Consider the following 72,089-nt stretch of genomic DNA (forward strand, 5'->3'; position numbering starts at 1 on the left):
CTGTATTTATACACTCTTTGCTTCCTTCTTTTCACAAAGAGTATCTCATGTCTCGAACTTGAAAAGGAGATAAAGAAAAGTTGCTCTGCTCTCACCGACAAAGGAACTGTAGATTTATCTTCTGTTTCCTGAAGCGGTGGACAAGATCTGGCGTAAGTAAATCTTGCTTCAAGTCATGCTTAGCTTTGACTTGAAAGATATTATTGACTTGAAGGATATTTTTGACTTGAAGGATATTTTTGCTATGAAGATCTATGCCGAGATACACCTCCTTCGATTGGGCAGTTGATGCATTACTGTAGTTAATGCTTAAATAACCTTGACCTTGAGAATTGCCTCAAAAGATCAAAATGTTGATGCCCCCATTATTATTTCTTTCTTACCTAGTGTCTCTAAGATCACAGTTCTTTTGGCTTGTTTTCTTCTGATATATTTCAGATATGTGGCATTGCTATGTCACAGGTTTAGCAAGCTAGAGTTGCTTTATAATTGTATTTCTGTTTTCAGTTATTCTTTAATGTTTCTCTAGCAGTTTGTGTTGTATGAATGTTTGTCCTATAAGATGTTTGTCATCCCTAAAACGACTTCTCTTGAATTTTTTTTCGACTTTCAGTTTCTCCACATCCGTTTCAATACCAGGAGCAGGTGACGTCATGACTGGCTGGAATCCTTGTGTAGATATGACTGTATCATCTTGGAAATGCAATATACCTGGAGAGGCAAGAGTTTGCTGATATTACGATCTCATGTACCTTCCTATGCTACCTTCTTATGCTACCTTCTTATGCTACCTTCTTATGCTGCCTTCTTATGATGTCTTCTTAAGGGGTGGTCACACGAGAGCCAAAACGAACTAAACGATGCAAAACGACGTCGCTGTCAGATGTAAACTGTTCGGCCAAAGACATTTCTGGCCGAAACGAGCCATTTCGGTTCTGCTCAAAAATTTATGCCCGAACCCTTGCACTTATTGGCTGATTAAAATTCTAGCGAGCACGCGTCACATTTTTCTTTTTTGCGTGTGAGCAAAGTTAAAAAAAATAAATGGGACGATACTTTTATTTCGTTAAATAAACAACATGAAGCAATTTACGACAAGGCTCCCCGGACTTGTGATTGTGTTGCATAAATGTAAGAGAATGGTTGTGATTTTCTTTTGTGTAGAATATAAGTAATGTGTCATACTCTTCCTGATGAAGTATCGTTGACTGATCTATTTATGTAAAACCACAGTACTATGATAAAGACTGTTTTTGTTTGTTATGTACTCAGCATAGAAAAACATTCATGTTAATAAAAATATAATTATGTTGATGGGAAGGGTTGGCAAAATCTTTGTATCGAGTGATATATTTTGAGCAGCTGAACGATCTTCTGATAAATCTGATAAATCGTAATTATAATTAATAATTGTTCCTCAAAGTTTTTTGTTTACAATAGAAATATTTAGCTCAAATACATAAAAACTACCAATGAGACAGTGTCCTGTCTCCATATGTATGGTATCTAGAAAGCGAAGTTACTTCGGATGCCGGGTGACATGTGGCTTAGCCGAACCGAAGTAAAACAACTTCCGAACCAAACCAAACCTAAGTCGGTTCGGTGCTCGTGTGACCACGCCTTTATGCTGCCTTCTTAGGCTGTATTGTTTTGTGCTCGCTCGGAATGTCACTATATGTAGCTCTTTTAGCTTTTTAACCTGAAGCCATGCTAAAGCTGCATGTACACTAGCCAATAATCTGCTATGAGCTTTCAGCTGACTTTTGTGGCAGCCAATTTGCTTCGCAACGGAACATGTTGCGACCAACCTACTCTGTCAATTAATATTACATGGCCAAATACATGTAGTTGTTAAAGTGAAACTGAACCTCTACTGCATAGGAAAGTAAAACCGAACTGGGTCTGCTCTGATTGGTTGTCAAGCTAAACAATTGTTTGCAAATTTAACAAGCTCAAACTTCAGTTAAAATAATTTTTTAAACATTTTTAGTTTGCCAAAGAAATAAATATTTTTGAAATTTATCGACTGATCAAGACTTTCACAAAATTTGTTTGACTCTTGGCTAATAAACAAGTAGGCTTAGCCAGGTTTTGACGTATTTAAGGTTAAAATATATTCAAGTATTAAATTGTTATCACAAATATTAGTATTGGATGTACTGGCATTTAAGTTAGGTAAATAACTTCAGCGCTGATGCACATCTATGAAAGTTTTTAGAGATCTTTTAGATTTGAATTTAAATGAACCAACTCCAGATATTATAAAACCTTTATTTGAACACTAACTTTAAAAGAACGCCACTATAGGAGACACTTTAGACAGCGCCACCCTTTAATTGAACGCCACCTCTATTTGACCACTATTTTGACATTCTTTGATCTTTACGAACCCATAATAGCGAGTGATCAGCAGAACTGTCCACAAAATGGTACTAATAATGACTCAGTTACATCAATAACAATTAATTCTTTCATTTTTGCTGTAGTGGTTGCCATGGTTTTAGTTTTAGTGAGAAGATTGACCATCACAATCATCAAAACTACACTCTGATTGGAAGTCACTGAGGTCGTTCATTCTTTCATAATGCATCCATTCGTTCATCCAGATTTGTCCATAATAGGGTTTACAATCTGACCTGAAAATTTTAATGCATTCTGATCAATGATGAGAATACTCTTCAGGAACACCGTATGACATAATAGCAGCCATTTCTAATGTGTATCAAAGTCCGTTTTATAACTCAAAAGCTTTACAGGTTTTGCTTGAAAACTTTGAAAGCGACATCATTGAAATAATAAATAACCTAGTTGTTTATAACCTAGGCTAATATGTTTTGACTCAAAGTTCTTTGTTAACTCGATCTGATACTTCGACATATCTGAAATACAGCTCAACAAAATGCCGAAGCCGACAGTATTAATGTTGCTCTGCTCAAAAGGAGAGTGCAAATTATAGGCGACATTAGAATCGCTTTGCTTGTATGAGGGTAAACTTTGTCTTCCCCAAATTCAGACAAGACAACAAATTTGTCTTCTCCAAATTGTGCGAAAAATACACCGCCACCTTCTATTTGAGTGCTGTCTTTAATAAAACGGCATTGTAGAAGAAGATTTGGAAAGTACAGTGCCACGGCATTCAAATAGAGGTTTTACGGTATATGAACACTCTACAAGTTTGAAAAACTGGCAGGTATTAACAATAAATCGCTGGCAATATTACTTCAATCAACTTTAATCCCAGTCAACTATAAGTTGTATTAGTTACTCTGCTAGGATATCAGTCTCTAGCAAACAATATTGCTAGATTTGGTTAATTTTTTATCAGCTAAAAAGGCCATAAATTACCCACAAACAAAAAGGTCAACGGTGAATAGGCATTCAGGATTATAATAACTATGATGTACAGTATATATACAACTCCTTATTGGCATTAGTAATAATCAACAAAACGATATTTCAATTACTTGCTAAAACAAATATGAATGAACAGAACTCAGGAATGATTGTGTGTTGAACAAAAGTGTTTCCAAAGTTGTTACTCTAAAATGAATGTAGTGTAATGTTGTGGAATCTGTCACATGACAGGGCTGTGAATCTAGGGTACACAGATGTTTAGCTATCTGTATTTTATCTTTCTAATCAACTAAAAAGTAACTCTACAACTGTGTTAGACATCACTATTGGTGTTGTACAATTAGTAGCCACCATACAGTTGACTCGGATTAGGAGTAAGTTTTTTCTCACAGATATTTCTAAAAGCATCTGAAGCACAAGGCTGTTTGACTCAATCTACAGCTGCCGATGCAACGTTTAGTATTCAAGATGGAGACCTGGTGCTGAACTATGTGTAAGTAAAGCTGTAAAAAATAACTTTGCGTAATTTTCTTACAAAAAATATAGGGGAAGGAGAAAAGGTGTCCCATGTAGTTATTTTGGTAAATGATTGAATTGCTTTAGCCAGCTATGGGCAAACAGGAGTATGAGTAAGAGTATCAAACTTGGTGTCATGCTCTCTCTGAAAAAAGACTAGTTATTTTGACAGAAGGAAGTGTTAAATCCTTAGTTGAGAGTCTTAATCTGTTGTGAAGAGTCACTCACAGTTTTATACTTAAGTATTCTTATGCTGTTCTTTCAAACACAGTGAAGCATTTGTAAGTTTTCGAAATTATTATTAACTAAACAGTAAAAGTGCTTATTATTTAATTTCCTAGTGAGTAACATGTGTGTCATGTGACCAGTACTTACAAAGTGAACTTTGATATTCAAGTACGTCAGTGATAGCTACTTGATGGCAGTACAATTTACTTTTTTATTTGTCTGATTTGTTTTCGATATATGACATCTGCAATCATGTTGTGCTCAGTATGTAGTGCTTGAAGTACCTAGGAAGGATTACTTTTGCTTGTTGCAGTTCTACACAGCAGATTGACAGTCACATTGTTTTGATATGTAACAAAAACGTACCAAGTCAACCTCTCACTTCAAATGCTAACTGTTTTGACACATCTGGCCTTGTAAGTAGTTTTGTCTAGAATAGGAAGTTATTTTTACAATATCTATAGAGCTACATGTATATCTGTGTACAGTTTTAGATATTATTGTTTTATCGCTGCCATTCTAGCACTAAGTCCTGATAATGGATGACTAGTGTCTCGCTAGTAAGGTTAGAACTCATTAACGTCTGAGTTGCAAGGGTGAAACATTACCTTTATAGTATATCCTGTAACACTGTTTAGTATATTTTACTCTAGATGGTTTTAAAACGATACTGATAATTTAAAAGCAACTCTTTTATTTTCCAAAATACAGGTCATCTTTAATTGATGATAATTTTTCTTTAAATGTTTTAAGCGTTAACGATCAACAAACGACAGTCTCAAACTGTCGAGTCGATCTCTCTTTTAGTTTTTACGTAAGATATATATGCTGACTCTGTATATATGCTGACTCTGTATGGTGACTCTGTATGCTGACTCTGTATGCTGACTCTGTATGCTGAGTCTGTATGCTGACTCTGTATGCTGACTCTGTATGCTGTTTCTGTATGCTGACTCTGTATGCTGTCTCTGTACGCTGACTCTGTATGCTGACTCTGTATGCTGACTCTGTATGGTGACTCTGTATGCTGACTCTGTATGGTGACTCTGTATGCTGACTCTGAATGCTGACTCTGTATGCTGTCTCTGTACGCTGACTCTGAATGCTGACTCTGTATGCTGTCTATGTATGCTGACTCTGTATGCTGACTCTGTATGCTGAGTCTGTATGCTGACTCTGTATGCTGACTCTGTATGCTGTCTCTGTACGCTGACTCTGTACGCTGACTCTGTATGGTGACTCTGTATGCTGACTCTGTATGGTGACTCTGTATGCTGACTCTGAATGCTGACTCTGTATGCTGTCTCTGTATGCTGACTCTGTATGCTGACTCTGTATGCTGACTCTGTATGCTGACTCTGTATGCTGACTCTGTATGCTGACTCTGTATGCTGACTCTGTATGCTGTCACAATAAAGTTCTAGTTCACAATCAGCATGACTATGATAGCTTTGTATGATAGTTTACAGGATCATATACAAGGCAAGATAAATCCAATAGGATTAATATTAGACAGATCCTAGAGTTGAAAGCTAAAACTAATGCTGACAGCAACAATTATTACCAACATAGGGAATCAAACGTATTTAATTAGACATTTTGAGAAAAGGCAAATTACACAAATTGATGGCCTCAAGGAAAGAAGTAAGCCTACTATAAAAACTTATTTTTATTAAGAGTGTTTAAACTCAATTAAAAGATAGTTTTCTTTAGAGTTGTTTGAAGCATTAAAAATCTCCAATAGAGTCAGTCTGCCAAACTTAACTTTTAATTTTGTGTGTGAGAGATGTCAGAATCTGTGCACTGTTAAAATTAAGTTCTAGTTTATCGTGAGGAATAGAATTAGGAATAGACAGATGCTGACAGCAACAATTATTGAGCGAATCAAGCGTATTTAATTTGACATTTTGAGAAAAGGTAAATTACAAAAGTTGATGGCCTCAATCAAAGAATTGCTATGAACACTTAATTTTTACTAAAATCTTTTCAACTCAGTTCAAAGATTCCCCATTTATTACGGCAAACTGCCATACATTTTGGTGTTCATTTCCTGATTTGATGGTACCTTGGATGCTTTATTTACATGGATGTTGGAAAAAGTCGTATAAAACTTTTCATTGTAGCTTTTCTTGAACTTATTTATAAAGCAAAAACTAATATTTCACAATATTGAACAATAGATGCAGACAAAACTCTAAAACAAACTCGAAGAACCGGTTTTGAAAATTAAAAAAGATCCCAAATTCAATGAGGACACTTGAAGCATAAGCAGCTTGAGAAAACTGTAATCTAGCACTGAGATTAAATCATTTTATTTCATGTTCAGCATTCAAATTAACAGAGACTTTGTAAGTTCATTTCTGCTGAAACAAAATGGAACACTAAGTAGTCTCCATGCTTGACACCCAATAACTTCACCAACAACGAGGTTTATTAAGAAAATTTGCGATTTTCACCAATTTTTTGAAGCGAATGAGTTTTACATCTACAGAGTTAAATAAAAATATGTAAAACTTGAGCAGACAACCTAAAATATGATTGCGAGATACGACTTTTAATCGCCGTAGTTGTCTGCACATAAATTAAAAAAGAAACCAAGTCCTAATGTTGTATTTCATGGTAATGAACTTTCATTTAATGATAACTTAAATTAATAGAATATGTTTTTAGTCTACTTTTAGTAACAAATAATTGTTCAGAAATGTGCCATTATTGTAGCTCTTACACTTCTAGCTTTTTCATACTAGCTGATTTGACTTCATCAAGATAACAAAACTTTACCTAACTACTAAATAAAGCCTGTATCACCTTCATATATCTATTTTAACCTATTTATAGTGACTATGTAGCAGTGTACTTAAACCAACTTACTTCTATGTTTTTACCTAAATATGATTCACATTTAGTAGATTCTGTCTTTAAAGGTTGAATTGCTACAAAATTCACATTACAGTTATTTGGTATCAAAAGATTCGCCATGTCTTATTCTGTTGTGTTGTAGGTGCCAAATATGTGGAAATGTGATTACAAGCTCTTAAAAGCTCAAAAACGAAAAGCCGCCGTAGATTGGAATTTCTTGATTTCGATGACGTATCCACGGATTTTGGTTATTGTCTTGTCACGTGATGTTCTCGCGTGAATTGAAAGGCCAATAAAAAGCTCAATATCAAACTTATCATAGCAATAGTTTATGACCAACACTTCGGGTTTTACCTAAGACCCGTATCAAATATAGATGCTCGCTACTTTACAGTTTCAGCTTGGCCATTCCGTCCGACAATTCAACGTATGTGTACATGTCTGAGTTGCGATCATAAAAATGTCAAATTCTGAAGAGTTAAGACCTTGGCGTTTCGAGTCTGACGCTCTATCTGAAGAAGATCCTCAACAGAATCAAACCTCCCAGCAAGTAAGCACTGCCACTAGCCAGCTCTTATGTGCCAAGCTAGCTAGTAGTAGTAGTTTTAGCTTGAGAGTGATAGAACGAATATTATTATATATATATGATTTTAATGATGATAATTATCGCTTCATATTGCGAAAAAATAATTACAGATTTTTCTCGAATGACAACATTAACATTTTTAATATTTAAATCTAGTGCTGCACTGATATACTGCTGGATAACATCGACCTGATGCATTAGCTATAGTTGCATAGACATATCTGTTCATTTCTTTAGGAGCTAATACCACCGGCTACAGAGTGGTGTATCTGCAAGCGCTGTCAAGACATGCCATCTCTTCCTGAATGTTTGTGCTGCCATGATGCTGAGTTTGCGCATCGTTTCCATGACCGTGGGGAGCATGAATGCCTGTGTATGCATCCTGGTGTGGACGAACTTGTGGCGCCTGCACCACTTGAGTTGGGGTGGAATAATTACCTGCGATATCATAGTGAGTTGGATTTTCATTTAATGCCAACAACACCAAAGCTATGCTAATGTGTCAAGCATTATTTACAATTCTTGTGTTACACATTTAATGCATCGGTTGAACACACACATTCTGAACTCGTGGAACACAAGGAGAACTGTTATATTTGGCTTGTACACTTACTACAGTAGAGGGTGTATTAGTTTTATGATTTTATTATATAAAGATCGAGATTATTTTGATGACCAGCAATTATTGTTTTTCAATAATTGTTTTGGTAGATAATCTATTCCCATTTGGAGAGCCATCGCCAAATGCTCGGAAAAGGTTGTGTGCATACCGCAATCTTGTGTTTTGGTTTATGCCGCAAATCTTGTTTGCAAGTCTGCAAACTCTTCTTCATCATCCGTTGGTGAGAAAAAAGCCCGAATCTTAGACACCAAGCAGGCAGGTAGAGGCCGTCGCTCACCGCGATGAATTTGCGGCATTAACCAAAACACAAGCTTGCGGTATGCACAACCTTTGTAACAACATCCGTTGTAATGGACCTCACTCTCAGGCCGTGGGAAATTAGATCGGACTGGCATCGCTTGAAGCCTTCCAGCTCCATGGCGTTAGAGCTGGTGGTCTCCGTTGACTGCAAAGTAAAGAAAGTTACGACCAACAATCACTTTCCCATTATTTGAATGAATTATTTAGCTAGATCAGCAACTTCATGTTTATGTATTGATAACTACTAAAAATTTGGGTTTTTGTCAGGCTGTGAAGTAAAAACTGTCAAAGTTTTACCTTGACAAGATGGCTGCTGACTATTAAACCGCAGCTCTGATCCATCATAGTGTAGGCCCCGTATAGTGCGCAATGCCCCGGACTATCGCATTTACCGTCACCTGCCAAATCAAGCTCCCAATCGATTGCTGCCATCAATCCCTTGTTATGCAGGGTGTACTGCTCAGCAATACACTGTAAAATATTGTGAAACTTCATTATTAAAGATTAATTTGTATCATTATCATTAGTCTAAGAATGTAGAATCCTCTTCCCCTTTTTGCGCTATATTATGATGAAGAATCATAATTTTAAATTATAATATATTTCGCTTGAAGGATGACATATTTTCATTTCAAGAAAAAAACTGTTTCTAAATGTCGTTATTCAATTAGTGTGCTAAGCTTTTACTCACATTTTCCAAGTTTATGGGTAAATATTAACACACACACCATGTAAGTATTCTCTTTGTTGGTAGAGGCAAACGCTGTGGCTTGGTATCGCGATGTTCAGGAGCGACAGAAAACGGAGGCTCTGCGTAAGGCATCCGCCAGAAAAGAGTGATTCAGCTGCCAGCAGGGGGTTGATGAAGTGAGCTCTGTTCACCCTGGCAGTTGTTTCCCAAGTGTACGATTGGTGACAGGAGGCACATGTAACCTTGAACTCTACCCATCCGCCTTCTCACACCATCGTGAATGAGCAGGGGAGGGCGCAGGCGTGACAGTGAAATAGTCGCTAGAGTGCTGTCACACTTACTATTATTTTCTCCTCTTTGAAGGAAGATTCGGGTCTGAAATCACAACACAATAGTTGACTTGCAATAAGATTTGTACAACATCATTTCCTGTTATTATATCATATTTGCTTGATCAGAAAAAGAATAAATATATAGCCATGCAATCATGATACAGATTTTACAAAACCTTATCAGAATCCATGATATTGTAAACATAAAAATGTGATTGATAACTCTATAGATATTTTTTATATTTTGTCAAGTTTGGTCAAGTTCAGCTCTATCTTACATGTAATTGGAGAGCGTTTGACGCTGGCCAACATAGCGCTCAAACTCTTCCCAGTCTTCAGTGATTGGCACAAACTCTTCATCATCTAATACTAATAATAATCATCTAATAATATTAATATGCTATTAACGATGATACCAGAAAATGACAATAACTATTTTATATAACATATCTATAAGTGAGTGGGGTTAAGAAATTTGGCGAAATTAATCATGAAACTTATAACATTATTTTATCAATTATAGATTAATATATTACGTTTTACAGATAGATATGCAGTATGAATTAGTTTTGTTATTATAATAAGAATAATACACATAATTAAAAAGATAAAATACTAATAATATCATATTACAATTAAATGACATTAATATTGTAATATTAAATATAGATTAATACAGTAGTATTAGGATAATACTAGAAAATAACCCGAGTTACTACTACTAATACAAGTAGTTCATAAAATAAATTACTCACGTGCTTTGGTGACATGTGGAGTATGCAAACAGGTTAGAAAACATGTCCGTCTTTGAAATGGCAAAAACAAAGGTAAGAGTAAGCAGGCGAATAAATAAAGTTTGTCACATCCAGCTTCACCCAGTTGCTCCACACCCGGTGAAGGTCTGGTTTTTCTCTGCTCTTGGCCAAGAAAAAAGGTGCTTCTCAGCTTGGCAGCTGCACGAACACGATGTGGAGCGTTAGACATTATGACAAATTGAAATTAACAAGTTTAATACGAGAAAGCGTGTCTGCTATTTGCGATAGATCAAACTTGAACTGAAACTAACATTATCTGATCATGTGACTTACAATTTCCGCCATATGGCGCGAACAATTTCTACAGCATTTTTCGACCATCACAGCGGACCAAAATGCTCATCATGTTTGTCAGAGGATAATATGCAATCGTTCAAGCTAAGATTAAAAAATTAAACATATTTTCATGGTAGGTTTTGAGATATCAGTGCTCAAAGTTGCAGCATTACGATGCCGATAAAATAGACACGTAAGAACAATAGACATGGTTTTTATTGCAAGCGTGAAGTATATTTGTGAAAATATTTCGACAAATAAGGATGCATGAAAGTGTAAACAGAAACCATCTCGCACAACTACGTCACATTTTAGCCGTTTTGGAAAACGAATCCAAACTAGGGCGGTTTCGTGTGGCTGCGGTTTTCTGTTCGTTTTTTAGCTTTTAAGAGCTTGTAATCACATTTCCACATATTTGGCACCTACACTACAACAGAGTAAGACATGGTGAATCTTTTGATACCAAATAACTGTAATGTGAATTTTGTTGCAAGTCAACCTTTAAATAAAGGAAAAGGTTGAGGAATTGTTTGTAAGAAATATCTAATTTCTTCACCACAAACTTCTTTGAAACTATCAACCAATCTCTGGTCTATTACAGTGCTACACTTTTACTCATCCTGCCTGCTGCTTTGAAAGTTCCTCTGGAGCTAGCAGTGCTGCCTCATTTCTCTTGATGTTGTAAGTTTATATGATCAGTTACTGACAGCCCACTATGCTTACCCAGTAAATAGATAGGTTTATACTTACAGTGGACAGTGGTCACTTTTCCTAACACCACAAATGATAACAATAGTCAACTAATAACATTAACCGAAAAAATGAAAATTGCCATTTAATTGGTGATTAATTGTCGAAAACATGAACTTGAATAAATGATATAACGTATTTAATAATCAATAGAACTTACAACAGACACAGTCCAATACTATATTTATTTAAGAAATTGTCCAGCTTTGTCTGCTTCATGTTTCCTGCAGCGAATTATTTATGAAGGACTCATAATTCAAATTCAGAAGATTTATTTTGCACTTCCAGCCGTAATACGCGAAGAGCTTCCCACAATTTCTCATTTGTTGGAATATGCACCGCTGTTTAATCTTCCTCTACTTCATTGTCAGCGCCTACTTTATTCTCCCATAGCCTGTGTAACAGCCGCGCAAACGCTAGCTTGTGTTAACTTTGCAACCACTTGGAGGTTATTGTCAACTGCCATCTATTCCTCAAAATCGGTTTGTGTGTCATTTGGTTTTTTAAGCGGTTTTTGTCAACTGCTATCCACGCCTCAGAACTTTGTTTTTTAGCAAGAGTTCTCTATTGTTATGGTTGTAGCGGTAGACGAGAAACCAGATTAGTTCTTTTGGCCAAGTTATTTGCACTCACTTTTTTAACATTTTCAATTTGTTCCAAAACATTGGCACACATTTATCTTCTGTAATGAGCTTTTATTGACCAAATGATTCCTTGGTCCAAAGGATGTAAGATCGATGTTGTATTGGCTGATAGAAACATCAACTTCATATGATTTAAGGTGACACTAACAGCATGTGTTTGCATGTGCTTGCACAGCATTTATTCTTAAAAGCTTTTGCTTCTTACCTGACATGTTTACAGAACAAAGCGCAGTGATATGATCCTTTGACACTCTGCACCACTGAACTTAAAACCCCTGGAATGGCAATCACGTGACTTTTACGTTGATAATAATACGTAAACGTATGCGCCATATTGGAGAGCTAATCGAATGCTAGTTCCGTTTGTAAACAAACGGTGAAAAATGACAGAAATGTACATGTTGAATAGTTATTTTCCAGCTGGGTGTTAATGAAAGCTACTCCTACACAACGTTTAGAGTGCCCTGATAGAAGAAAACCTATTTATAACATATGGAGTAGGATATATCAAATGATAAGTAGATGTATAATAGATTTTCGTGGACCATGTTACTCATACAAACTGTTGTATTACAAATGCATAAACCCAGCAAATGATATATTCAGGCAAATAACAACTGTTCCATTATATTAAAATTTATATTACATATGCATAAATGCATATGGAAAAACTTAGCACATGAAGTATTTCGATAAAAACAACACATAGGTATGCTGCCAAAACAGACACTGTTTTCAAGATTTAAGTGATAATAGCTTATGAATGTATGATATGTATAATACAGTATCTGTAAAAGATGGAATGAACTACTGCAACAACTAAACGGAAATTAACAACCGTTGTAATAGAGAATAATCAAAATAATGCAAACAAGGAAATGCAGGAATTAGTGTAATCAGATGATTAAACTTATACATACACGTTACAGAAACTGTGTAAAAGGAGATTTGTATAGAAGTGGATATTGAGCCAAGGTGCATCAGTTTCTTAGAACTAAATTAGATTAGGAATAACAGCACAACAACAGCTGCAGATGAATATTACAGTGATTATATTATTACTGGCCTTTAAAAAATACTACTTTAGTATTGTATGCCACAAAGATGCACCTTGCAGTTTGAGTGCAGGATTTTAGCATAATGATGCTGTCGGAGATCATAAAACGACTGAATAAAGTTTTTCATCAATGACGCAGTGGTTGGATATGCCATCTGCCGTATCCGTAAGGTGTTTCCCAAAGCATAACACATCACTAGACCTTACACTACTGATAAAATACACCACACAATGGAGTGGATCTGGCTTTGTATGAATACGAAAGTGTTGATCTGCAACTAGCAGGATCCTGATGACATCGTCTGATGGACGCACCAATCCTCCATTGTTTTGTAGCTTGAGTAGAGTATAGAGATGTCGGTACTGGATATTTGACTTAGTGGTAACCAGCAACTGACGGCCAATGTCACGACAGCACTTTAGTTAGCTTTTGCACAATGTAGCCAGCTATATAGACTATACTGTTACCTATAACAGAAATTTGACATCTGAAATCATTGAGTTCCACAAACTGATCAACTTCTGGAGTAGCCTGTATGATGAGAATCTCGTTTTGAGCAGTAACATTACCTGTCTTACTAGCATCTGATTCTGCACCACATTTGATGATAAGTCTGCGAAGGTAGCCTTAAACTGAGTAACAGTGGGATTATTATTCCAACCCCCTAAACAAAAGCATCAATTATAACAATTACATAAAATCAACAAAAATGAATGTCTTATTCACATAAACATAGTACCCTTAAACAACCATACAAGTAATAAAATAAATGAAAATAAAACAGCTCAAAATGCTACCATATCGCTATGTAAAATGAAAATGTAGCAATTTTCACTGGAAGTCATTCACACCCATCTTAGGCATAAAGCTTAATGGTTGACTTGCAACAAAATTCACATTACCGTTATTTGATATGAAAAGATTCACCATGTCTTACCCTGCTGTGTTGTAGGCAGGGTTGTTAAAAATCAATGATTTTTTTTAAATCAAAAAAATCGATTTCTATTGTTTTATTTGATTTTTTTTATTTAAATCGATTTTTTTGATTTTTTTGTTCCAAAAAGATGTTTTGTGTTCTAAATTGCAAGTTATTGCTATCAATTTGGAATTTATGATTTGCAGGAGTATTATGTAGTTTTATTACAACAACTAGGAAATGAAAAAAAACATTTACACAGTTAACATTTGATAAAAAGGACAGCATAATTTATGCGTTGGACATTAAATCCCAGAAACGAAGATGAAGAATCACAGAGAACAGATCACACAACTGCTAAGCTGCAGACATATTCATAGGCACTTGCTGTGGCAGCTGTCACTGTTTTGGGTGCTGTTTGAGGTTTCTAAATTTTTTTTAGATTATAGCTACTTTAAGTTGAGCAACCTTGCAGCACTGTGCTTGACAATATGGTTTTAAATTTAATCATTAAAAAGTATCATTCAACATTGAAAAATATTACCTTTAAATGGCTTCAGTCGAATGTTTTAACCTGCTGTTAAAACATGGATCATTGAAATGTTCGTTGCAGATAAGTGCTCAAGGATCAGGCTTATTCACTCTTCTGCGGTTGCGATACCATTGTAAATAACGAGAGTTCTCAGTTGCTTTGTTTGGAAATCTAAAAATTAAAATGAAACTGTAGTAGTTAATTAGCAACAGTAGTAATAACAATAGTATTATTACTCTTATCTCCTTACTGCTAGCTAGATCCAGGTACAACAATAAATAATATTATAAGCACGACAAACACTTCCTTCAAATATAAATATTTAGAAATAACCTAATGGGTTGTAGTTCTAAAATATTAATATAAAAAAAATTCAAAATTTAAATAATAAAAAGCCTTCGTTCTGAAGGAAGAACATTTCATTCACTAGCTTATAAATTTATCTAATCACCGACAAAATACAGTCAAACTCGTACACTCAGTAGTGACACTGATCGACTCTCACTCACCCAGTGACTAGTGTAGTAGAACTAACTAGTGGCAGTACTAACTAGTAGTAACACAACTATTAGTAGTCGTAGACTTGAGCAATAGTAACAGAACTAGTAGTAGAAGTGACTCACTTGTGAAATGTCATGCCTTTTCCTTTAAAAGTCCATTCTTGCAGTTTTTGCAGTTCATGGAATAGCAATAGCACTGTGCACCTACACCCTTATCTCTCGTACATAAATTATTAGTAGCAATCTCAGTAGTCTGTTCCTTTGATTGAGCGGTGTATTCGTGACCTTCCATAGCTGTTAAATCTGAAATTAGATTTCTTTCTCACATTGAACACAATGAAATTAACTTGAACATTAACTGATAATGGCGTCGACCGGATTTCCGTACTCGCGAATGACCTCTTGCCATTCCAGGGGTTTTAAGTTCAATGCTCTGCACCCAGTACCCACACGCATAATATCAGCATAATATTGCAGTTTCCAAATTTTTGTATTTCCGACCTGGAACAAGTTAAAAACAATAACTGATGTACTGATGTACTGATTACAGTAAGCGTAGTAATCGGCGTATTCGTAAAGCATTTGTATGTTTGTGCGGGATCAAGAATTCTGAAAATATTAACAGATTAATAATGTGATCGGTGATTACATTGATTGGTCTCCACTGTAGAAATTATGATTGTAAAGATCTTCTATTTTTACTTCTCCACATTTTACTATCTCATCTTTTTATATTTGATTTTGCGCTTTTTTATATTGATCGAGAATTGCCTTTTTTTGGGCTTTTTATTGTGTAATCATTTGTGTTTGTTGAAGGTGATTAGTTAATTTAAAGTTGCTCAAGGCTCTAATTGGCTCCACAGTTGGACCAATAAGATCTGATTAAAACTGCTCAGGATTCAACAAGGCTTCATATTAGCAGGAGATTATAGTAAACACCATGATATACATGCAGTAATAGGCACATCTATCATATAAAATCTTGTTTGCTAGATACACAGGTAGTGATGTTAGAACAGGATTTATGTTAGCCTTTGGTTCATTTATGTTCTGATAGTGTAGCAGCAATTGTTGCTAACTGAATAGGTGAAAATATTAACCTCAATGCTGACCTTTGGCTTAGAGGCTTCAAGTTAGATACAGTGATGAATAGAGCTAATCATAGCTGATATGTTATTTTCTAATAGACATCCTCTTGAACCATGAGCACAGACCTCTCTATTCATACATAGCTATTTAACCAAGAAGACTCACACTGTTGTAAAATATTTCCTAACAGACTAACTGTAAAATTATTATTTAGGTACATGAATGTCAACATCATATCCTGACAGCATGCTCATCAGTCAGAAATATCCTGACAGCATGCTCATCAGTCAGAAATATCCTGACAGCATGCTCATGAGACAGACATATATTGACAGCATATTCATGAGTCAGACATATCTTGACAGCATGCTCATGATTCAGAGATATCCTGGCAGCATGCTCATGAGTCAGACATATCCTGACACCATGCTAACGAGTCAGACATATCAAGCAGCATGCTCATGAGACAGACATATCCTGACAGCATATTCTTGAGTCAGACATATTCTGACGGCAAGCTCATGAGTCAGACATATTCTGACAGCATTGCATATGTGTAAATGCCGTGATAACTTTTGACATGGTAAGACAGGTTGTGATATAAGATAACAGACTCAAACATGATTTGACACTGGTGATAGATATTAACTTATTGCAGGTTCGCGGTGATTGGAGTTCTGATGGTCTACTAATCAGAGGAATAAAAAGACAGGCTCCTATCGTACATGAATATAGTTTATTATAGCGATGAACTACATGTAAATTCTTAGAGGTTGGAAGGATGAGTATTTTACCAAATGCATTTGATGAGCTACTGGTGTGTTTTTAGCATTCTGGAAACATTGCTAGGACTTTAAACTTTAGAGAGATTATGACTTTACTGATGTGTGTGGTTGCGATGAAGTTTATTGACTTTTGACTTTCAACCGCAACACCACCGTGAAGCCTAGAAACAAATGCGAGTTATCAACACAAAAGTTCAAAACCATTTGATTGAATAGCAACATCACCATGTTCACACAGTACAACCAGAAGCAAATGAAAGAAGAAGTACATACAGATTATAAATATTGTAGAGGACGGAGATTTGTACATATTGATTGTTTATACTTATTATATTCATATTAGTGGTAGAACTTGCCTGACTGTATAGACTTACCCGAACTTCCCTTGTATTATGTAATCTCCTATTTATCATATGTGTGTACTCTTATATAATCTGGTGCAATTCTTTTGTGACATAAGTAGAATGGTGGGAGGAGTCATACCGCTGCCGGTATATAAGCCAGTGCACGAGTTGCACTGGTGTGCTTGATATCACTCGATCTTGTGTATGCATGTTTCTAAGCTATCATAAATAAAACTACTATACTCGCAGAACTGATTATATTGACGCTTGCCTGGTTGGCTCAACAGTTGCAGAAGCAGGCTCATTCTAAACGTCAGACTGCCAGGGTGGCTCTATAGGGCTAGGGATTGATCCACAGCTTTATCTAGACTTGATCTGGTATGCCATGGCATAAGAAATCAAGCTGCTAGTGAATCTAGACTAGCCTGATATAGGGACCTAGAGGGCAGGCCAGAATGGTTTTGGAGTAAGCCTGACTACCAGGTACTTATCGTGGACTGACTTGACCACCCTTGGGCGCGTCAAGCAGGCCTCGGATAAGGCATACCAGTAGCCCAGGTTACGTGTCCCTTGTTAGTGAAATAAAGCTGACTCAGCTACTGGAGTCAGTCTTTTACAATATAATATGCAAGTTCACAGCTAGTACTTTTTGCCTCATGGTAAATAACTTTGAGATTTTTGTGGCTTGAATTCTTCAGAATATGTCAACAGCAAGTTGCAGGACTACTGAGCAACAGAAACAGCGGCATAAAAAAGAGTTTTTCAAAGTCGTTTTTCTCAAGTCTGCTTTTTCTGTGACTCCTGGTGCTACCGAAGACTATAAGAAGAAGATACGATATATTGTCATGAGATTCTACCGGTGTATTCAGAATTTTGTGTAGAAAAAACGTGATAGTAACAGATTTTGGCTAAAACTATTACCTGTCTTATTATTCTGTAATTCATCGGTCACGGTGTCATATCGATCGGTATGAATATTTTGCTCAAAAACTGGTTTTATAATTGATATCAAAATTTTGTTTCTATCATTTTTAAGAGCACATTCTGAGCTTATATTTGACAATAAGAACAAGCATTCTGGTGTAGCAGCTGATTCACAAAATTAAAAAATGTGAAGCTCTAAAAAGTTTTATTGATAGCCATATCTCAAAAACTGCTGCATCAAACACAATTATTTTTGTGTGGCTAATAAGTACCTATCTTCTAGACAGCGTGTAAAATTTCAGATTTGTATGTCCATTTTGAGCCGAAATAGGTTTTAAACTAGAGGATGATCTAAGTTTATAATTTATAATCAGCTGCCAGAAAAGCGGACTGGTTCATTGTGATTGAACAAGCCAACGGTGCGTTCGTACGCTAAAACAGAGTTCACAGGTCAACGACCAGCCCTGAAATCACATAACACTGGCTAATAAGTATGGCCCACTCAACCCAGCCAATCATGTAATAACCACACCAGAGGCTTAGTAAACCGATGCACGTGTCACGCAACCCCTGACTCAATATCGCTCTGTATTAGAAATGATGATGCAATGCAATTGATGAACAATGGAAAAGATAACTCCATTATGGTTAAGTCTATGAGAGATGATCACAGTAATATACATTGATTACTGTGCTTGTAGATAATATTGTATAATTATGGGTTTTCATTGTACAATTAGTTATAAAAGTGCTCTGAACTTGCAGGAACAATGCTAATAAACAATGTGATTCTGTTTGTTTGTCAGTAGTATATAGATCTCAATGTTTGTATGTCGTTTGTCTGTCCAGTTACAGCGACAAAGTTTTGGAAAGAAGAAATGCGCTTTAAACTGGATTTGAACACTCGATGATTACAACTGCAAGCTGGCAAACAAGCGAGTAACAACAAGGCTAAGCCATCTACCGCTTATCATATACCATATATCCTTTTTGCGATTGCATACGCTAAATTATTAGTTAATACAGTGCTTCCTTGAGTTATGATGCTTTCGTTATAAGATATTTTTTGCCTTCCAGTATGGAACACGATGCTTTCCCGTCACTGCCATACGAGGACAAAAACCTTTTCGGCTTTTTGCTGGCATACGATATCAACAAAGAACTCTCTTGAAATTAAAATTGGGCAGTCGGTCTACTGTTTATGTAGAAATAACGAAAATGCTGATATGCTATTTGCTAAAATCATGCTCACAGCGCTTGAAAGAGATGCGATGCTAACTCTCCCTCAGTTCCGTGTTACTCTGTTATAGGTTATAGTGAAAATGAAACCGGAAACAGATAGGTGATGAAATTTTAGCGGATGACAGAATTAAAGTTTAGTTTAGAAAATATATACTAAAACTTAGCTTTAAGTATGTGTTTAGTAAGCCAAATTCATTTAAGTTAAATTCAAAATTATTTGTATGTTATACTCCTGTCACTAAGGTAAGAACTCCCTATCGTACATACTGCACATAGTACATTGTAGTGTTACATTTTATTGCACAGTAACTTTTACTGTATAGTAATTTTTTATACACATACTTCTATGCACTATAATTGTTATTATGAGTTCAACAAATTCATACTTTTTATTTTTTTTTCAGTTTGCATGATTTGTATCATGACCAAATCATTCTTCATTGTAATCGTAGCACAACCAACTTTATTTAACTATTACTTGTTGTTAATTCATTCCTTGATTTAGTACTTTTAGTTCTGGTTTGAAGATTATGGAATATTTTTATAATGTACATAAGCTGTAGCGTTTCACTTTTGTAGTTGTTTCTCTTTGTCAAATTCTTGTTTGTTTGATGAAAGTGAGCTTGGCCTTTTGTTTAGGTTTATAGAAATGTTGTCAATGATGGTTTTTGGGTGGTTGCTGTGTTTATGTACATATAGTATGCTGTTGCCTGGTTTTAGGTAGGGACTGCGCGAACCGATTGTTAAATTGAGAGCAAAAAATTATTTATTTGTTTGTCTGCTTCAATTTCTAATTTTAGGTTCTGATTTCTAAAATTTTTACAAATTAACTTTTTAGTTCTTTCTAATTGTTGAGGGTTTCCTTTACATACTGTCAGTTCATCATGTCTGTATAATCTAGTGTCTACTTGTCGAGGGTTTCCTTTACATACTGTCAGTTCATCATGTCTGTATAATCTAGTGTCTACTTGTTGAGGGTTTCCTTTACATACTGTCAGTTCATCATGTCTGTATAATCTAGTGTTTACTGTTATTTCATTTGGTTATAATGTAAGTAAACATATGTCGATTAGTTTGTAGGTTTCTGCTCCATCGAATCTGCCCAACTTTGAAAACAAATCCTTGGGCAGACTAATAAAATCAACAAAATTAGAGATGAGGATAATGAGCGAACTAATACTAGAGAAAATTAACAAGCATCTAACAATATTTACTAAAATAAATCTATGGAACAACACAAATGCAGTGATAGAATGGTTTAAAACCATACATGGAAAAAGCAAACAAATCTTCATCACATTTGATGTATGTGGATTTTACCCACCTATAACCTAAACACTTCTGAAAAAGCTCTTGATTTTGCCAGCAAAGTAACCATGACTACCAAAGAATAAAGGCATATTATCACGCCTGCCAGAAAGTCACTAATCTTTCATAAAAACATAAAAATGAGCCATGGACAAAATCATTAGCATAGCATAACTCTAACAATGATGATATACTTAATAGCTAACAAACTAAGCAAAATATCGGAGTAAATTTATTATAACACGTTACCTGACTAAGCCTGTGGAAAGAGGAAGTCATACGAGCAGCGCTTCTCAATTGAGAGAAGTAAAATTGAAAATATTTTTTAAGCAACTGTTTCGCAAGATCATTAAAGCAGCTGTCATTGATTTAGTATTAACCAACTGGTGGCAGTTGGTAGCAGGTGGTTGTATGTCTTCTTATAGCAGTTCCAACTGCGCTTGATGATGCTTGTTCAGCTATGGCATTTACTTCTTGACAGGTTTAGCTTTGGTTTTGTAGCTGCTGTCTCAGATCATCATTTTCTCTTTGCAATCTCCTACAATTTTAAACTTTAAGCATGTTTCCTGCACCAAATATGTTAGTAGTTTACTGACAAATAGTAAATTTAAAATCGAAACCGTATCTCTTGAGCGCTCTCCCGCGCTTGCCTAAAAGAAGTAGCAGAATAAGATGAAATAAAGTTGAAAGATGAAAGAGATTATACCCGAGACAGGAGGAGAGACCAAGCCAGGCCTAGCTCAGCCATAAGTCTAACACCCAGCAGGCTGGTCAAATCAGCCACTGACTCGACCATAAAAGACCAACCTGCTACCGAGTCGGAAGGATACCCGCTGCACTCAAATGGCTTGGTTGCTTGTGGAGACAGTAGCGTAAAGTAAAAAGTCAAGTTGGATCCTTTACAATATTTTAGTAATCCTGAGAGGAGAAGAACATTTTGTACTAGAGTTATCTTTCAGTATTTTCATACTAGAGTTATCTTTCCGTATTTTTAATTAAAGAATAGAAAAAGCATAATATTATTATGCTTTATTATTTATCTTGAGGTGTTGACTGATGTTCTAAAAAAAAGAATCAAGAAGATTGACCAACCAGAAGCTGAGATATAGCCAGCCAAACACAGGTCTACCAAAAGGCATAAGTGTTTTGGTAATCTTCATATTAGCATCAATATATGACGTATGAAATCGACTTGTGCGCCATTGGTCAATTAAGCCAACTAATGCGCTCTCCTATAACAATCACGGCGTTTTAATTGGTTTAATCCCTGGAAGTATGCAACAATCAAATTAGGCCTAACAATCATTGCTCTGAGAATTCCAAACCAGTCCCTCTGACGTGTAGATTAGTTTTAGCATGAAATAATTATCTTGCTAGTTCAGCTCAGTTTTGTTGTTCTCCCACTTAGCTTCCCTATTCAGACTCATCTTTAGCGCTGTTCAGATTTTTATCTATAGCTAATAAATGGAATCAATTAAATCAATCATCAATCTCGGTTATTTGGAATTTTCTACAAATTATGTTAGTTACATCATTTATTCTATACGCAGTTATATGATTATTTTGTATAATATGCATTATGATTATTATATTAATCATAGAAATAATTTTTTAATTTAATCATAAAAAATAATCATAGATAAGATAATAGATAAATAGAAGAATCAAATCAAAAGTTATCGTTTTCTTTTCTTACAGCAAGAGCAGCACGGTCAAGTTATTCTTTTTAAAATTATGGCTGTAGTGAACTTACAGTCTGTTAATAGTGACGATAATCATGCAAACCGACTGAATGCTGCAGTAGGTAAACATGATGAATGAAAGAAAGGTAGAAAGATGATGATTGAACAAAAATTCACATTCCCATTTCTTATTCTAAACAAACTGCAAATCACGGATATTGTATTATAGACTATACACGCGCCGTTCGTTGAACAGAAGATCTTCGGAGCATATCCGTGAAAATCGAGTTAAAATTTGAGGCACAATAGTCAAAATCTGCTCTTATGTTTTGAAAAATCATGGCAAGGGGTTGTGGGCAACTGTCTTTACCACACAATGTTTGTTTGGTTTTCCTGAGAAACCAGAGCTAGTCTGTAAATTCTTTATTATCGCGAAAAGCGTTTTACATCTCGTAGCCTAAAACAATCAGTAAACGTAATGGCGGTAAGGGTGCGCAACTCCGGCACATGTCCAATAAGTCGATTTCATATGTCACAATTCTTGGGATTTTTGAAGGGTTTTTTTTCTGATTCGTTATTAGGTAGACCTGTGTTTGGCTGGCTATATCTCAGCTTCTGGTGGGTCAACCTCCTTGATTCTTGTTTTAGAACATTAGTCAACACCTCAAGATAAATAATTAAGCATAATAATATTATGATTTCTCTATTCTTCAAGTATAAAACATTAAAATAGATTTACTTACTCATTTTCTTCTCTCAAGGAACCGTTGTCTTGAATAAGTCTGAAACATTCAGGTTGAAAGCAAAATGACATATGCACCAATGATGATGTCCAAAGCAATGACACTGAACTTTCCTTTTTTTATTACCATCATCACATGGAATGATTGTGACACTAACTGGAAGATCCCTTGTCAAGCTACTAACTCGGAAAGTTTCACATTTCATGAGCCAGTAATAAATTTCAAATATAAAAGTGGAGTATAGCTGTTCAGAATACTTTGACCTGTAATCTACATCGTAAAGCACATAGTTGTACATAGTAAAACATTGTCATATTGTCATACTTGTGATTTGGCAAGGGTTGACTATAAGAAGGCTGATTATAAACTAAAATGACATAAACAAATTTGAAAAGTCTCCTCACTCACAGCCTTCTTTTATCACTGCTAGCGGGTCATTAAGAGTTGGCTTGTTGCGCTATGAGCAGGCTGGTTGTCATACACCAACAGGGTTTCAGAAAAGAATCACTGGTAGATCACTTGCTCTAATATGCTCAAAATGATCATCACTCACCAAAAGGTTTTAGATAATTATCCTTTTTTGCATAGAATTCTAAATCAGCTGGCAAAGCATGATTTCAATTTATGGTGAAGCTATATAGTGCCGAAAAAGCAATTTTCACACACGGCATCACAAGATGGTATTTATTACAGGCATCACACAGCAAGAAAAAGAGAATGAAGCCAAAATCTGAAACGGAGTAGTAAGAAACAAACAGATGCTAAACCACTAATATATGATATTAACTGATTTAAAAAAACCCTTCCATACCATTTTAAGGTAAACAGTAGGCTTGTGAATTATTTAGGTGTTTTTTATTTAGATTCAACTCTTTTGCTGCCAAATTAATTTTTTTACCGGGACAAATTACATATTCAGCAAAACCTAATAATTGACAGGTCGAGCATGAATTGTCGCAAACTTTAACCCAAACAGTCTATAAAAAAACATTACTTTTGCCAAAGTAATCAGCATGGAATTTTACATTAGCTGATACCATAAAAATGCTACAAATGTGTTGCAGAATGAAGTTGGACATTTTTTGGCCATTTTCTATGACCTTGAACATCTTTGAGTCAGAAGATTTATCAATATTATTACAGCTTACGGGATTATTATTACAGCAAAAAATAAAATAGTCACTCACAGTAGTACTATTATTCAATAAACATCACCCAAAGTTGTTAAACCCCAAACTTGTGAAATCTTTGTAGCTGTAATGTGTCTGACACGACTGGTCATCGCTAAGTCAAAATTGCTATAAAAAAAAATTTTGCAAAGCGAAACTAGGCTTACGATAGGTTGCAAACACCTTTTTATTGGCACAATGCATGCAGATAAGTTTTTTCCTACATTTAGATACAGACACAATAGGCTAATTAATTGCTCAGTAATAAAAAATGTTTTGGACGAAGCTTACTAAAGCCATACCCGGCGGTTCTTGGCCAAACGCAAAAACTTTCCGAGCCGTACTACCCGGGGTGTGGTAGATTAAAGTGGTAGCTCGTGATTCAAAATTAACTTTAGGAACCTGCTGCCAACTGAGTAAAAGATGCATCATAGAACTCAGGATATTACAAAATGATATTACTAATCAGCAAGGAGAGATGCTTGTAAGCAGTATTGTAACTGGAGTAAGCGCTGTAAATGGAGGATTGTAAATGGAGGATTGTAAATGAAGTATTGTAAATGAAGTATCGTAAATGGAGTATCGTAAATGAAGTATCGTAAATGGAGTATCGTAAATGGAGTATCGTAAATGAAGTATCGTAAATAGAGTATCGTAAATGGAGTGACCGTAAATGGAGTATCGTAAATGGAGTAACGTAAATGGAGTATCGTAAATGAAGTATCATAAATGGAGTATCGTAAATGAAGAATCGTAAATGGAGTATCGTAAATGAAGTATCGTAAATGGAGTATCGTAAATGGAGTATCATAAATGGAGTATCGAAAATGGAGTAACGTAAATGGAGTATCGTAAATGGAGTATCGTAAATGGAGTAACGTAAATGGAGTATCGTAAATGGAGTATTATAAATGGAGTATCGTAAATGGAGTAACGTAAATGGAGTATCGTAAATGAAGTATCGTAAATGAAGTATCGTAAATGAAGTATCGTAAATGGAGTATCGTAAATGGAGTATCGTAAATGGAGTAACGTAATTGGAGTATCGTAAATGGAGTATCGTAAGTGGAGTATCGTAAATGGAGTATCGTAAATGAAGTATCGTAAATGGAGTAACGTAAATGGAGTATCGTAAATGAAGTATCGTAAATGGAGTATCGTAAATGAAGTATCGTAAATGGAGTATCGTAAATGGAGTATCATAAATGGAGTATCGAAAATGGAGTAACGTAAATGGAGTATCGTAAATGGAGTATCGTAAATGGAGTAACGTAAATGGAGTATCGTAAATGGAGTATTATAAATGGAGTATCGTAAATGGAGTAACGTAAATGGAGTATCGTAAATGAAGTATCGTAAATGAAGTATCGTAAATGGAGTATCGTAAATGGAGTATCGTAAATGAAGTATCGTAAATGAAGTATCGTAAATGGAGTAATGTAAATGGAGTATCGTAAATGAAGTATCGCAAATGGAGCATCGTTAATGAAGTATCGTAAATGAAGTTATGTAAATGAAGTATTGTAAATGGTGTATTGTAAATGATGAAGTAACCTTAGGCATTGGTAAAATAAGTTACTACCGACATTTACCTGGTATAATCCTGTAGGACTCCCAGGGCCTTCTTGTGCACAACCACAACACCCAGCTGCTGTTTCTGTTTAAACAAGCAGAAACATGAATTAGCAGAGAAGAATTTTTCAAAGTCAAACATCTATTAGCCGCTGAACAAGACTTGTAATTGGAGGCTGAATTTTTACGGTTTAACTTTTGAAACATGAAAGGTTTCTTATATTTTCTTGGGTAAGCAACTCACCTGAACATATCAAATGTTTGGCAAGAGGCTTGTAAAGGATAATAAATATGAGTTACTCACTTGGTAGCCCTCGCTGACAAGTTTAGTGACCTTAGATATGTCACACTCGATGTAGTCTCCGTCTCTCTAAAAGGAGACAAGATTTACCAGTACAATAAGTGACGAAATACCTTTACCTATTATTTGATATACATATACTGACTACCCTCTTCTATAATATGGATAGACTAACTACCTTGTTCTATAATACACATATACTAACTACCATTTTCTATGACACATATACACTAACTTTTTCATTCTCTACACCATGTTTATAGAATAGAATCTTTAATTCTTGTTATTATGCAGGAATAGATGAATTGAAATATTAGTAATATATAGTATGAGTGTGTCAAAGCTCACATTGCCATGAATAGTCTGTAACTTCAGCTCTGGTCTGTAGGATGAAAAGAATATATTCGACAATGTTTCTACAGCATCGAGTATGTCGTCTGTAATCTCTTTCGAGGCAACATTCTCTGTTGTATCGCTACCATCTGTCTCATCAAATATCCTCTCGATGGTATCTGCCAACGGTGGTTTTACAAATGGAGAACGTTCACGCCTTTTAAGGTCTGTCTCATCTTTTTCAGGATAAAACAAAAAGCCATTTAGTTTGCCATTTGCTAGCTTCTTCAGCTCCACATTCATGCTTTCTATTATTTCATGAAGTGTTCCATATTTCAATGCGAATGCCAGACGTTGCAGCAACCTAAAACTCTCTCCACTGATTTGGTCATCTCGATTTTCAGCAGCCTGGGTTAGAGCTGTTTTGTTTTCTCTGAATAAGTTAGCCGCTGAAATGTAATACCTACTAACTGCTCGATTTTCGGATCTCGCCGTCTTATTTATTATTGTCAGGGCTGTCCCTATCTTGAGCACTGCATCTAAAAGATCTTGTTGTTTTTCGTCAAACGAAAAATACCTGTCCTTCAGTTCTGATGTGACTTTATCTAATATTTCGATTTCTAGTAGAAGGTCGAGCAACAACTTTTCGTATTCACTAAAATTAAGACCAAACCCTCTCAACCGATTCTTCACTTTTTCCAGATCGATGATGTTTTTGCTGTCTGTAGTTCTGAATAAGATCTCAGCACTCATGATCAGCTCTACTATATTCCGCAATACTTTAGTAGCATCTAATCGTAGGCCAGATTTTATCATTCTACGTATGTATTGCTCAGTCTCTTCATCTAGTTCTGTGTACAGTGTATCATCCAAACGACTGGATAGTTCCGTCTCTAGTTTTTCTGGTGAATCTGATCTTCTAGTTTTATAACTTGAAGAATGATTTTGTTTACTAAGACGTGAGTAAGGGCTATTGTCAGCTGCTGCTATACCAGCTAAAGCAATGAATGGAGGAGAATATGGAATAGAGGAACTCTTGGACTTCAAGATATCATCTTCTCTTTCTGTCACTTGCATTAGGTTTCTGCAATTGAGATAAATTTGAATAAACGACTATCAATTCATATACTGTATTTTATGACAGACCAAGCATACGATTACAGATTCTAGGGCTTATGTTAAGGTCTTTAGGTTTGTGACCGTTTGCGATTACATCACTTAGTACATTCAACATTGAGCATTAGGCATCTGTTACGTATGTTACCGAATATTCACAGCACAGGGAAAAGTGAAAGAGCTGACATGATTAGTCCTCATGACATCATAGGGATGCTTGACATGTGATCACAAGTATGTGCCTATATGATCACATGAGTGCTTTCCATGTGATCACACAGATGCTTTCCATGTGATCATATGAATATTTTCCATGCTCTTGTTACACGCTAGTTTTATGGTGAAACATGGAATAATTCATGGAGTTTCAGTTGATGGAATTATTTAGTAACAATGTAGTCTATTTAGATACCAATCACTAATAAGAGAGGTGCATGTATAACTTACGCTGCTTGGAGCAATGTGTTTCTGTCGTAATCTTGTTGAGGGACTTTGGTGGACTGCAATAAACCAATGTACTAGTATACTCAATAGCTAATAGTGCACTGTACTAATAGTACTGTACTTGTGTATATACTAATAGTACTGTACTTGTGTATATACTAATAGTACTGTACTTGTGTAAATACTAACAGCACCGTACTTGTGTATATACTAACAGCACTGTACTTGTGTATATACTGATAGTACTGTACTTGTGTATATACTAATAGTACAGTACTTGTGTATATACTAACAGTGCTGTACTTGTGTAAATACTAGCAACTGTCAGCGAGAATCATCTGACCAAACTTCCGGAAGATCGATCCTTATAAAATTTAAAGTTATGGTATTCATCAGTTGCTCACAAGATCAACCGTTATTCACAAGATGAACTGTTATTTACAAGATCAACTGTTTTTCTTCCCCTCTATAACATCTATTTCTCTGCATTATTAAATGTTGAAGTGATAACTTTAGCAGCCATAACAGAGCCATGTCTCTTGTGCTTACAAATTTCTTGCCATATTCATTGTTTCTTTGCAGTATGATTAGGCTTTGATATTCCATAGATCAACTCAATTTCATCATAGCAGATCTTTGAAGTGTACACCAATTGGATCCATTTTTTAATTTGTAGCGCAACGATTTTACTCATCTGATTTCTATCAATCCCTATTAGAGTCATGTTGGACCATGGATATATTTTTCTGATAATCGACTGTATCAACCAATGAGATATTTGTGATAGCTGTGACACAATTAGCCGCTGTTGATGACTAAAATTAGATTGACATTATAACTAATCGATTTTGCCAAACTCTAAAATTATTATAATATTTATTTGTTGGTCAAAAGTGTGTTACAAACCGATCTTTTCAAATCATCTTTCAAATGTTGTTATCTTTTCTCTGCCATCTAAGAAGCTAAACAGCCATTTAAAATATACAGGTGGCTTTTGTGCCTAAAAGCTGCTATGTATGCATGAAGATAAATATCTGAGAACTAGGAGAGTTCCAATCTCCAGCAAACTTTTAGAAACTCAAAAAAGGTCTTGCAAAGAAAACCTGGTAAAAACTTTACCATAAGCTCTCGCTGAGCACACAGAAAGGCTTAATTTGGCTCACTGCAGGTAAGTTTTTTAAATTAAAGTTACAGAAACAGAACTCAGAAAATGACTAACCCCATGAACTGAATACAAAAATGTGTTACATCTCTTTGTATTTAACAAAGTCTTCAATAAAACCTCCTCATCTAATAAGACAGTTTAATGCAATGCAATTGCTAATTGAGTAAGAGGCCGACTGACTCAACAGATATTGATAAAGGAGCAATATACTTACTTGTACTAGCCCCTTAGCGATATCTAATTCTCTACCCTCTGCACCATCTGTAATACAGCAGTTGATTACATAGTTTTACCAACTTGGATGTTTAGTTCACAACATGTTGAACATCTAATTATAATATTGAGGGTGCAACTGAATATGCAGTCATTGAGTACCTTTATGTCTGATATTCACTACGTATCTAATTGTGTAGAATGTTTTTTACAAACAGATAACAATACATCTGCCTGACCATCCATTACATTTCTGCTTTCCCAGAAAATACACTACACTTTATACCAGACACCAACACCTTGCCTATACCCATTATAGAACAGAATTATGCAAAATGTGCTTTCTATTCCAATACACATAATTTTAATTTACTATTCTTTATTTTATTTTTATTTTGGCCTCATATTTTAATTTACTTTGAACAGTATGATAAGTGAAAATAAAGTTTATATTTATTTACATAGAAACACGTGAAACTAGGAAAACACTGAAAACCTCTGAAGATATTTGCGAAGGAACGACAACCTCTTAACAGGATATTTTGCAATTTGGAAACACCAATTATACCATGCAACAAAACAATACTAGCAGTTGTTTACAGGGAATAAAAACATTTTTTACATATTGACTGTTGAATGCCAACATTACTAAGGAGTTCCTCTGGAGATGATGAAGGTGCTCAAGTGGGAGAAGGCTGCACCAGATTGAGGCACCTGACTGAATTAATTTTGCGAGCAGAAATATTTGCCAGAAACCTTTGGTGTATTCTAGACATTGGGTGACACTAGACTGACAGGGTACTAGAAGGATTGAACTGGATGGAGGAACCTATGTCTGATGGTGACACTAGACTGACAGAGCACTAGTAAGATTGAACTAGATAAAGGAACCTATGTCTGATGGTGAAACTAAAATGACAGAGTACTAGTAGGATTGCAATGGATGTAGGAAGTCATGTCTGGTGGTGACACAAAACTGACAGAGCACTAATAGGATTGAACTGGATGGAGGAACCCATGTCTGATGGTGACACTAGACTGACAGAGTACTAGTAAGATTGAACTAGATAAAGGAACTCATGTCTGGTGGTGACACTAGACTGACAGAGTACTAGTAGGATGGAACTGGATGGAGGAACCCATGTCTGGTGGTGACACTAAACTGACAGAGCACTAGTAGGATTGAATTGGATTGAGGAACCCATGTCTGATGGTGACACTAGACTGAAAGAGTACTAGTAGGATTGAACTGGATTGAGGAACCCATGTCTGATGGTGACACTAGACTGACAGAGTACTAGTAAGATTGAACTAGATAAAGGAACCCATGTCTGATGGTGACACTAGACTGACAGAGCACTAGTAGAATTGAACTGGACGAAGGAACCTATGTCTGATGGTGACACTAGACTGACAGAGCACTAGTAAGATTGAACTAGATAAAGGAACCTATGTCTGATGGTGACACTAAAATGACAGAGTACTAGTAGGATTGCAATGGATGTAGGAAGTCATGTCTGGTGGTGACACAAGACTGACAGAGCACTAATAGGATTGAACTGGATGGAGGAACCCATGTCTGATGGTGACACTAGACTGACAGAGTACTAGTAAGATTGAACTAGATAAAGGAACCCATGTCTGATGGTGACACTAGACTGACAGGGTACTAGTAGAATTAAACTAGATGAAGGAACCAATGTCTGATGGTGCAAAGAGCGAGCAAATATGGCAATGCAGAAATAGAGACCAAGCTGAGGGTCTCCATGAGCAATGCTTAAGTTTTATTGTAAGAGTAGCTCCATGATCTTCATTTCACTTACTAAACATTTCGCTGTGGCCTTTGCTATACCGAATTTTTTAAGCATTAGCATGCAAGAATTTACACGTTAGAACAAGCCCAAGTGTTTTTTGTAGTAATGGTAAGAATACAGTTACGAGGATGCAAGACAAAAATTTATCATCAAGCTACTTTGCCAAGGGTGGGTAGTGGTAACAACCTACGTTCATTGGATTGAGTAGTTTTAGCAATGTACTGTAGTCAAGGTAGGGAATGGAGGCGACCTGTCTTAGTAAAGGTATTGCTAGTAGAGGGAGTGATAGCAACTTACCTTGGTAGGGGTAGGCAGGGGTAGATACTACAGTTTTTGGTCTGGCAATTTTTTTCCCCTAAAATCAGGAACAGTTAATGATTATTACTATATAATAGCCTTTTGTAAAATGCAGCTTGTCAAACTCTGCCATCGTTCCTTATTTTCCTTTTGTAATCAGTAAATCAGCAACTCTCTTTTCTTTTACAATGCAACAGATGCTGCTCCAATCACAGTCAGATCATCAAAACATCTTTCAGCTGATCTTTTAGCTGATTCAGCAGAGTTTCACTTTTCTTTTCATTACGAAGCCTACTCATTAGCTAGACTAATCAAATTGTGTCTCCAACGAAATAACCTTGTTGCCAATTAAGTGCAACCAATAAAAAATGTTTTGGCTCACCAACAATTCCATTTCTAATTATTTTTCAAAACGGCAAAACTAGATCGTTATCGTCATGGCAATAAGGAACACACCGCCGTTCGTTCAATGCAAAGCAAGCATCAGAAAAATTACGAGAGTGAAATTCATTAAGCAAACTTATGCTTATATTGCAGAAAATTTTCTTTTGAACAAGATGCATATTGCAGTAAAGCGATATCTTGTTTTGTTTTCGAATTATTGCTTAAATAATAGTGCTATATCGGTTTTTCGAAAATCCATTTGGATTAATTTTGGCAGAATGATCGTTCGGTCAGAATTAAATGCGGTAGCGAAAGAGTTAAGTTTTCAATTGATTGGATGATTAGTTATTGAGATATTGCCGAAAAATGGAGGGCACTTCTAATCAGCTGAGAAAGGAAAATGGCTGCTGACAAAACCTTAGTTTCTAATGTCCCTGATTTAAATTCTTGTTAATGAAGAATAAAAAATGGAAAAATCAGAAAGGTTTTTCTCCTCAGCAACAGAAACTTTATACTAAAACTATTTGTCTTTATTCATAACAAATATACACTCTCTATAAGACTTTATTCATAACAAATATGCACTCACTATAAGACTCGGTGTACTGCAATCATTATGTTTCTTCAGTTACTTTTAAAACATCACTTCTTTGAAAGAGTGTGAAATAAACATTTAGTTTTTTAAATTTCAGTGTATTGTCTGAGTTCTATAAGCTTGAAACTTCAAAATAGTATTCAGTTGAAAATGATATTCAGTCTATAGGACCAGGTGACCTACTTGTATGTACAATATTAGACTTCGTAGTGTTAAATAATCTTAACCTATTCTTAAACTAGACATTATGTGGTGCTGGCTCAATATGCCTTAGCTTGTTTTTTACCACAACAAAGTCACATTGTTTATAACATAGTTGTTTCCTCTGGCAGTTGTAAGCAAGTGCTTCTAACGATGATTGGAAAGAAAATGTGTAAAATGTGGAGGTTAACAAGACAGTCTTATGAGCTAAAGAACAAGGAAATGTGCTGCTGTCCCTTTTTATAGATTTTATAGAAGGTCTGCTACTTGCAGATGATCTAAGCTACCGTAAACTGTATCACGGATGCCTGCTATAAACCAGTTAGATGATTTGTTGGTCTCTTGTAGACCATGCAATCATTTGTATTAAACCATAACTGCCACGTACAACTTTTATCGCAGTTACTGGGCAAATCAGACACACTGATTCCGATTTTGTACTCAAAATAAAGATTGATCTACTAACTTTCAAAGTAATAAAGGCTTTTTACAGCGTTTTAATATTGGTCTCGAAAACAACACGATCGGCATAACAAGCTCCGCCCATAAATACGTGACGTAATCTAGCTTTTCAGGAATGGAAGTTAAGGATGTTTAGACCGATTTAGAATAATAGAGATGGATGTTTTAAAATCCATTATTATCTAATTTCAGCCTTAAAAATAATCTCAGTCTTTTCTGAAAGGTAGATAAGCTATTTAACATTGTATATTTAAAAACGAGCTCAAAAAGGCGCAATAACTTCGCTAGCTTGTGATAAAACCGTGCTTTTTGAGCTCATTTTTCTCGGCATTCAGCCTATTTAAACATCTTGTAAACAAGCTACGAGCAATTTTGAATAGTTTATATACCTTTCATGAAAGACTGAGATTATTATACAGGCTGGATTTAGATAATAATGGGTTTTAAGACACCCATTTTTATTATTCTAAATCGGACTAAACATCCCTAACTTCCGTCCCTGAAAAAGCTAGGTTTCATCACATATTTATGGGCGGAGCTTGTTATGCTGATTGTGTTGTTTCCGAGACGGATATTACAACGCTTTAAAAAAGCCTTAATTACTTTGAAGGTTAGTGGACCAATCTTTATTTTGAGTACAAAATCGGAATCAGGGTGTCTGATTTACCTAGAAATTATGATAAAAGTTGAACGTGACAGTTATGGTTTAATGCAGTGAAACACTCCTGTTTTACAGCCCTTCAAGGAATGTCGTTATCAGTACAATGCTAACTTTCTCAGCATCTATGTTTACTCTTGAAAACAATAGTCAACTAGAATGTAAGTAACTCTGACTTGTTAATATCATCATCAATCTAGTTAGCTCATTACAGTCGCACCTGCACTAACGGATGACCTTGACCTCCACTAACGAATGACCTGGAATACCACATTTTCAAATTACAAAACGGCTCTTCATAGAAAGATTGATCTGAATAGCAAAAGATGGTTCTAATACGAAAGGTCGTAAACCAAAAATTAAAAGTAAGTTCTGCAGGCCATTTAAAGAGATGGGCAGCTCAAATCAAAATTGCCAAGTCTCTTAGCTGCTCTGCTATTAGCTGGTAACAAGCATCTGACTTCCTTCCTAGTCAGCCAGCACCAAAGGTAAACAAACATACCATTAATAGTTTTATTCACTATTTTTATGTTTTCTCTTCTTTCCATGTTTACTTTTTCAAGTCTTTCTGTGTTTATCACGCTCCATCTAATTCTAGCATGCATTTGTTACAGTCTTCACCATTGTTTATAATTCATACAAATATTATGTCCATGTTTTGTAGGGGCTTAGAATGGTTTTGAGCATTTATAGGTGCAATGCAATCCTACTTAAAACCATTTTGCTTATGAATTGGATTCCAAAACGAACGAATTTTCACTAAATTTGTTCAGTTATTAGCGTAATATTTAATCTTTTTTCACAACCACTATTTCATCACAGCAAGGGCTACGCAAGGGCCACCTTCAAATATATCAAAGGATCTGTAATGGTTAGATTCTTATTGGTAAGATAGGCTTGTCACTGTTATTTTTTGATGAGTAGGTAAGGATTACACCCAGGTAGTTGACTATTAACTTTTTGCAGGTCTGGTTGCTTAGCAACTAATTAGACATTCCTGTAACTTGTTTATTTTAATTCTGTATCATAGCCAGAACTGCGCAATATGTTTTTGCACAGGTTCCTTGTTGCTCAACATGTGTTTATATTATATATTACTTCAAAGGTGGCTTGATTTGACAGTTGTCATGGTTACTGGAAAGGTTCTAAGCCTTCAGCTCTCTTTTTAAATAACTCCATCTTGTTCATATGAAGAAACAGTTTGGGTAGCCTATATGCCTATCTGCAACAGTTTAATATAAATCTGGCTTTGCTGATGCGTGTTTATTTGCATTTGAGGTATAATTTTCAAGTTTCTCATCCACTCCCTTTTAGTAGAACTTAGAGATTTTACTAAACTGCTCAGTATAACTATGCTACTGAATGCGCTTGAACAAAACTTTCTGGAACTCTCTCGTTAAATAATAGACCATCCATGTGAAAAAAGAAAAGTGTGGCAAAACATTGCTCGGGAGTTTGTAAGGCAGTTTACAGTCTCAAATGTCATTATTTGAATGTTATCATGAATCTTTTGTTTCTAAAGGAAAAACTAACGACACTGTTTGATTGCAATAAAATACAGGCTAAGGTGCACTGATCTGACAGCAAGTTGTGTGTAGGATTCTTCTAACTGCCAACCCAACCAGAAATCTGATAGGAAATCCACATATTATATTAATGTTGTTCTGTGTAACAGCCCTAATGACCCTTACCAGACATTGCTTAGGTAGTCACAGTTAGTGACCTTTGAACCAGCTGATTAGGAAAAGCTGCTTGAACCATTCTGATGATTCTAAATGGCTCTTTGCCAAGAGGAACTAAAATGCCGCTTACATTAACTTTGTCACTAGCGAAGAATGCATTGGCAGGTCATTAGAATTACTCAATTTCCTAACCACCAGCTTGTCAGTTTTTGACCAAAAAAGCAGGAAAAAAAGCAAGGAATAGTTAACTTTTTAAACAAAGAAGGCTGATATGTAGTAACAGCCCATTCTGCATGAGCTTTTAGGCTAAGATCTAATGTTTATTATTATAAGGGAATCAGTCTGATGAATGAAGAAACAAGGACAACGGAGAGACTGTTTATGTGATCACTCTACTGCAGTCTTTACCTTACAAGAAGGGCTTGTAAATTGATTGTGAACAACGGAAATCAGTTAGATTTGGAACTGACAGAATTCTGATCAATTCAGTTAGAAGCGATCAAGCTGTAAAAGAACAAAAGCGAAGCGCACACTTTCTGGAACTTTTATAACAAGACAAAACAACTTGTCAAAATACTAGTAATTAAAAACTATTTTGCAGCAAGCGTATAGCAAGCGTATAGCAAGCGTATAGCAAGCGTATAGCAAGCATGTTAGCTTTACAGAAGATTTCCCTATGGAAACCATACCATTAAACAAGATCAATGCTGACAGAATATTTTAGTTACCTTTGATGCAGGTTCTTGCTTTGATTTGGAAAACATCTTTCTCGTTGCAGAATCACGGATTATGGCAATTAGAAGAATGGCTCGCAAAACTACAAGAATTTACTCTGCCTGCAATTATAGTAATTATAGTATAACAATATAATAACATAATAATAAATAGCATAAGGAGTCATGATACTTTTACTTTTTAAGAGATTTGAACATGTGGGTTTGGATGGGGGTTTGAGGCTGTGTCAGGTCAGTAGCTACATCAGGGCTGTGTCAAGTCAATAGCCACATCAGGGCTGTGTCAAGTCAGTAGTCACATTAGGGCTGTGTCAAGTCAGTAGTCACATCAGAGCTGTGTCAAGTCAGTAGTCACATCAGGGCTGTGTCAAGCCAGTAGTCACATCAGGGCTATGTCAGGCCAGTAGTCACATCAGGGCTGTGTCAAGTCAGTAGCCACATCAAAGCTGTGTGAAGTCAAAAGCCACATCAGGGCTGTGTCATGTCAGTAGTCACATCAGGGTTGTGTCATGTCAGTAGTCACATCAGGGCTGTGTCAAGTCAGTAGTGACATCAGAGCTGGGTCAAGTCAGTAGTCACATCAGGGCTGTGTCAAGTCAGTAGTCACATCAGAGCTGGGTCAAGTCAGTAGTCACATCAGGGCTGTGTCAAGTCAGTAGTCACATCAGAGCTGTGTCAAGTCAGTAGTCACATCAGGGCTGTGTCAAGCCAGTAGTCACATCAGGGCTGTGTCATGTCAGTAGTCACATCAGGGTTGTGTCATGTCAGTAGTCACATCAGGGCTGTGTCAAGTCAGTAGTCACATCAGAGCTGGGTCAAGTCAGTAGTCACATCAGGGCTGTGTCAAGTCAGTAGCCACATCAGGGCTGTATCAAGTCAGTAGTCACATCAGGGCTGGGCCAAGCCGGTAGTCACATCAGGGCTGTGTCAAGTCAGTAGTCACATCAGAGCTGTGTCAAGTCAGTAGTCACATCAGGGCTGTGTCAAGCCAGTAGTCACATCAGGGCTGTGTCATGTCAGTAGTCACATCAGGGTTGTGTCATGTCAGTAGTCACATCAGGGCTGTGTCAAGTCAGTAGTCACATCAGAGCTGGGTCAAGTCAGTAGTCACATCAGGGCTGTGTCAAGTCAGTAGCCACATCAGGGCTGTATCAAGTCAGTAGTCACATCAGGGCTGGGCCAAGCCGGTAGTCACATCAGGGCTGTGTCAAGTCAGTAGTCACATCAGGGCTGTGTCAAGTCAGTAGTCACATCAGGGCTGTGTCATGTCGGTAGTTACACCAGGGCCTTGTCACGCCGGTAGTCAAATTAGGGTCGTGTCAAGCCAGTAGTACAGATTGAAAAGTATTAAAATGTGGAGTTTTATTCTTGCTTTTTCACTTTTTAGTTTCATCATTTAACAAGCACTTTGGTACTTGAACTTTTTAATGCATGCTATGGTTACTTTTTGCACTTTATGGATTAATTTTTATGGCTGACTTTCTTATTGTCTAATCAGAGTTGTATAGACCAAATCTTTATTGATCTTTTTTGGCGCAGTGTTTATCCATGGTTACAATGTTTACCAATCTCTCAACAAATTAACTTTTTATGCGCCAAATGTGGGTGAAGAACACTGTGTCACTACTGCTACCATTTTTTATGTCAGTTAATAGTTTGAAAAGGTATGGCATGTCTAACCTATCAACTTCTAGACATGGTGTATCTTTGTACATGCTTGGGTAAGCTAATCATGATCTTTGACCATCATTACACCTCTTACTTGACAGAAAACTTGGTTAGTTTTCCTAACAAAAGCAAAAGTTATTGCCAGGAGGTTAAACTTGCTGAACATAGCACCTGCCCCAACATGTCATAACAACATAAAATGTAGACATATGAATTTGATAAAGGCGTAAACAGACTTAATTAAATCATGTCACAACTAGCAACTTAACTAAACTTAGACAGAAGGATCAAGTTTCAAGACAGTTTAAGGCTTTGAGAAATGTACAAGATTTACTTGTTTAGTCAAAACTTTTTGAAATGTTTATCATCGATAATTACTTAAAAGTTCAAAATTACTCAAAATATGCAAAAATTTTGTTTCAGAACTAAAAGCTAAAACAAAAATTCATTTGGAGGAACTAGTGAAGCTTCATAACTTAACAAGTTTTATAGCAAACAACTTGCTTAAGGTAGTTCTGCAATGGCTTCACCTGGATGCTGACAAATGACTAGTGATTGTGTTTTCTAACATACGCAATGCAAACGATCTATGTAAGGCAATCAGTTTTATCAGACTACAGCTACAAATATCCAGTTTCATAAACCTTTGAGTTTGCAAATTCATGCAAATTCATCTTCGGCTCAACGGAAGAATCCAACTATTCATAAAATTGCCCAGCAAGGTCACTGTCAGTAGCAGTCACGTTGACTGTACTATAAGGGCCATGTCGCTGTCAGTAGCAGACATGTTGACTGTACTATAAGGACAATGTCACTGTCAGTAGCAGACATGTTGGCTGTACTATAAGGACAATGTCACTGTCAGTAGCAGACTTGTTGGCTGTACTATAAGGGCAATGTCACTGTCAGTAACAGACATGTTGACTGTACTATAAGGGCCATGTCGCTGTCAGTAGCAGACATGTTGACTGTACTATAAGGACAATGTCACTGTCAGTAGCAGACATGTTGGCTGTACTATAAGGACAATGTCACTGTCAGTAGCAGACTTGTTGGCTGTACTATAAGGACAATGTCACTGTCAGTAGCAGACATGTTGGCTGTACTATAAGGACAATGTCACTGTCAGTAGCAGACTTGTTGGCTGTACTATAAGGACAATGTCACTGCCAGTAACAGACATGTTGGCTGTACTATAAGGACAATGCCACTGTCAGTAGCAGACTTGTTGGCTGTACTATAAGGACAATGTCACTGCCAGTAACAGACATGTTGGCTGTACTAAAAGGACAATGTCACTGTCAGTGGCAGACCTGTTGGCTGTACCATAGTTTAAAGCTGGGGCTATCTTGTCCAGCGGATGCTGCGTACGCTTAGCTTCTATTTTGCTCACAAATCATGAGAGATTAAATTCGACTCCCAAATGAGAACTTATGCCAAAATGTATAATATTTCACTTGTCTTATGTGTACCGCGTAGTGTGAAATCAGAGACAATACAGCGGACCGATATACTTTGAATAGCTTTGCTTGACTTTCCTTCATTTAACAGTAGCTGAGCTAGTTAATGCTGTTTAAAATGTGTTAATGGACAATTTCATTCCCATGTTGACATGTATTGACACCTGTTGACACGTTTCGCTAGCGCCAACCTCAGAGACATTTTCTGTTACCACGAGCCAGATGACATGTTTTGTTACCACGAGCCAGATGACATGTTTTGTTACCACCAGCCAGATGACATGTTTTGTTACCATCAGCCAGATGGCATGTTCCGAGCGCCTTGACTAGCTGCAGTGCTACTGCGCATGTGGGTCTCATCATGCCTTAGCGAGTATGAACTAAACTAATATTAATTCTGTTTAACTTGATCAATATTATAACCATATCTTCATTTTGCTTATTGTTATATTTCTACTAATTGATGAAATAAAACACACACACACACGTTTTCTTAACGCCAGCCAGATGACATGTTATGTTAACCCCAGCATAAGCAAAGCAGCCAAAGCTGCCCTTTATCACCACCTTGCACTTTGTCCTCTATTAGGAAGTTGTTTCCTCATACACTCAACTTGTTTAGTTCTACCTGCTCAGAAGAAATGTCACGGCCAAATTCCTAAACCTTCTGATAATCAAATTACCTCATGAACTCAGAAGACTCGTATATCTACTAATGATTTACTAGACAGTCAGAATCTGTCTTTCGACCTTTGAATCAACTCCATAAGTTGGCTGACCTTACGGCCTTTCGCGGTCTGGTGGCCTAAAACTCCTGGCTTACAAACAACAGGCTGGGGTTCAATTCCCAAAAGCTACTGGCAATGACAGGAACGGCATCCAACCTTCAATTGCATTCTCACACTGAACATGTCTCCAGTGTCAAGGTCTTCTTGCCACTGAACTTATGAATGTTCACACAGAGAACAGCAGAGCCATTGTTTGTACAAAATTGCTCTCAAAACCAGGTACAGCCTCTGCTGGCAGTAGTCTAAGCAGACGTCATATTCGATCTTTGAGATATTGCTCACAGACAAGTGAAGCGTATCGGATTCTATTGATGTGCATCTCGTATTTGGTGTTTTGTGTCTTAATTTGGGTACTCGAGGCTTATGGTAATTGAGTCAATTCAGGTCTGTTGATTCTCATAAATATTTTGATGTTTTTGGACTATAACATCAGACCTCTTGCCTTATAACAAACTTGTTAGTAATATGCTAAAATAGATCTCCGCATTAGTTAGAGGGTTGTTGATAGAGTGAATACCACATCAATCACGTATCGCTAGAATTGACATTTATAAAGTAACTCCAAGTTCATACTTAGCGTCTACCACCATCAACAATTGATGTCTTTTGGCATTTTGCATGAATTAATTTTAGTGGAACTAGATATTGTTTATAGAGACATTATAACTATGGCTCACTTTACAAGTCAGACGGATAACTGGTTCTAGTACTAAGCTTAAAGAGCGAACAGTTGAAGACTTACCTCCCCGAGTAATCAGAGTAATCGCGGGTTGAAACTAAGTGGCTTGACACCAACCACTCTAGCACTGCCAAGAATGTCTACTGATGCTGGGACGCGCTATCACAAAACTGCTAATCACTCACCAGCCAATCAGCTGTCAGAGATGGCTATTACCTATTCACTGCTATCAAAATAGTGTATGTGTCAGACCAGAAGGGTTCTTTTCTAGAGAAGTAAAGATTGTTATTTTAGAAAACTAATCAAACCCATGAGGTTGTCTGTTAGTCATGTAGTTACCTATCAGCTTTCAAGTCAAGATCATATTTACTATAATAAAACCTGTGCTCATCCATCTGGGCATCTGACCAAAGTCATGCTTGAAGACCAAAAAAAATTGCTTTTATTGGAATTCAGTTTTGTAGACTGACACTCTACCACCTACGTATTGCTGCCATACTATGGAATAACTACGTATTGCAGAATAATTGTGCAGTTAGTTATTGCACCAGACAATCTCTCAAGGCGCACAGGACTGCCAGGATACTAACAATAACAATCTAGAGTGGTTGTATTATTGGCTGTTTCAATAAACATAACTTAGTAGTAGGACGATTCCAAATGGAATACATTACCAATAATTGATATACTTAACTGAATGTTTCCAAACATGTGGAATGTAAAAATGACACAAAAATACAGTGAAAGTCTAATCAACAACAAATATTCTCTAAATACTTTCAAACATACTAAACCTTCATAAGTATAAGTTTCAATCCAACCTTCATAAGTATAAGTTACAATCCAACCTTCATAAGTATAAGTTACAATCCAACCTTCATAAGTATAAGTTACAATCCAACCTTCATAAGTATAAGTTACAATCCAACCTTCATAAGTATAAGTTACAATCCAACCTTCATAAGTATGACTTACAATCCAACCTTCATAAGTATAAGTTACAATCCAACCTTCATAAGTATGACTTACAATCCAACCTTCATAAGTATAAGTTTCAATCCAACCTTCATAAGTATAAGTTACAATCCAACCTTGGTAAATAAAACTTACAGTACAAACTTTGTATATAAAACTTACAGCATAACCTTTGTAGGAAAAACTTACAATACAACCTTTGTAAGTGAAACTTACAATACAACCTTTGTAGGTAAAACTTACAATACAACCTTTGTAGGTAAAACTTACAATACAACCTTTGTAGGTAAAACTTACAATACAACCTTTGTAGGTAAAATTCACTATACAAACTTTGTAGGTGAACGTACTATACAACTTGTTCTACTAATTTCCCTTCTCTACTATTTTTGACATTTTGTGGGGTCTGTAGTATATGTTGGCATTAACAAGAATGACCTGAACTCAAATGTCATCTTGTGCTCACTTCCACTCATGAATTCTTTACTTTGTGGCGTAAAACTTGAGCAAATCTTTTTTTAACATATATCATAATTCTCTTCAGCATAAGATGTCTAAAATAATTAAAGCTCCACATGTTTAAACAGCTAGCAATATTGATGGTCAAGTATGAAAATAATAGCAATTATATAAATAATGCTAATATTATCTTTTTTACTAATTATTGTTTTCTTAATTTCTATGTATAATTTACTTTTAACATTTATACTGTTTCTCTGATTAACTTGACATATTAATTATACTTGCTAATACTTGAAGTATTAATTCATATTTTTTAGTTATTCTGAAATGAATTAAGCAAAATACAATGTTATCAAAAATAGTAGTTGCTGCAGCATGTCAAATTTGACTTTAGAAGCAAACATTTAAACAGTTTGTAACTTCATATTCCCAAGTTTGACCGATTCCTATGCAACTGAAATACTCTACACTAGAAATTCCCGTCATACAGCCTACGACCTGATAATGGAATAAGTGATAATGGAAAAAAGAAAGGGTAGTGCTGGTTGTTGAAAATGTAGTTGTCAGCAGAAATTGACAGAGTATAGTGTAAATGAGAGTTGTTTGAGATGATATATAATAAATTTGAGAGAGCACGACTTTAAAAAGGAAATTTTAGTAATCTAGGAAATTGACAGGGGAACTTGTTGGCACATATGACATAGTTGTATTTGAGCATTGTATGTCTGCCTAGAAAGTTGTTACGCAGTTCTTGAAAATCAGGACAATCTAAAGATTAAAAATGAGGAATGTGATGAAGGGGGTCAGCATTGGGAGGAGCAATCTTGTTTTGTGCAATATTTTCATGGTCCATGATGTCCATAAAATCATGATCATCATCTGGAAACAAAGGGGCTGCCAAGTCTATGTCATTTATATCGCCTACAACATCTACTAAAGAATTCTCTTAATCAGATGAGTTGTTGTTAGTAGAGCAGGAACATAAACTTATCTTTTAGCCTTTTCCTTCGAAGGGTGGGCTACTCAAACAAAAATGTTTTATAGTCAGAAATTTATGCTGAATTCATTTATAACGTTTCTACACCTATGTGTTTGCACATTTCTGAGCTAGAGAGCACTTTTGAAATGGGAGGAGGCAACTCCAAGTTTCTTGGAAAACCTTACATATCAGACAAAGAAAACTAGTTTATAATCTCGAAAATTAATAAATGCTTTTATTTGAGATTAGGTAAGTCAACTGTCAGCATTTCTTAACCCATGCCGAGAATGCAGCAAGACTGCTTGTTTCACTGTCTTGATCAGTCTGTGAATAAAACCCTAGTCAGAGTGACTAAACTTCAATATGAGACGGCCAAAAAGTATTCAAACAGATGGTTGATATTGGAAGAAGAGAGCATTCAGTATGAAATTGCTCAAAAAGTGCTAAGCATTGAGAACTTTGATAAAAGTTCAGACTTTTTATGTCATTATGCTTGTTATAAAAAGTACTGTAACAAACTTGTTATGGAAAGAGCTGAGAAAAGACATGAGAAGAGACAGAAAGAATGTGATACAGCAGAAGAGGTGAAATTAGATATTTATAACTTTACAAATTCATGATGATTACTCCATGATGATGGTACTTTGGTGGGAGAAAAAGAAAACATTTTCATTTTTGTCTTCACATTTTGTGAGCAACAAGCTAACTTTTTGCAGTTTACATGACGTGTTATAGCCTACAATTTGGACATAAATTTATAGATAAATTACATGTATGATCCTTCCTTGATTTTTTGCATATGACCACACAAACTACGCTAGATATGGCACGCTGTACTATGCAGAGATGACTAATCTGAAAGTATCGCAGAGCAAAGTGTATGAGGCTCTTATGAAGAAGGAGTATTTTATTTATCAATCACGACATCACTGCCCATTCAGCTCTATCGCTTGTGATCAATCTATTGAGCAAACAGTTAAAAGAGACTCAAAGTCTTACGGTGGAATCATAGAGTTTACCAGGAATCATCCGCCTCTCAACGCTGAACTCTATCTCACCCGGAACGAACAGCTGTACATACAGACATGAAGAGGATGCTAGTGCCTGGTGATTCGGATGCAGCAAGTTATGAGATGCGTGAAAAGGCATGGAAGGCTGATGAGAAAATGAGGGAAGTCATGAAAGACTCATAACAGTAAGAATAAATCCGTTTTCGTTTCAAACCACCAAGCTAGTACATATTGCCAGTGGTGCAAAAGCCTCCATAGAAGAAAAGCAGGATCTTGAAATGTCAAATGTGATAGGAGAGAAACAGCTTTCAAAGTTTGTCCAGAAGAGATTAAGCATCCAAGAGATTGATTCCAATGCATCCTTTAAGTCAAACAAGCTCAAAACCTTCACCACATTACCATCAGCTAAGAAAAAATCAAAAAAAAAAGTCCTAGAGTCTTTGCACAGATTGTTTGAGAATTTGTTAGTGATCAGCCAACAGCGTAACTTGGATTTGAGAAAAGCGTTATCATTCTCTCTTGACAAAATCAGCTGGTCCCTGGCTAACTATGATGGCTCTATATTGAAGACTGCCAAGTCTGCTCTGATGGCTGCTGTTGAGGAAGATGTTGATGATCAACCATCAATCTATGTTAATCAGGATCAGCTACCAGTCTTTGACGCTGTTGTGGTTGATGCTATGGTCGAAATTCAGACCCTGAAAGCTCCTCCAACTTTTGGCATGGTTGCAAGTCAGCTTTTGCAACGAATAGTTAGTATTGCAAACGTGTATCACACATGGATTTTGTTTGTGACACATATCCTGATATCAGCATTAAAGAAGGTGAGAGAAGTCGTAGAAGTGTGAAAGGAAGGCGGAAGGTTGCTGTGTTTAATCCGAACTAATCAGTGCCAAAAAGGTCTGAATTTTTAGCAGATGGCTCAAACAAGACTGCCCTAGGGAAATTTTTATAGGATACATGGAGGAAGTCAACTGTTAAGCAGAAACTAGATCTTGTAACGGCTTTTTCTCAAGAATGCCACATGATCAGCTATGACCTTGATGGATCAATCACTGTAAGCCAAATAGATAGTTTGACACCAGACCACGAGAAAGCAGATACACGCATGTTATCACATATCACAAAAATAATGGAAGACAAACCCAGCTCAGAAGTTCTAGTCAAGTGCCAGGACACAGATGTTTTCATAAGCTGCCTATCTCTAGTGGATGAGCTGCCATCACAAAAACTCATTTACAGCTGTGGTAAGAAGCAGTTGAGATATGCAAACAGGCTGTCTGTCTACCGTCCTTACACCTGAATGATTCAAAGCACTGCTCGGGCTCCATGCTCTAAGTGGATGAGAGAGTGTAAGCGCATTCTATTCCAAAGGGAAAAAACTTTCTTCAAGCTGCTAAAGAACAGTCTTGAATTTTTTAACCCACTGAAATCATTGGGAACAGGTTTTGAAGTTGATGATGCAATAAGGGAATCTATTGAGATATTCATATGCAGATTATATGGTGAAGAGACAAATTCCATCAATGAAGCACGGTATAAGATCTTCTGCTCACCGTCTCGCACATCACAATCACACCCACCACCCACACTAGATGGGTTAAATCTCCATATATCTAGGGCTGCCCATCAGGCCGCAATATGGAGAAGAGTCAAGCAAATCATCATCAATGCCCCATCCCCCAGCAACATGGATGGTTTATGGAGGATGGAGAACTTAAAGCTAGATGGATGACACAACCAGCACCTCCTGATGTGCTCGTGGACATGTTTTGTTGAGGCAAAACTGGGTTCCAGTCTCGTCACTGTCAGTGAACAATACAGATCTCAAATGTACGGACATGTGCAGATGCAGCTGCTGTAGCAATAGAAATAAAGAGGATGGAGATGAAAGTAGTGATGCAGAAGACTCAGATGACTATGAATTAGAAGGTTAGTATTTGAGTGGTATTGTAACCAAAGGTGCGCTTCATGTTTGATTAGAATACAAATGTGCCACACCGTATGAAAGACTGACTAATTGCGATATCACTTGCATACTCAAGTGAACGGTTCAACAGAATAAGCATTAATGATTAATATATGTATACTAAAATGTTATATATACATGGTCTGAGTCTTTAAAAATACTTTTCATTTTGTTTTGCAGATCTGTAATGATATAGGAGTTGCGGTATAACAAGGAAAAACTGTAAAGCTGCCCAATATCAACCAAAATGGGAATACATAATATTATATAATACAATTCTAATATTATGATATTTCAAGAATAAATATTTTAGTGTTACCAGAATTGATTCCAACTTAGGTTATTGCTAACTATTTAGTATTTATATGTCATTTTCATTATCACATTGTTGGTAGAGGCACATAAAACATTACAGACATTTATTTAATTAAAATGATATATTAATTATATTGCTCGAAAATGAACAATCTGAGAGGTGTAGAAACCAAATATTTGAAATCAGCTCAAAATTCTGATCTAGATGCCACTTTTATCACATAGCCCAACTTCAAAAGGAATAAATCACTTTTTTTGACAGCTTTTTGATGCCCTCCTGCTCTACTATGTTATTAGTTTGAGTAGCGTGTTGTTGAACATTAGCATTTGATGTTGATGGTTGCTGTGAGGACCTTCTATTTATCCTCCTATTGAGCTGAAATAATTGAGAGACACGTCGGCCACGTTGGCCAAGCGTCGGCCCCGACGTGGTGTTCTGGGAAGTTGTATGTCCATGGTAGTTGTCAAGTTGTTATGAAATTAAATTCAAAAAGTCAATTATGCAAAACAAAATGTTGTAAAGAATTCACACCTAATCTACTACTATCTCAAACCTATGTTTTACAACAATAAAATGAATATTAATTAAAGCTGTAGGCCTAACCAACTGTAATGTATCTAATTTAACAACAGCACAAAGGAAATATGTTTATTATATATCTGAAATGCAATATTAGAAGTAAAATGGCAAGCTGCTGTGTAATATACACAGTTTGAAAGTTGGTTGTGTTGAATCTAGAATGGTTTTGATGGCGATCTAGCAGAAAGCATGTATGAGCGTTCACATGTCTGGAAGTTTTCTGCAAACTGAAGCAAAATAAAAAAATGTTTTCGTCATAAAGGGGCGTTGTAGTTCAGCCCTAGCTTGTACATAAGATGTAAAGAATTTTGGTTAACGTTTTAAATAATTTAATAAAACCTTCGGTAATTAGGAAAAAACCTAGGCTGATTGACTGTGTACCACAATTTCGTACCTGTAAATCGGTCTATGCCACAAATGGTCTACGTTTACTTTGGTCAAATAAATTCGAATAATTATTCTTATGATAATTTTATAAAATCAAATAATTATTCTTATAATTAAATATTTTTGCAAGATATTAAAAACGGAAAAATATTAGAAACCTTCGGCAATTAGACAATGCCATAAACCGGTGAAATGAGCACGTTTTTCTCGTAAAATGCGCCCTTCTTAATAGTTTTACTATCTGTCGCACGGCTTTATTGCCGTATTGTTGACCGGTCTTAATTTTGATTAAAAAAGCTTGTCAAGTTTCTTTTTGCGAACTTTGGCCTAATTAATCTGTCTATTTGTGTATAATCCAATTTGATAGGTAAGGTTTAGGATATTGTCGACACTTTTCAAAGACTTGGTAACATATTTAAATAGGTTTATATGTGTTTTGTATCGTTATTATACTTAAACGGCTCCATTGAAAAATGGTTAAATTTGTTGATGAGATTTCGGTACAAGGGTTTGCGATAGTGTTGATGAATAATTTTCAGGAGTTGTGTGCACATGCATTTATCATAAATCTCTCAAACAATCGCTCCGCTCGTGTTTGGTCGTGGGACCATTGTGTCCTTTGTTCGATGCTAAAACCAACTCTTTTACATTTGTGCTCAGTACACAGTTGGAATATTACAAATGCAACCCTTGCTATTCTTTAATCTAAAATAATCTTGGTAGTATCCTTCAGCTAAGATCTTATTAAAACTTGGAAACTAACATGACTAGCACCTTATCAATGTTTCTTGTTGACTTTTTAAATTGACTGGCATTTGGTGCTGGTTAATTCTCTAAAAAAGCATATGTGACAGAATATTGAAAAGTATGTATCTTTAAATAAAGAATGTGGTAAAGGTAAAGGTGAAGGTGAAGGTGAAGGTGAACTTATACAGAATTTTAGTAGATTTTATCCGACAGATTTTATTAGTATCGGTATTTTTCTATCACTTGCATTTGTTTTGGTATTTTTGGTGTTGATATAGTCGATGTTGGCTATTGCCTTCAAGTTGTAGCATTACAATCTTTTTATTCTGTCGGTCTCTTTGTCACTACAAACGCCATAATCACACTTTCGTTTAATCTGAGCACTTTAACCCTGATCAAGTTTAGTCGATATGGATCTTGAAACATCCAGGCAGTCAGACCACCTCAAACTTCAAAAGAAATTGTAAATGATAAAAAATATTGATACTTTCTAATAAAATCTACTAAACTTCTGTGTAAATTCATGTTTAAACAATCATATATTTCAAATCGTATCAGTAAACTTGGAGCTATCCTTGTTATGCTGGTTTCAGCGAGATATACAAAAAATGTATGTTATTAATACAGTAGTTACTCTATTAAAGTCGCTAGAATAAAATCAATAACAAAAATTAAAATACTCTGGACATATTTGTTACAATGCAAGCATCCATTTAGCGTAGCATTAATAAAGCCTAGAAGAATTAAAATGTCTATAAAGATTGAAAACTACGTAAGCATGTGCTTATCTACTGCCAGCAGAACATAGTCCTTTGGGGATTAAGGACCATTATGTACCTAAAAAAACATTTTTCTGACAAAACTATCCTCACAAAACTAAATTGATAAAACTTTATCAGGATAAAGCTTTATCCTGATAAAGTTTTATCAGGATAAAAATTTATCCTGATATTACTTTATCCTGATATTACCTTACCCTGAATTTACTTCATTTCATTTTGCAATGAACTATCAGGTTTGACACTTGGTAAATAAAACATTAGACGCAAGTTTTCCTGCAATAAAAGTGGTTGTTGAGCTGAACTCAAATGGCACATCCGGCAGTTTCTCGAAGAAAATACTAATTGGTATGAGCAATACAACAACACTTAAATGATAAGAAAATATTATATTGCTTACAAGTGAACTTTTTCATTAGTTGATGTTTTTGTCAATTGACAAACATCATACTGTGTTATTGAAGGTCTGGTGAATTATGACAAACCATAATTCCATCAGACATCAGTGTTTGATCAGTTGTGTCAGTTTAGTAGATCCTTCACTTTAATAAGTGCACATGCAACACTTGCAGGGTTCAGTACTTTGAACAAGGGTGGAAACTGCTAATTTGACTATAGTAAACTTTTACCAGATGTGAAAAATCTTTGAGTTACTCAAAGTTTATGCTCGAAAATGCCTACTAAATCTTTAGCTAATATATTCCTTTACATTCATGTATAAGTTTCTAAGAAAGTCTCAATGCAGATGCATTCTATATGAACCAAAGTAGAACTCTTAAAATCATAAAAACTTGGTTTCTCACGCAAATCTTTTGTATTGTCTTTCGTTTTAGAATAAATTTTAATTAAGTTTTAAATTAAACAGTTGATAACTTTAAAACTGGCTTGATGTGAAGTTATGAGTTTTTATCCCTTGTCTGTGATTAGAGTCAAGTGTGGTAAAAAGGCCGCGAGGTAGCTTAAAGGTTGACTTGCAACAAAGTTCACATTACAGTTATTTGGTATCAAAAGATTCACCATGTCTTACTCATCTGTGTTGTAAGTGCAAAATATGTGGAAATGGACAAGCTTTTAAAAGCTCAAAACGAACAGCTAATCGCAGCCATCACGAAAACGCCAGGCAGTAGGTTGGAATCCCTCACAAAACGCCTCAAATGAGATGTAGTTGAAGGCGATGTGCTTCTATTTACACTTTCATGCAACCTAATTCGTTGAAATACTTTTACAATTTATATACTTCACGCATTTATTAAAACCGTGTCTATTGTCCTTACGCTCTATTTCATTATCATTGTAATGCTGCCACTTCGAGCACTGATATCTCAGAACCTAGCCTAAAATTCAGTTTAATTCTTTCAACTGATTTTTAAGAGTAAATCTCGAGGGGGCACATATCATCCTTTGATAAACACGAAGAGCCTGTTGGTCACTTATGATGGTCGAAAAATGCCGCAGAAAGTGTTCGCGCCATTAGGCGGAAATATGGGTCACATATTCAGATTATGATTTCATGATTAGACCAAGCTGAAACGAAACAGTAAAGTAGCGAGCATCTATATTAGATAAGGGCTTTCCGGTATAATCCCCAGTGTATGACATAAACTAGTACTGCAAGACGTTCTGTATTGAGCCTTTTATTGGTCTTCAATTATCACGTGTCAAAACAATAACCACGTCGAGTTTGGTAAGTCATCAAAATAGAAGGATTCCAACCTACAGCCATTTTTTAACTGTTCATTTTTTAGCTTTCAAGAGCTTGTAATTGCATTTCCACATATTTGAACCTACAACACAGCAGAGTAAGACGTGGTGAACCTTTTGATACCAAATAACTGTGATGTTAACTTAGTTGCAAGTCATCCTTTAAGATAAGAAACTAGGGTTTAATATCATAGCACCTTATCAGCTAGCTATCATAATGTCATGTGAGATATACCTCCAACTAGTATCATCAGGAGGGAAAGATAAGATGAGGTGCAAAGCTGTAGTCAGTATACCAACAAATACCGTCACTCCTAGTAATACAAACTGGACTATAACTAGTTGTTAGTGTAAGTGAGGTCATCAGAGTAAACAGCCATGCTGTATTTATACACTCTTTGCTTCCTTCTCTTCACAAAGAGTATCTCATGTCTTGAATTTAAAAAGGAGATAAAGAAAAGTTGCTCAGCTCTCACTGACAAAGGAACTGTAGATTTATCTTCTGTTTCCAAAAGTAGTGGGCAAGATCCGGCGTAAGTAAATCTTTTGCACTGTCATACCTGACTTAGACTTGAAGGATATTTTTGACTTGAAGGATATTTTTGACTTGAAGGATATTTTTGACTTGAAGGATATTTTTGCTATGAAGATTTATGCCGAGATACACCTCCTTCGATTGGGCAGGTGATGCATTACTGTAGTTTATGCTTAAACAACCTTGACCTTGAGAGTTGCCTCAAAAATCAAAATGTTGATGCTGCCATTATTATTTCTTTCTTACCTAGTGTCTCTAAGTTCACGGTTCTTTTGGCTTGTTTTTTTCTGATATATTTCAGATATGTGGCATCGCTATGTCACAGGTTTAGCAAACTAGAGTTGCTTTATGATTGTATTTCTGTTTTCAGTTATTCTTTGTTGTTTCTCTAGCTGTTTGCATAATATGGTTTATTCTATAAGATGTTTATCATCCCTAAAACAACTTCTCTCGAATTTTTTTTGACTTTCAGTTTCTCCACATCCGTTTCAATACCAGGAGCAGGTGATGTCATGACTGGCTGGAATCCTTGTGTAGATGTGACTGTATCATCATGGAAATGCAATATACCCGGAGAGGCAAGAGTTTACTGATTTATATTACGAACTCATGTGCCTTCTTATGCTGCCTTCTTATGCTGCCTTCTTATGCTGCCTTCTTATGCTGCCTTCTTATGCCGCCTTCTTAGGGTGTCTTCTTATGCTGTCTTCTCATCACACCTTCTTATGCTGCATACCCTAATATTGTTTTATTTTTAGATACAAATAACCTGAAGTCATACTAAAGCTGCATGTACACTAGCCAATAATCTGCTATGAGCTTTCAGCTTACATTTGTGGCAGCCAATTTGCTCCGCAACGCAACGGAACAAGTCGACCAACCTACTCTGTCAATTAATATTACATGGTCAAATACATGTAACTGTTAAAGTGAAACTGAGCTTCTACTGCGTAGGAAAGCAAAACTGAACTAGATCTGCTCTGATTAGTTGTTACAACCAAACAATTGTTTGCGAATTGCACAATGCTCAAAATTCAGTTGGGATAATTTTTCAAACATTCTTAGTTCGTCAAAGAGATAAATTTTTTGAAATTTATCGACTGATCAAGACTTTCACAAAATCTGTTCGACTATCGGCTACTAAACAAGTAGGTTTAGCCAGGTTTTGAATGAATAAAGGTTAAAAATATATTAAAGTATTAAACTGTTTTCAAAATAATTGGTATTGGATGTATTGGCATTTAATTTATGTAAATAGTTTCAGCACTGATGCAAATCTATGAGTTTTTAGAGATGTTTTCGATTTGAATTTAATTGAACCAATTCTAAATACTGTAAAACCTATATTTGAACACTACCTCTAATAGAACGCCACTATAAGAGAAAGGTTGAAAATACAGCGCCACTTTTAAATTGAATGCCACTCCTATTTGACCACTATTTTGACATTCTTTGATCTTTAGAAATCCATAATAGCAAGTGATCAGCAGAACTGTTTACAGAATGGTATTAATGATGACTCAGTTACATCAGTAACAATTAATTCTTACCGTAGTGGTTACCATAGTTTTAGGGACGGTGTACTCAAGAAGATCGATCAACACAATCATCAGAACTACATTCTGATTGGAAGTCACTAAGGTCGTTCATTCGTTCATAATGCATCCATTCGTTCATCCAGATTTGTCCATAATGTGGTTCACAATCTGACCTGACGACTTTAGAGCGTTTTGATCAACGATGAGAATACTCTTCAGAAACACCGTATGACATAACGGCAGCCGTTGTTATGGTGTATCAAAGTTCGTTTTTTAACTCAAAAGCTTTACAGTTTTTTTTTAACTTTGAAAGCGACATCATTGAAATAATTAATAACTGTATCCGGCTAATATGTTTTTACTCAAAGTTCATTGTTAACTCGATCTGATACTTCGACATATCTGAAATACAGTTCAACAAAATGCTGAGCCGACAGTATTAATGTTGATCTGCTCAAAAGGAGAGTGCAAAGTATAGGTGACATTGGCATCGCATCGCTTGTATGAGGGTAAATTTTTCTTCACCGAGTTCAGACAAGACAAGTTTGTTTACCCAAATTGTGCGAAAAATACACCGCCACCTTCTATTCGAATGTCGTCTCTAATAAAATGGCATTATAGGAGAATATTTAAAAAATACACTGCCATGGCACTTAAATAGAGGTTTTATGGTATATGAACACTCTACAATTTTGAAAAACTGGCAGATATTTACAATAGATCGCTGGCAGTATTACTTCAATCAACTTCAATCACAGTCAACTATAAACTATATTAATTACTCTGCTAGGATATCAGTCTCTAGCAAACAATATTGCTAGATTTGGTTAATTTTTTATCAGCTAAAAAGGCCATAAATTATCCACAAACAAAAAGGTCAAGGTGAATAGGCATTCAGGATTATAATAATTATGAAGTATGTATAACTCATTATTGGCATTAGTGATCAGCAATAAAACCGATATTTCAATTACTTGCTAAAACAAATAAGAAAGGACAGAACTCAGGAATGATTGTGTGTGTTGAACAAAAGTGTTTTCAAAGTTGTTACTCTAAAAATGAATGTAGTGTAATGTTGTGGAGTCCGTCACATGACAGGGCTGTGAGTTTAGGGTACACAGATGTTTAGCTATCTGTATCTTATCTTTCTAATCAGCTAAAAGTAACTCTACAACTGTGTTAGACATAACTATTGGTGTTGTACAATTAGTAGCCACCATACAGTTGACTCGAATTAGGAGTAAGTTTTTTCTCACAGATATTTCTAAAAGCATCTGAAGCACAAGGCTGTTTGACTCAATCTACAGCTGCCGATGCAACGTTTAGTATACAAGATGGAGACCTGATGCTGAACTATGTGTAAGTAAAGTTGTAAAAAATAACTTTGCGTAATTTTCTTACAATAAGTATAGAGAAAGGAGAAAAAGTGTCCCATTTAGTTATTTTCCTAAATAATTGAATCATTGTCGCCAGCTACAGGCAAGCGCTGTGTAAGAGTTTCAAACTTAGAGTCATGCTCTCTCTCTCTCTGAAAAAAGACTAGTGATTTAGAGAGGGGGTATTAAACCTTTAGTTATCTTACTCTTGTAGAGAGTCACTCACAGTTTTGTATGTTAGTTTTCTTATGCTGTTCTTTAAACTCAGTGAAGGATTTTTAGGCCTTCAAAATTATTATTAACTAAACAGTAAAAATGTTTATTATTTAATTTCCTTGTGAGTAACATGAGTGTCATGTGACCAGTACTTACAAAGTGAACTTTGGTATCCAAGCACATCAGTGATAGCTACTTAATGGTAGTACAATTTACTTTTTTATTTGTCTGATTGGTTTTCCATATATCACATTTACAATCATGCCCTGCTCTACTAAGCCTCAGTATGTAGAGCTTGGAGCCTCAATCATGTTGTGCTCAATATGTAGTGCTTGGAGCCTCAATCATGTTGTGCTCAATATGTAGTGCATGGAGAAACCAGGAAGGATTACTTTTGCTTGTTGCAGTTCTACACAGCAGATTGACAGTCACATTGTTTTGAAATGTAAAAAAGACGTACCAAGTCAACCTCTCGCTTCAAATGCCAATTGCTTTGATTCAGCCGGTCTTGTAAGTAGTCAAGAGACTTTCGGAATTGGTATCTTGTTGATTTGCGGCTATGCCAAATAAGTTTGTTTTTTCTTGATTCCAACCATATAATGCTTTATCTTCGTTGAGCTTTTATTTTGAATTTGTAATGACGCACCATGTGATTCAAACTTAGTTTGGATATCTGTCAAGTTTGGAGTGAACTGTTAGTCATAACGTATATGGAAAAAGGTTTTCCGCACAACCATTTTACTGAGATGGGACTTTTATCGTCTTGTCTCGTAAGAATTGTATGATAAAACAATAATAATAATGTTTAGGAAGAATGCAAAACAGCAGGTCTTAAATACATGTATATTATGCAAAATATTGATCACATAATCATGTATGAATAATGAATTGCAGAAAATATCAAATACCTCTTAGCCTCCTTGCTAAGTGTGCCACTAACTTGACAGATGGCTTTTATGAAAACGTACCCTGGCTGTAATGGCAGGTATTTTTGCATAGCTCAACTCAATTTACAATTTAAATTGTGAATAGTAAATAGTAATAGCTATGTAACAATTTGACAAATGGACTTTATATTGGAGTCTATGTTACTGACTACTGATGACAAGTGAACATGTTTTGCAATGTTGCATCTGTTACAGTGCTACACCTTTACTCATTCTGTATGCTGTCCCAAAGAAGCTCATGGTCTTAGTGCGGGCTCCATACTTCTGATAATGCAAGTTCCTATATTTAACAATATTATGCTATGTAAAGCACTGATACCATGTACCATGTTACTACCTGAAGCACTGATATCATGTACCATGTTACTACCTAAAGCACTGATGCCATGTACCATGTTACTACCTAAAGCACTGATATCATATACCATGCTACTACCTAAAGCACTGATACCATGTACCATGTTACTATCTAAAGCACTGATATCATGTACCATGTTAGTAACTAAACCACTGATATCATATACCATGTTACTATCTAAAGCACTGATATCATGTACCATGTTAGTAACTAAACCACTGATACCATATACCATGTTACTACCTGAAGCACTGATATTATGTACTATGTTACTACCTAAACCACTGATACCATGTACTATGTTACTATCTGAAGCACTGATACCATGTACCATGTTACTACCTGAAGCACTGATATCATATACCATGTTAGTAACTAAAGCACTGATACCATGTACCATGTTACTATCTAAAGCACTGATATCATGTACCATGTTAGTAACTAAACCACTGATATCATATACCATGTTACTATCTAAAGCACTGATATCATGTACCATGTTAGTAACTAAACCACTGATACCATATACCATGTTACTACCTGAAGCACTGATATTATGTACTATGTTACTACCTAAACCACTGATACCATGTACTATGTTACTACATAAAGCACTGATGCCATGTACCATGTTACTATCTAAAGCACTGATATCATGTACCATGTTAGTAACTAAACCACTGATATCATGTACCATGTTACTACCTAAAGCACTGATATCATGTACCATGTTACTACATAAAGCACTGATATCATGTACCATGTTACTACATAAAGCACTGATGCCATGTACCATGTTACTATCTGAAGCACTGATACCATGTACCATGTTACTACCTGAAGCACTGATATCATGTACCATGTTACTATCTGAAGCACTGATACCATGTACCATGTTACTAACCTGAAGCACTGATATCATGTACTATGTTACTACCTAAAGCACTGATATCATATACCATGTTAGTAACTAAACCACTGATATCATATACCATGTTAGTAACTAAACCACTGATATCATATACCATGTTAGTAACTAAACCACTGATATCATATACCATGTTAGTAACTAAACCACTGATATCATGTACCATGTTACTATCTAAAAGCACTGATATCATGTACTATGTTACTATCTAAAAGCACTGATATCATATACCATGTTAGTAACTAAACCACTGATATCATATACCATGTTAGTAACTAAACCACTGATACCATATACCATGTTACTACCTGAAACACTGATATTATGTACTATGTTACTACCTAAACCACTGATATCATGTACCATGTTACTACATAAAGCACTGATATCATATACCATGTTACTATCTGAAGCACTGATACCATGTACCATGTTACTACCTGAAGCACTGATATCATGTACCATGTTACTATCTGAAGCACTGATACCATGTACCATGTTACTAACCTGAAGCACTGATATTATGTACTATGTTACTACCTAAAGCACTGATATCATATACCATGTTACTATCTAAAGCACTGATATCGTGTACCATGTTAGTAACTAAACCACTGATACCATATACCATGTTACTACCTGAAGCACTGATATTATGTACTATGTTACTACCTAAACCACTGATACCATGTACTATGTTACTACATAAAGCACTGATGCCATGTACCATGTTACTATCTGAAGCACTGATACCATGTACCATGTTACTACCTGAAGCACTGATATCATATACCATGTTACTACCTAAAGCACTGATACCATGTACCATGTTACTATCTAAAGCACTGATATCATGTACCATGTTAGTAACTAAACCACTGATATCATATACCATGTTACTATCTAAAGCACTGATATCATGTACCATGTTAGTAACTAAACCACTGATACCATATACCATGTTACTACCTGAAGCACTGATATTATGTACTATGTTACTACCTAAACCACTGATACCATGTACTATGTTACTACATAAAGCACTGATGCCATGTACCATGTTACTATCTAAAGCACTGATATCATGTACCATGTTAGTAACTAAACCACTGATATCATGTACCATGTTACTACCTAAAGCACTGATATCATGTACCATGTTACTACATAAAGCACTGATATCATGTACCATGTTACTACATAAAGCACTGATGCCATGTACCATGTTACTATCTGAAGCACTGATACCATGTACCATGTTACTACCTGAAGCACTGATATCATGTACCATGTTACTATCTGAAGCACTGATACCATGTACCATGTTACTAACCTGAAGCACTGATATTATGTACTATGTTACTACCTAAAGCACTGATATCATATACCATGTTAGTAACTAAACCACTGATATCATATACCATGTTAGTAACTAAACCACTGATATCATATACCATGTTAGTAACTAAACCACTGATATCATATACCATGTTAGTAACTAAAGCACTGATATCATGTACCATGTTACTCCCTAAAGCACTGATATCATATACCATGTTAGTAACTAAACCACTGATATCATATACCATGTTAGTAACTAAACCACTGATATCATATACCATGTTAGTAACTAAACCACTGATATCATATACCATGTTACTACCTGAAGCACTGATATCATGTACTATGTTACTATCTAAAAGCACTGATATCATGTACCATGTTACTACCTGAAGCACTGATATCATGTACCATGTTACTAACCTGAAGCACTGATATCATGTACTATGTTACTAACCTGAAGCACTGATATCATGTACCATGTGACTACCTGAAGCACTGACATCATATACCATGTTACTATCTAAAGCACTGATATCATATAACATGTTAGTAACTAAACCATTGATATCATATACCATGTTAGTAACTAAACCACTGATATCATATACCATGTTACTACCTGAAGCACTGATATCATGTACCATGTTACTAACCTGAAGCACTGATATCATGTACCATGTTACTAACCTGAAGCACTGATATCATGTACCATGTTACTAACCTGAAGCACTGATATCATGTACTATGTTACTAACCTGAAGCACTGATACCATGTACCATGTTACTAACCTGAAGCACTGATATCATGTACTATGTTACTAACCTGAAGCACTGATACCATGTACCATGTTACTACCTAAAGCACTGATATCATATACCATGTTACTACCTAAAGCACTGATACCATGTACCATGTTACTACTTAAAGCACTGATACCATGTACTATGTTTCTACCTAAAACACTAAATTGCATACAAAGTTTTGTTTACATGGCAAACTATATATGATTATATTGGGATGTTATATATTCTTCTGCTAATTAGGACTAAAAATAGATAAAACAAGATGAAATAGTCTGCTCAAATTTGTATTATTTGTTTGAACAGGAAGTGTCACAGTATGCTGGCACTTTTACAAAAAAATATTATCATTATTTTGTTACCTCAATCTTAAGTGCTATATACAATAGTGTAACATACACATCTTATCTGCTGCATTTTCTGTAATTTTTTAGAATTACCAATTTTTAATTTGCACTGTATTACATGGATAATACTTTATAATAGTTTATATTTTTCTGTGTTATGTAATATTTTTATAATACATTTATATTTATGTATTACATTATATTCTCTATCTTATAATAATTTTCCAATGACGCGCCATGTTTGGTATTATGTTATATTGCATTCCTTTACATTATTATTTATAGTTCAGTGTTTCTTCGTCTGTCTGTTCGCCTGCCAGTTCCAGCGATAAAGTTTTAGGAATGAAAAATGCGCTCGGTTCTCAATTTGAACCTCCAAATCTGGAGGCTGTGAGTTTACTGATTAACCCACATTGGCTGCTTGCAATACAATGGATTAATTGTGGCCATAGTTATTTTATCTGTTAAAACACTCATGCTTGAAGCACTTAGGAAAATCCATTTCGCATAACATACGTTTATTAGGAGTACTTCTGATGCGGCTCTTATTATAGTATAAGTTTAGACTAACTTACCAAGTAAGTTCTTGAAGTTCACCAGGTAACTATTTTATTAGCCTTGAAACCGGGCATTCATTTAGTCCTATAATAAATTATGCTCCTACCCTGGCAGTCCAGTGTGCTATGAGAGACTGTCAGGTGTTCCATGAGAGACTGTCAGGTGTGCCATGAGAGACTGTCAGGTGTGCCATGAGAGACTGTCAGGTGTGCCATGAGAGACTGTCAGGTGTGTCATGAGAGGTAGTCAGGTGTGACATGAGAGACTGTCAGGTGTGCCATGCGAGATAGTCAGGTGTGCCATGAGAGATAGTCAGGTGTGCCATGAGAGATAGTCAGGTGTGCTATGAGAGATAGTCAGGTGTGCTGTGAGAGATAGTCAGATGTGCTGAGAGATAGTCAGGTGTGCCATGAGAGATAGTCAAGTGTGCTGTGAGAGATAGTCAGGTGTGACATGAGAGATAGTCAGGTGTGCTGTGAGAGATAGTCAGGTGTGCTGTGAGAGATAGTCAGGTGTGCCATGAGACATAATCAGGTGTGCCTGTGAAACACAGAGAATCAGTATCTTCCCAATTATACCAATTACTTAGAGGGTGGTCGTCTAGTGCAGCTAGAGTGTTGCTTCACAATGCCGATGCCTGCACGATCAAACTCCGTACAATTCAATCATTTTTTCCAACTTGCAACCGTGGCTTCAAAAATATTCGGCGCTTATTATAGTAAATGTTATGTTATACTTGTACACTGGCTGCCTCATGCGCCATGAGAGATCATCATGTGTAATAACTATATGCACAACTATTCCATTATGCTGTAAGTTGGTCACAATGTTGGCTGCGAAGCGCCAAGTGCAAAACCAGATGATGCAAAGCCAGATGTAGCAGTTGAAGTGTCATTTGATGCATTTTTCTGAAGCTCTTGTCCGTGGCTCCAGACAGACAGACATGGCTCTTATTATACTGAAGATTATATTGTATTATATTGCATATTATACCACTCTATTGAATTATTTTATATTATGTTATAATTTATTACAGTTTTGCAGTTTTTTCAGCAAACTCTAGCCCTACGAGTACTTTGTTTGATTTGTTCAGTGCTTATATTATATATATATATATATATATAATATATTTCTGTTACGGTTTGCTGATAGACAATATTGCCCTATAATATGACTTATGTCAAGATTCATAAACTGTGGCGCTATAACACACCACAGACTGTCATGCGCTTACAAAAACTTTATCATGGCCATCTCATACTTGTAGCCTTCTTGTCCTGGTTGTCTGCTATGTCATTGGTGGAATTCTTGTCATGAAGTTTATAAGGAAAGCAGAAGGAGCAGAGCTTTGTCCAAACCTGGAGTTTTGGAAGACTCTACCTTTCATAGTCAAAGTAAGAATCAGTCTTTCCGAGGAGATACTGAGAACTATAATAGCCTCTGGTAGCTCTGCCCGTATACAGAGAACTATAACCTCTGGTACCACTGTCCGTATATATAAAAATGAAGCCTCTAGTACCTCTGCCCGTATATAGAAAACTATAGCCTGTAGTACCTCTGCCCATATATAGAGAGCAATAGCCTCTGGTACCTCTGTCCGTATACAGAGAACAATAGCCACTGGTACCTCTGTTCGTATATATAGAGCTATAGCCTCTGGTAAGTCTGCTTGTATATAGAGAACTATAGCCTCTAGAACCTCTGCCCGTATATAGAGAAGTTTAGTCTCTGGTACCTCTACTCGTATATAGAGAACCATAGCCTCTGATAAGCCTGTCCGTATACAGAGAACTATAGTTTCTGGTACCTTAGCCCGTATATAGAGAACTATAGCCTCTAGTACCTCTGCCCGTATATAGAGAACCATAGCCTCTGGTACCTCTGCTCGTACATAGAGAACTATAGCCTCTAGTACCTCTGCCCGTATATAGAGAACTATAGCCTCTAGTACCACTGCCCGTATATAGAGAACTAATAGCCTCTGGTACCTCGGCTCATATACATAGTCTATAACCTCTAGTATTACCTCTGCTCGTTTACAGATAATTCTGGTTTTCATAATTTAGAATAAAGTGATTTTCTATGGAAAATATTATTTGGCTCAGTATCTGGCAGTGAGAGCCACTTACGCTGCTGCAAAATCTAAAGTTAGTTCTCACGATGGACTTACACAAAATTTTAATAAATTCTATTAGAAAGTGTTGGTATATTTTTACCATTTGCAATTATTTTTTGTTTCCGGGGATCTGGATGCCAGGTTGTTTCAAGATTAGAATCAATAAAGCTTGATCATGATTAAAATCCTCAGAAGAAAAATACAACATACATGTACATGGCAAAATGACATGACTAGTTGCACGGCTGCGTGTCTCTCATTATTAATATCAGCTATTGTGTTTAGGTTTCACGGTTGCGCATCTCTATTTTGTCAGCCTCAATGCTGACCTGCAACTATAGATGCCATAATTTTACTCTCGCTTGACCTTGAGCATTTTAGCCACAAGCAAGTTTTGCCGATTTCAATCGTGAAAAAATCCTGGAAGTCAGATTAACTCGGTTATCAAAAACAACAGCAAATGATAAAAAATTATTGATACTTTCTGATAAAATCTACCACAATTTTGTGTAAGTCCATCTTTAGGCAAATCTTTCTTGCGATTGGGTCAAAGTAACATACACTATTAAAATCTGTTGAGCAACAGTGAATGACAATGGGCTTTGACAATGACTACCCTGTTTTTAGTTACTCTTGAGCCAGGTGTCTATAGTAAAGGTTTTTAATTGCTCTTGAGCCAGGTGTTTCTAATAAAGGTATTTAATTACTATTGAGCCAGATGTTTATAATAAAGGTTTTTAATTACTCTTGAGCCAGATGTTTCTAATAAAGGTTTTTAATTGCTCTTGAACCAGATGTCTATAATAAAGGTATTTAATTACTATTGAGCCAGATGTCTCTAATAAAGGTATTTAATTACTTTGAGCCAGATGTCTATAATAAAGGTATTTAATTACTGTTGAGCCAGATGTCTCCAACAAAAGAATTTAATTACCATTGAGCCAGATGTCTCTAATAAAGGTTTTTAATTACTCTTGAGCCAGATGTCTATAATAAAGTTATTTAATTACTATTGAACCAGATGTCTTTAATAAAGGTATTTAATTACTTTGAGCCAGATGTCTATAATAAAGGTATTTAATTACTGTTGAGCCAGATGTCTCCAACAAAAGTATTTAATTACTGTTGAGCCAGATGTCTCTAATAAAGGTTTTTATTACCCTTGAGCCAGATGTCTATAATAAAGGTATTTAATTACTCTTGAGCCAGATGTCTCTAATAAAGGTTTTTATTACTCTTGAGCCAGATGTCTATAATAAAGGTATTTAATTACTATTGAGCCAGATGTCACTAATAAAGGTTTTTATTACTCTTGAGCCAGATGTCTATAATAAAGGTATTTAATTACTATTGAGCCAGATGTCACTAATAAAGGTTTTTATTACTCTTGAGCCAGATGTCTATAATAAAGGTATTTAATTACTATTGAGCCAGATGTCTCTAATAAAGGTTTTTAATTACTCTTGAGCCAGATGTCTCTAATAAAGGTTTTTAATTACTCTTGAGCCAGATGTCTCTAATAAAGGTTTTTAATTACTATTGAGTCAGATATCTCTAATAAAGGTATTTAATTACTATTGAGCCAGATTTCTCTAATAAAGGTATTTAATTACTCTTAAATTAATACTACAGCAATCACACAAAGCTATGTCTATGTTCAAGAACTCTAAACTTACATGAACATAAATACTAATTGTGCCAGATTCCACCCAACTCGAAAATAGCAGAGAAAATAACTTAATTTGATTCGATGGTATAGACTATATTATCATTTTTATTGAAAATAACTCCATTACTTAACTAAAGGGAGCAAGTTCAGAAACTAATTCTCATGATCTGCTGTTTCAGGATGGAGTCATCTTTGCGGTGAAATGTGGTAAAACTGACAAATAGTCTTCCAAGATCTGCTTCATACACATTGTGCTCAGCTCTTGCAATAATGATTATGCGCACAATTTTGTAAGCTTTCCATTTTTACACTGTTGATAGCTTTAAAATAATTAGTTTTTGATAAAATAAAGTTGATTTTTTTACTCTCTATTAAGTGAAACATATGGTTTTTAGAGAAATTTAGACTTAATTTCTTTCTGCTATTCTATGGCATTCAAATCGTGTACAATATAATAAAATGTGAGCTTATAATCTCTTGATATGTGAATAATAACAGCTCCTATATATCTTAACTAAATTCTTTACTTCACTACAACCACTATATGATACAACTTCAGACCACTAGCATGTTCAACTAATACACTGGCAGTCCTTCCTGCCGTGATAGATCCTTACATGTAATAACCATGTACATAATTATTCCAGCATATGACAAGGTATCTCGGTGGTGCATAGCTAGTGCGCTTGTCTTAAAAACTGGATTTTTAGTTTGATTCCAATACAGTGGAATTGTTTTTCTTAATGCTGTTAGGGTGGCTTCAGACAGGTAGACGGATAGATAGACAGCTTTTACTAGCTTAAGATATTTTACATAGCATTAATGAATCAACATATATGCACTGAAGTTATATGGTGGCACTTATTAATCAGACTTCCATCTTATGGGTGGTAGAATAATCCTCTCTCAGAGGAAGCCGAACTCACTAACCTATCTCCTATTGTAACATGAGTTACCTTTCTGATTCGTGGTTTAGGAAGTCTTATCATCTACATCTACAGCTAAATTTGTGATCAGTTGAAATCAGCTTACAGATGCTATCACATTAGCGTGAGGCTCTTTGAAGTTATAATTGAAGAAGGTTATTAGTGTGATAAATCTATCAATACTGCCATTGACTGATGTTTTCCTTATATGTAGACATTGACTCTATAACCCTATTAGTGATACAACTTAAATATAGAGCATTATGTATATGCAGCGTATACACCCATTATCTAATGTTATCTTTATAGTGATTAGCTAACTAATAGCAACAATTACCAAATATTTTAAAGTTATCAAAATTTAGCAGGTCTAAGAAATACATGTTGTCCTAAAAGTGGGGTCTAAGAAATCCCAGTTATCTTAGCAGTGGGGTCTAAGAAATCCATGTTGTCCTAGCAGTGGGGTCTAAGAAACCCATGTTACCCTAGCAGTGGGGTCTGAGAAATCTAAATGCGCCGTAATATAAACATTATTTATACTTGTCATTAGAGCATAACCACATTAATGCCAACTATTTTCTGACCAGCAGAAACATATTATAAATGGAAATTTGAAGGTATAGACTCAGCGGTCAAAATTTACACTCTATATAATTTTGCAATATAGTCAAGCTCTGACTGGTGGTATCTACAGTAGTACCCCAGGTGTCTAGTTCGCTGTAAGAGTTTGTTGGCAGATAAAGCACAGATAAAGCCCAGATAGTAGATGCGCAGCTATTCCTCAGCGCTGATGGGTCGGTGGTAAGCCAAAGTGTAAGAATTTAGGTCTGCTAAGCTGAATGCAAGAGCTTGAATCCTACACGGAGTGATACTTTTATTCTGCTGCCTACCATGGCTGCAGCAACAATAGAGCCTACATTGAAGAGACAACTTCTCAAAAGTAACAACATTGGACAATTTACGTGTATTTTTACAACCTAATGTAGGCTTATAAGAATCATCCCATATTTACAACCTATATGCATAGATCATTTCTGAAGCACACCTTTTATTACCTTCCAATGTGAAACTACACTAAATATTTACACAATTCATTACCTTCCTATGTCAATTCACACTAAATGGTTACACAATCAGCTGAAGATAAATGCGTCAGATAAAATTGAAACATATTGTTGTGCTATCTGGCTGGTCTATTGTTTTTGTAATCTATGATCATTAATCGAGTGACTACTGTTTGTTACCACGATTGTGGAATAATCAATGTAACTTCAGGTATCAAACTACTTAGAGCGTTTACATTAGGTTGGAGGAAGTAAAGATGTTTAGTTGGGTTGTTAGAGTGTCTCTGCTACTGCTGCTGCTGTATGTCCGGGAGAGTGGATCAATCTCTATAGACAAACAAATAAAGCAGAGTTGTACGGTTCTCACTGACAAGGGGACTGTGGATCTAACATCCGTAGCTAAAACTAATGGCAAGACAGCTGCGTAAGTTCATTTTCAGAATATTTTTTGTCCTCACAGTGGGGCAATCGTGACACGGGTTGTTTACAGCTACAATCAAACTAATTTTTTTGTGCAACAGCCATTCCATGATGGTTAGCTGATACAAGCGCTGCAAAATAGTAGTTTATGAGAAAAAGTTTTATCTTATTATTTTTATTTGGCGAGACTATACTTTATATTTTAACAGCAATTTTTCTAAATCTCCGGTTCTAGCTTTTGGGAACAATCGTCAAAGCGTGAGTTAATATATACATGTACATTGTATGTATAAAGAGTATAAACATATATACATGTACGTAAAAAGAGTATAAACATATATATATATATATACATGTACGTATAAAGAGTATAAACATATTTATATGTACGCATAAAGAGTATAAACATATATACATGTACATATAAAAAGTATAAACATATATACATGTACATATAAAGAGTATAAACATATATATATGTACGTATAAAGAATATAAACATATATACGTGTACGTATAAAAAGTATAAACATATATATATATATGTAGGTATAAAGAGTATAAACATATATACGTGTGCATATAAAGAGTATAAACATATATACATGTGCATATAAAGAGTATAAACATATATATGTGTACGTATAAAAAGTATAAACATATATATATGTACGTATAAAGAGTATAAACATATATATGTGTGCATATAAAGAGTTTAAACATATATACATGTGCATATAAAGGGTATAAACATATATACGTGCACGTATAATGAGTATAAACATATATACATGTACGTATAAAGAGTATACACATATATACATGTAGGCATAAAAAGTATAAACATATATACATGTATGTATAAAGAATATAAACATATATACATGTATGTATAAAGAGTATACACATATATACATGTAGGCATAAGAGTATAAACATATATACATGTATGTATAAAGAGTATAAACATATATACGTGTGCGTATAAAGAGTATAAACATATATACTTGTACGTATAAAGAGTATAAACATATATACATGTAGGCATAAAGAGTATAAGCATATATACATGTACATGTATGTATAATGAGCTGAACAGAAAACCAAATATTTATACTTTTAGGAGACAAAACTCTTGCACTTATGCATTATATGGATGATGAAAATGTTTAAACACGGAAAGACACCCTTTTCGATTTAGCACTCTGCGCTTACAGAATTATATAAAAAGTAATGGAATGGAGAGAATCTACATGTATTTAGGTGTATTTATTTCTATTCAACAAGGTTTATATCATCTGTCAGGACTGATAAAGCTTCACAACAGGGGAGTCACTTCAGTAGGTGCAGATTACGATTTGCACAGGAATCAAACTTGTGTTTATGTAGGCAAGTGTGATCCACCATCTTCAGAAGTACAGAACTTGTCTAGATGGTCTTGTAACTATATATGCAGCCTGCTAAGTAGCAAATAGGAATATCACTTCTAATCAGGATTTTATGACTGTATGAAAGCAGAGTTCTGGTGAAAACACTTGATGTTAAACTATCTAGAATAATAAATAATAATGATAATAACAAACAATAATAATAATACATATTTAAACAGTTTTACGTCTCCATCCATCGGAATGGGAGGCTACAACTTGAACTGGAACCCCTGCATAAATACGACGATACCAGACCTGCGATGTACGACTTCAGCTGAGGTATTCGCTTTATTTCCATGAACTGCTGATGAGAATATAGGCTAATAGTCAAGTGTTATATACATACATAACACATTTATATCGTTAAAACAAACAATAAAATAATTTATTGATTTAAGTAAATGAATATATAAGGATTACCGTAGCTGAGATCGGTCACATAATATCCATGTTTAGTTAGATTGCTGAAACAAAGAAGAGTGAACTAAATGTTGTGACAGTTGGCTAGTAAAGCTTTGTTTAGGTATTTCTATGTTGTTAAGTTTATCTAGTTTTTAAACAAGAGTTTCTTTGCTAAAACATATGTAAAAAGGTTTTCTGTTGAACTTTTGTTTTAGAATATCCCTATTATGACTCATTTGAGAAGTGTTTAACAGTTGAAAAACCCACCAAACAGAAACAACTCGCATCCAATTGTGTCTCGCTAAGCTTAGAAGTAGGCTTTTAAAACTCCATGTTTGTGTGCTGTGTTCTTGATCTCGGAACTTTTTGCTGTACAGATGTTTATAACCAACCCATCATATTATGCCTGCACAGCCCTAGCAACTGGAAAAGATGCAAAGTTTGTAGTGAAAGATGACAACCTGGAATTGCAGTATGAGTGAGTATGTTTAGAAGTCTGTTGAAGCATAAACATTACATCTCTAGATAGGTATACAGTCACTGACTTATACTTACAATGATACGAGCAAAGTACGAGTACTATAGAAAAATCTTTCCTAATCATTTCATAGTTCATAACCTAGTCATCTCATGGTTCATACCCTAGTCATCATACAGTTCATATCTTAGTCATCCTTAGTACATGTCCTAGTCATCTTATAGTATGTATCCTAGTCATCTTATAGTACATATCTTAGTCATCTTATAATTCCCATTCTAGTCATCTTATAGTACATATCCTAGTCATCTTATAGTTCATATCTTAGTCATTTTATAATACATATCTTAGTCATCTTATAGTACATATCCTAGTCATCTTATAGTTCATATCCTAGTCATCTTATAGTACATATCCTAGTCATCTTATAGTAAATATCCTAGTCATCTAATAGTACATATCTTAGTCATCTTATAGTTCATATTTTAGTTATTTTATAATACATATCTTAGTCATCTTATAGTACATATCCTAGTCATCTTATAGTTCATATCCTAGTCATCTTATAGTACATATCCTAGTCATCTTATAGTAAATATCCTAGTCATCTAATAGTACATATCTTAGTCATCTTATAGTTCATATTTTAGTTATTTTATAATACATATCTTAGTCATCTTATAGTACATATCCTAGTCATCTTATAGTTCATATCCTAGTCATCTTATAGTACATATCCTAGTCATCTTATAGTAAATATCCTAGTCATCTAATAGTACATATCTTAGTCATCTTATAGTTCATATTTTAGTTATTTTATAATACATATCTTAGTCACCTTTAGTAGATGCCCTAGTCATCTTATAGTACGTATCCTAGTCATCTTATAGTACATATCCTAGTCATCTTATAGTACATATCCTAGTCATCTTATAGTTCATAAGTTAGTCATCTTATAGTACATATCTTAGTCATTTTATAGTTCATATCCTAGTCTTATAGTTCATATCCTAGTTATTTTATAGTACATATCTTAGTCATCTTATAGTACATATCTTAGTCATCTTATAGTTCTTATCCTAGTCATCTTATAGTTCATATCCTAGTCATCTTATAGTTCGTATCCTAGTTATTTTATAGTACATATCTTAGTCATCTTATAGTTAATATCCTAGTCATCTTATAGTACATATCCTAGTCATCCTATAGTACATATCCTAGTCATCTTATAGTACATATCCTAGTCATCTTATAGTTCATATCCTAGTCATATTATAGTAAATATCCTAGTTATCTTATAGTACATATCCTAGTCATCTTATAGTATATATACTAGTCATCTTATAGTTCATGTTTTAATCATGAAACACTTCATGTCTGATTCACATAAAGTTTGAATTTCACTCATTTTACAGTTCCTATTCTAAGACAGTTTAATGCAGCCTGTCGTTTCTTGTGCAAACAATATTATAGATAAATTGCAAAGAAAAAATATTTTGTCTGTAAAGATGTGTTGCTAGTTATTTGTAAACACGAATTCATGAAAGTTAAACTACAAAAACTGTTTCAACCGTCAAGCACCTACAACTCAACCAGCTTTACAAGTTTGTCATATATGTATTGATTAGCATCCACAGACCTAGTTATTTGTTTTTAAACCTCAAGTACAACAAGTAATAAATAACTCACATTTTACCAGTAAAGTTTTCTTATTCAGCTCAAAGTAATTTCGTCTCAATAAGTCTTGCAAAATCATAGGTTTCTAGTTGATGTCAAATCTATTTTAATCTGCCTAAGACTAAACTTTTTTGTTCATTTTATTTTAAAGTAAATATTAAACAGGTATTTGATATTAGAGAATTTGGTTGCTTTGTCGGCTTCAGACAGCATCTCATTTTATAGATCATCTACTTATCCGACTGTGCATATCGTCTTAAAATGTAGTTCTACAACACCAAATGAACCACTGATCGAAAAGAGCTCATGCCCAGATGGATACGTAAGACATTTGAAACTAGTATCACATTATTCAACAGAACCTTGTAAGTCAGTTAAAATAATAAGTTAATTGGCTAACTAAAAGGGCAAGAAAGCTGCTCTGATGAAGTGGAAACAAGGTATTAAGGTCGGTTCAAGGAAATGTTACTTCAAGTTAATTATGTTCACATAAGTTGCATATATTAGTCGGTGTTAGAAAACACTTAGTTTAAATAACTAATAACTGTTTAGTACCACCCTGAACTACATATATGAATGAAAAGAGTGGTATGACATGAGACCGTGGGTGTGGGAATATTTTCTAGCATCAGATATAACTATTGTTAAATGTTACATCACCTCTCACAACTGTTCTTCAAGTCCCTACCTTGCTGCCTACATAGTAAACTTGAAAGCTGTCAAGTACTGTTTCAGTTTGCTGTAAAAAGTACTTTTTGAGATTTGTTTATTAATTTTCACATTAGGACAGTTTCTTGTATTAGTTATAAACAATTATGGTTGTGAGGAGTTTAGGCTGTATATGTTTGTGCTTATTAACTAGATAAAATTTTTCTAAAAGTTCTGTTTTTATGATAAAAGTCATAGAGTTATATTTTTGTTAAAGCTTTCAATTACAAACTTCACATGATATGCGGTGCAATTCTTTTATTTGACCAACCTTGCCCTTTCACCATATCATTAGCTACTTTTTACCACAAGATTTGCTTACTCTTTTATAACTGATAGTAGCATTGATGACACAAATAATATGTTTCAGCTCATCGTGAAAGGACACAATGAAAGGAAATATATAAATATAATAACTTTTAAAAATGTACAGTTCATATTAAATCTTCAAAGACAAATAATATCTAACTCAAATAAACTGATAATTTATGACTACGATAATTAATAAACATTACCAGAATTAAAAAAGGAATGCAGAAAGTAGGTGAAACAGTACTGAAGTTGGAGAATTTCTACAGTAATATATAATATATTTAGTTTAGTTTTTCATTCAACTAGCTATCAGATATTCTCAGTATAATAAACTTCCAAGTTATCCTTATGCAGTAGGAGGATTCAGACTTTGATGTATTACTTTAAAGAAAAGCCAAAACTAACAAATAAAAACCTTAAACAACAATTTATTGTGAGAATTATTGAAAACCAACTATAGCATAACACATTTTACTTGTATAAGTAGCTTGACTGGATAGTGTTGTTCTCTTTTAGTGCCTTACCTTCACTCACCCTGTTTGCTGCCCGACCACATCTGCTGGAGAAGATCACCTCAGTGTTGGATCCATACTCCTTATAATGTAAGTTTAATTAATTTCTTATTTTATGTAGTAATCAGCACAATTTTACCTGTTTATGAGTTTTCTTCTTCTACATCATTTTAGATCAATTATTAATAAAAACAAAAATATACTCCATGATGAAACGTGATAGTGTATAAATAAATTTGTAGATTAGCTGTGTCAGTGGTATGTTATGTTGTAGATTAGCTGTGTCAGTGGTATGTTATGTTGTAGATTAGCTGTGTCAGTGGTATGTTATGTTGTAGATTAGCTGTGACAGTGGTATGTTATGTTGTAGATTAGCTGTGTCAGTGGTATGTTATGTTGTAGATTAGCTGTGTCAGTGGTATGTTATGTTGTAGATTAGCTGTGTCAGTGGTATGTTATGTTGTAGATTAGCTGTGTCAGTGGTATGTTATGTTGTAGATTAGCTGTGTCAGTGGTATGTTATGTTGTAGATTAGCTGGGTCAGTGGTATGTTATGTTGTAGATTAGCTGTGTCAGTGGTATGTTATGTTGTAGATTAGCTGTGTCAGTGGTATGTTATGTGACTGCCGGAGTTTTGATAATGAAGGTTATTAAAAAGTCACAAGGAATTGAACTTTGCCCTAACTTGAACT

General features: G+C 35.3%; 2 protein-coding genes across 3 annotated transcripts; both read right to left on the reverse strand.

The window, feature by feature from the left end:
* Nucleotides 1-20,552: 20,552 nt before the first annotated feature.
* Nucleotides 20,553-36,343, reverse strand: LOC137399314 (uncharacterized). Of its 2 annotated transcripts, XM_068085372.1 has the most exons (9): nucleotides 36,231-36,343; nucleotides 31,521-31,578; nucleotides 29,411-29,457; nucleotides 28,035-28,087; nucleotides 26,487-27,555; nucleotides 26,142-26,207; nucleotides 25,858-25,922; nucleotides 23,097-23,135; nucleotides 20,553-21,209 (listed from the first exon to the last, which is right to left on the reverse strand). In XM_068085372.1, the coding sequence occupies exons 1-9, from the start codon at nucleotides 36,264-36,266 to the stop codon at nucleotides 21,155-21,157; spliced, it is 1,488 nt and encodes a 495-aa protein (XP_067941473.1). In that variant the 5' UTR covers nucleotides 36,267-36,343; the 3' UTR covers nucleotides 20,553-21,154. The 2 variants fall into 2 exon arrangements, with proteins under 2 accessions (XP_067941473.1, XP_067941474.1); XM_068085373.1 differs by lacking the exons at nucleotides 29,411-29,457; nucleotides 31,521-31,578 and having other exon boundaries at nucleotides 36,231-36,337.
* Nucleotides 36,344-60,971: 24,628 nt separating this feature from the next.
* On the reverse strand, nucleotides 60,972-61,742 carry LOC137400692 (putative protein FAM47C). The gene has a single exon (XM_068087024.1). It carries the CDS (start codon nucleotides 61,740-61,742, stop codon nucleotides 60,972-60,974), a length of 771 nt encoding a protein of 256 aa, XP_067943125.1.
* Between the last annotated feature and the right edge of the window lie 10,347 nt (nucleotides 61,743-72,089).

The sequence above is a fragment of the Watersipora subatra genome, chromosome 7 (genome assembly GCF_963576615.1).
Source record: "Watersipora subatra chromosome 7, tzWatSuba1.1, whole genome shotgun sequence".
In the NCBI taxonomy this organism is placed as follows: Eukaryota; Metazoa; Bryozoa; class Gymnolaemata; order Cheilostomatida; family Watersiporidae; genus Watersipora; species Watersipora subatra.

Excerpts from the sequence above, each read along its gene's own strand:
- LOC137399314 (XM_068085372.1), bottom strand. The coding sequence starts at position 36,266 with ATGTTTTCCAAATCAAAGCAAGAACCTGCATCAAAG. Across the intron at positions 25,923-26,141 it reads TTGTCAGCGAGGGCTACCAA|AAACAGCAGCTGGGTGTTGT; the intron begins GTGAGTAACTCA and ends TTGTTTAAACAG. Across the intron at positions 23,136-25,857 it reads GTCCTACAGGATTATACCAG|ACTTATTCAAGACAACGGTT; the intron begins GTAAATGTCGGT and ends TGAATGTTTCAG.
- LOC137400692 (XM_068087024.1), bottom strand. The coding sequence starts at position 61,742 with ATGAAAACCAGAATTATCTGTAAACGAGCAGAGGTAATACTAGAGGTT.